Source organism: Budorcas taxicolor, chromosome 11 (genome assembly GCF_023091745.1).
Source record: "Budorcas taxicolor isolate Tak-1 chromosome 11, Takin1.1, whole genome shotgun sequence".
Lineage (NCBI taxonomy): Eukaryota > Metazoa > Chordata > Mammalia > Artiodactyla > Bovidae > Budorcas > Budorcas taxicolor.
The window spans coordinates 44872698-44944786 of NC_068920.1; positions in this window are offsets into that span (position 1 = coordinate 44872698).

Sequence of the window (72089 nt, forward strand, 5' to 3'; positions counted from 1 at the left end):
GACTCTGCACTTTAATAGGCTCTGCCCACACACTCATGTGTCTGAGAAACCCGGGACTGGACCATCTCTCTTTCACCCTGAGAATGAGGACGATGCTGCCGGCAGCCCCAGAGCCGCCCCTGCCTGTCTCTGCATTCCATTTCCAGGGCCAAACTGCTTACTTATTAGGAGGCAGAGAGAGGAGCACTGGGAAGAAGAAGGTGGCCACTTGTTAGCGTAACAAGCCATGGCAGCTCCCTCAAAGAGCCTCCCTTTAGATACGAGGTTGGGCCCTCCTTAGAATTAGGAATTTACTTTGCATTCAGACTGGCATTTATTCACAAAGGAAATCAGTCCATGAAGCAGCATTTCCTGTGCTCACTAAAGAGCATCTGTAATACGTGTGTGGGATCTCTTTCCTTTACCCGTGCAGAGCCACACTGCACCCTTTGAAGGGAGGCTTAATTATTGTTTTTTAGATAGGATTATTTATTTATTTTGGCTGTGCTGGGTCTTTGTTGCTGTGCGGCCTTTCTTTAGTTGCAGTGAGCGGGGGCTACCCTCTAATTGCAGTGTGTGGGCTCCTCATTGCGGTGGCTTCTCTTGTTGCAGAGTGCCGGCTCTGGGCGCACTGGCCTCATTAGTTGTGGCACACGGGCTTAATTGCCCCGTGGCATGTGGAATCTTCCCAGACCAGGGATCGAACCAGTGTCCCCTGCATTGGCAGGCGGATTCTTTGCCATTGGACCACCAGGGAAGTTACAGAAAGGCTAAATTCTGAAGCAGGTTTCTCTAGATGTTTGCAGGCCAGGCCACTTATGTTTCAAGGAATCAAATTTCTGTGTTCCAATGGCCTGGCCTTTAACTAGTGCATTTTTGGGCAAACCCATTTTCTTCTCTGGTCTTAGTTTCCATATTTCTCAGGGACATTCATATCCTAACAGTGTATTATTCTTTGGCTCCACAGTTTCTGTATAGAGATCAGACATGAACAGAATAGGAACTAAACTGGACGTGGGGATCTCCTGTAATTCTTTTTCTCTATCATCATTCCTTCTGAGTTGGTCCTCTTCTGGGAAAACCTCTCTCCGCGTTCTTCTCCGGGGTATCTCCCTTGCATGGTTTGGTTTCCTCCCCCACCTTGGATCTCCCCTGTGTCTTTGTCCAGGCTGGTCCCTTTGTCCTCAATGCCCACCCTTCCTTGTTCTGCTGGGTTCACTTATACCCTACTCCATCATTCTTAAAGACTTGGGTCAATGGTCACCTTCTGTTTGAAACCCCTTGACTCCCTCAAGTTAGTTGTTCATGCCACCATTTCTCAGAGCTTTTCCTGTTGGATCCATTCTCTTTGTGGGCTTAGAAGGATCCATTCTGGGGTCTGCCTGCTCCCCTCGGCTCCCTGAGGTCAGGGACGTGTGTCTGTTTCCCTTCATACCTTAAGCCACTGGGCTACCTACCATTCCCACTGTGGACACAGCAGGATGTCCACTGTGGGAATCTAGGCGCTCTCTGTTTCTTTTTTTTTTCTTTTTAAGTTTTCCTGCCTTTCTAGACTTTCCAGCAAGACTTCTGCTACATTTGCAAAGAATTAAGTCAGTTTCAGGTTTTTCTCCCTCTACCTAACCCCAGGTAAACCTGGGTTCAGCTTGTCTTCATTCACAGTTGCACATCTTTTACTTTCTATTTATTTTTAAAAGATTTATTTATCTGGCTGCATTGAGTCTTGCTTGCATCCCGTGAGTTCTTTGGTTGTGGCCCACAGACTCTCTAGCTGTGGTGTTCTCCGTAGCACGTGGGATCCCAGTTCCCCGACCAGGAATCAAACCCCGCCCCCTGCATTGCAAGATGGATTCTTAACCACTGAACCACCAGGGAGGTTCCTGCACATCTTTCTAATGCCCTGCAAGCTGACCAATTGCCCATCATAATTGACACTGGGAACCACCTCTGTGGGTTCCTGAAGCCTAGACCAAGGGTTTCTGTCCCTAACTGGTCTCCACACAGGCCGCCAAGGGCCAATGGGGCAGGGTGTTCCTCTCACTGCTACCTTCTGCTGCCCGGGGATAAGCTCTCTAGACTCACTTGCCTTCCCAGGAGGGATGGGGGGAAGCACCCACAGAGATACATCAGCACAATCCTGACCTTCCATCTCATTCACAGTGAAGACTGCTTGTTTTTCCCCCCCTATTTAAATTCTCTGTAGGGAAGAGGGAGGGAGAGAAGAGGGGGGGGAACACTGGTTTGAATTACATATTGATCTCTTGAGCAAATATATCCCACCTGTCAGCCTGCTGTCTCAGAGGCCATTCTCTGGTCATTCCCAGAGCCCAGCTATCGACCTGTGACTCATCCATAGGCCTCTGGGCCCTGCCCAAATTGCCAGAGCCCCTCCCCATGCCCCCATGTCCCAGGAATTCTGTCTTCCAGAAGTCCATATCTTCCCAAACCTCCTCCTCTCTGCCTCCTAGAGCCCAGGACCTAAAGATTTGAACTCTGCTTTGCCACCTGCCACCCCCTCCCCTCTCTTTCACCTACAGAGAAAGCACCCTCTGCCTAGTTTGATTCCAAGGGCAAAGGGATCTCTGCTGTTCACTGGCCACAGCCTATGTGATTCAGAATACAGGTATGCCTTGGAGATACTGGGGGTCTGGTTCCAGAACACTTTGATAATGTGACTACATGAGTTTTTTGGCTTCTCAATGCATATAAAAGTTGTTTACACTATACTGTAGTCTATTAAATGCGCAACAAATAGCATCATATCTATGAAAACAGTGTATGTACCTTAATTTAAAAATATTCTGTTGCTAAAAAAGTGCTGGTCACCATTGGAGTCTTCAGTAAGTTGTGGTCTTTTTGCTGGTGGGGTCTTGCCTCCATGTCCATGGCTGATCAGAGTGGTGGTTGCTGAAAGCTGGGGTGGCTGTGGCAACTTCTTAAAATAAGACAACATTGAAGTTTGCTGCACTGATTGACTCTTCCTTTCATGAATTATTTCTCTGTAGCCTGCAATGCTGCTTGAAAGCATTTTACCTATAGAACTTCTTTCAGAATTGGAGTCAGTCCTCTCAAACCCTGCCACTGCTTTATCAACTAAGTTCATGTATTATTCCAAAGCTTTTGTTGTCATTTCAACAATCTTCACAGCATCTTCACCATGAATAGATTCCATCTCCAGAAACAACTTTCTGTGCCCATTGATAAGGAGCAATTTCTTATCTGTTAAGAGTTTTATCATGAGATTGCTGCAGTTCAGTCATGTCTTGAGGCTCCAGTTCGAGTTCTAGTTCTCTCCTGTTGCTATCACATCTGCAGATACTTCCTCCACTGAAGTCTTCAACCCCTCAAAGTCACCCATGAAGGTTGGAATCAGCTTCTTCCAACTCCTTGTTAATATTGATATTTTGACTTCTTCTCATGAATCATGATTTTTTTTTTTTACAAACAAAAATAATTTATTTGACAGTGTTAGGTCTTCGCTGTGGTACTCAGAATCGTCAATCTTTGTGGCGGTATGCGGGATGTTTTATTTGCAGCATGTGGGATCTTAGTTGCAGCATCTGTGATTTAGTCCCCTGACAGGGATGAAACCTAGGCACCCTGCTTGGGAGCACAGAGTGTTTGCCACTGGACCACTAGAAAAGTTCTGAATCACCAGTGTTCTTAATGATATCTAGGATGGTGAATCTTTTCCAGAAGGATTTCAATTTACTTTGCCCAGATCCGTCAGAGAAGTCAGCATCGATGGCAGCTATAGACTTACGAAATGTATTTCTTAAAGAATAAGACTTGAAAGTCAAAATGACTCTTTGATTTACGGGCTGCAGAATGGATATTGTGTTAGCAGGTGTGAAAACAGCATGAATCTTGTTGAGCGTCTCCATCAGAGCTCTTGGATGGGATGACCAAGTGCATTGTGGAAAAGCAGGAATATTTTAACAGGAATCTTTTTCTGAGCAGTCGGTCTCAACAGTGGGCTTAAAATACCCAGTAAATTATGTTGTAAACAGATGTGCTGTCTTCCAGGATTGTTTTTCCATTTTTGGACCACAGGCAGAGTAGATTCAGTGTAATTCTTTCTGGGCCTTAGGATTTGGGGGATGGGAAATGAGGACTGGCTTCAATTTATAGTCACTGGCTGCATGAGCCCCTAACAAGAAGGCCAGCCTGGATTTTGAAGCTTTAAAGCCAGAATTGACTTCTCCTCTTTAGCTATGACAAACTGTGGGAAATTCTTAAAGAGATAGGAATACCAGATCACCTTACCTGTCTCCTGAGTAACCTGTATGCAGGTCATGAAGCAACAGTTAGAACTGGACATGGAACAACAGACTGGTTCCAAATTGGGAAAGGAATATAAGGCTGTATATTTTCACCCTGCTTATTTAACTTATGTGCAGAATATGTTATGCAAAATGCCGGGATACATGCATGACTCACAAGCTGGATTCAAGATTGCTGGGAGAAATATCAACAACCTCAGATATGCAGATGGTCTGGTATCATTTGCCTGGTATATAATGGTAGGAATCAAAGAGGAACTAAAAAGCCTTTTGATGAGGGCAAAAGAGGAGAGTGAAAAAGCTGGCTGGAAACTCAACATTCAAAAAACGAAGATTGTGGCATCCAGTCCCATCACCTCATGGTAAATAGAAGGGGGAAAAGTGGAAGCAGTGACAGATTTTATTTTCTGGGGCTACAAAATCACTGTGGATGTTGACTGCCACCATGAAACTCAAAGACACTTGCCTCTTGGAAGGAAAGCTATGACAAACCAAGACAGCATGTTAAAGAGCAGAGACATCACTTTGCTGACAATGATCTGTATAGTCAAAGCTAGAGTTTTTCCAATAGTCATATACGGATGTGAGAGTTGGACCATAAAGAAGGCTGAGCAGCAAAAATTGATGCTTTCAAATGATGATGTTGGAGAAGACTCTTGAGAGTCCTTTGGACAGCAAGGAGATCAAACCAGTCGATCCTAAAGGAAATCAACCCTGAGTAATCTTTGGAAGGACTGATGTTGAAGCTGAAATGCCAATACTTTGGCCATCTGATGCAAAGGGACAACTCATTGGAAAAGACCCTGATGCTGGGAAAGACTGAAGGCAAAAGAAGAGGATGGCGGAGGATGAGATGGTTGGATAGCATCACCGGCTCAATGGACATGAAGCTGAACAAACTGGAAGATAGTGGAGGACTGGGAAGCCTAGCGTGCTCCAGTCCATGGGGTCGCAAAGACTCAGGCACGAGTTAGCAACTGAACAGCAACAAGAGCAACTCTAGTCACGAATGTCCTGGACGTCATCTTCCTCCAGCAGCTTGTTTCATCGACACTGAAAATCTGTTGTTTAGTGAAGCCGCCTTCGTCGATTCTCTAGACCTTCTGGATAACTTGCAGCTTCCGCATCAGCACTTGCTTCTTACCTTGCACTTTTATGTTGCAGAGTGGGCTTATTTCCTTAAACCAACGGCTGCTAGCTTCAAACTTGTCTTTTGTATCTTCCTCACCCCGCTCAGTCTTCATGTAATTGAAGAGAGTCAGGGCTTTTCTCTGCATCAGGCTTTGGCTTGAGGGTTGTTGCGGTTAGTCTGATCTCCTGTTGAGACTACTCCAACTTTCCCCGTATCAGCCATAAGGCTCTTTCACACACACATGGTAACATTCGTGCGTTCATTGGAGAAGCACCTTTAGTTTCCTTTAACTTGTCCTTTACATTTACAACCTGGCTAACTGGGGCAAGAGCCCTAGCTTTCGGCCTATCTTTGCTTTTGACATGTCTTTCTTACTAAGTTAGGGTTAGGGTTAAGGTTACCTGGGTTCGATCACTGGGTTGGGAATATCCCCTGGAGAAGGGAATGGTAGCTCACTCCAGTATTCTTGCTGAAAGAATTCCATGGACACAGGGGCCTGGCAGGCTTTAAGTCCATGGGGCTGCAAAGAGTCAGACACGACTGAGCAACTAACTCTTTCTTTCTTACTAAATGTAATCACCTCTAGCTTTTGATTTAAAGTAAGAGACATACTACTCTCTTTTCACTTGCACAGTTAAAGGCCACTGTAGAGTTATTAATTGGTCTAATTAAGTGGTCTAATAATTGGTCTGTTGTGTCTCAGGGGATGGGGAGGCCTAAGGAGTGGGAGAGAGGCAGGGCAATGGCTGGTAGGTGGAGCAGCAGGAACACACGAAAACATTGGTCAAGCAAGCTTGCTGTCTTATAAGAGCGTAGCGTTTGTGGGAACTGAGGCACAGAAAGGTTCAGCGACTTGCCCGAGGTCACAGAGTCAGAAGGTGGAGAGCTGGGACTGGAAGCCCAGCTACCTGGCTCCTACGTTCAGGCTCCAAACCTAGACTGCGCCACCCTGATCTCCAAGAGTCTATCTGGCTCAGAAAGCTAACTCTAGGCTATCCAGTCCCTAAGTAGCTTTCTTAGCAACCTGGCTCGACTTCCCCAGGAATGGATTAACACATTCACCCATCCTTTCCTTTACTCGTGTTCATTCAACAAACAAATCATCTGCTGTGTGCAAGGCACTGCTCTGGGTGCTGAGTGCAGACCTGCGCACGCCCCCATGGGGATGATGCTCTAGTAAAGTCGACAGGCAATAATAAAATACACACATGATACGTGTATAGGTCATATGTGTTGTAGTCAGTAAAAAATATAATATGTCAGGATGTGGTATGTGCCACAGAAAGATAAGGCAGCTGTGGTGGGTGGTGGTGGTGGCCAGGAAATGCCTGTCTGGGGAGGTAATATCCGAGCAGAGACGGAGTGAACCAAAGCAAGGGGGCCTGGGGGTCTGGGAGAGCCATGCAGGTCGAGGGCACGCCAGGTGCGAAGGCCCAGAGGCAGCCGTGTGTGTGGAGTGTACGACTCGGATGGAGCTGATGAGGCTGGTGAGTGTCGGGCCAGGCTGTGGTTAGAAGGGCAGGAAGAGCCAGGTGGGAGGGCTGTTCTCTCATGCGGGGGCCTGAGGGACATGGGTGATGGAGGACTCTTGGAGAGAGGGAAAGAGCTGAGACCACGAGGAAGGAAAGGCAGCCCTCAGTCAACTCCTGGCAGGCCAGATGTGTTAGGAACTCGAGTCCACTTTGGGGAGGATGCAGAGGCTGGGGAGGCAGCCTGAGCGAGGCTGGGGCCAGGATGGAGAGCTCGGCCCAGGGAGGTCAGCATGCCCGGGAGGGAGAGGCTGGAGCCATAGATATTTGAGATGGAAAAGCCCCGCTAGGTCATGGAGTGGGTCCCCTGGGGCTCATGGAGGAGATGTGTTGGCAGGAGAAACCCCGCCTGCTCATTTCATGCTCCAGCTGAGAGCCTGAGCTGGAGATGGGAGCTAATGGAAATTAGACGGGAATTTATTTAAGGCTTTTAAACATTTCTGCACTCAGGGGGCCTCAAGAGAACCACACATCATCTCCTCCACTGCCTGACCTGGAGCCACAGCAGGGACACCTGCGGTCCCTGGGCCACCCTGGCGCACCACAGTGGGGGAGGGTGGGCTGCTCCCGTCTCTCCCCTCACTCCGGAAGGTCTCTGGCTGGAGTGCCATAGGGTGGGCAGTGGGCTGCCCTCCGCATTCCCCTGTCTGGGGCTCAGGAGACAGATTTGGAGAGCATGGCCAGCCAGAGTTTCCTCCTCCATCCTGGACTCCAGGGAGGGCTGCATGACAATGACGAGGGTGATGAGGGGACAAAGACCCTCCCTGCATCCCTAACTGAGCCTGTCACCATGGGCTGAGCTGCAAATTGGGGCTTTGACAGCCTTCTCCTGAACACCTTTGAAAGGTTCACTTTTTCTAAGTATTATTGCCTCAAACATTCCTCCAAGCTTTACCTAGTGTGCCCAGAAATCACTTTGCAACACCTGTGCGGTACAGGGGAGTGAAAAAAACAGTACAGATACAGTATTGTGTAGGGTTATGAGGGTGGGCTCTGGGGCCAGACCGCCTGGTTCAAATCTGAGGTCCACCACTTACCAGCTGGCTGACCTTGGACCAGTGACTTAAACGCTCCGTGCCTCAACTTTTCCACCTGTCAAGTGTGGATAACAATAATACCTACCCAAGAGAGTGAGGATACATGCATTAGGATATGAAAGGGCTCAGGAAGGTGCCTGACATATAGGGAGGAATTGAGGAGTGTTAGCTATTATTTTGTTCTATGTTTTGAACCATCTGTTTCTGCAGGTGATCCTGGTGAAAACTGGGAGCCTCTGTTCTACTGACTAGCGATTGTGACAGTAGAGCTCCTGTCCCCAGCCCTCTCAGGGAAGGGTTCTGGAGGGCATTCAGGTGGGTATACCACCTCTGTGCTGTTTATTCGTTCAGATAGTCATTTGTCGTATAGTCATTCACTCTTTCATCTGCTTGCTCCTTCAGCTGACCATTCATTCATCCGTGCATTCAGGAGACAGCTTCCCTGCACAGGCAGAATGCAGGGGTGTCTGGTACTGCTGCTGCTGCTGCTAAGTCACTTCAGTTGTGTCCAACTCTGTGTGACCCCATAGACGGAAGCCCACCAGGCTCCCCCGTCCCTAGGATTCTCCAGGCAAGAACACTGGAGTGCTTGCCATTTCCTTCTCCAATGCCTGAAAGTGAAAAGTGAAAGGGAAGTCGCTCAGTTGTGTCCAACTCTTAGTGAGCCCATGGACTGCAGCCCACCAGGCTCCTCCATCCATGGGATTTTCCAGGCAAGAGTACTGGAGTGGGGTGTCATTGCCTTCTCTGGATGTCTGGTACAGGCCATTGCTTTTCAGCACTCACACTCATACATAGATGGGGAGGCTCCTGTCCATATACACTCACCTTAGTTCATCCCGGATCTTGAGGAAGCATCTCTCAGCCCAGTGGGAGGCACAGCCACACAAATACCCAGGTACTGTGTCATTCGCAGAGTCCAGTGAAGCTGTACATGCCATCACAGAGAGGGCAGGACAATACGTTCTGCTGGTGGGGACAAGGGGCTGGCAGCCTAAGTGTTACCAAACAGGTGATTTTTGAAACACAAACAAGAGGTTAGGATTGTGGGGGACATTTATTGTAATGAGAGCCATGGTGGTTAATTAAAAGGGTGGGCTGTAGAGCCAGAAGTCCTAGATGGACTTGGTACTTCCTGTCTCTGTGTCTCTGTTTTCTCATTTGTAAAATGGGGATAATTACAGTAACTCCCTTATAGGTTTTATAAGGTTTTTTATATAAAGCATTTAGCATGTAAACAAAGGGTCCACCTGGGGCTTGTTTGGTTGTTCAAAGGTATATCATTGTTGCCATTAGAACCAAGTCCCTTCTGTCTCTCTGCCTTTTTTTTTTTTTTTAACATTTATTTATTTATTTGGCTGAGTTGTGTCTTAGCTGTGGCATGCGGGATCCAGTTCCCTGACCAGGGATCAAACCCGGCCTCCCTGCGTTGGGAGCGTGGAGTCTTAGCCACTGAACCACCAGGGAAGTCCCCTTTCTTCTTTTTGAGGCATTTAAGCTCAGCATCACAAGATGGCTGCTGTGTTTCCAGATGTCACATCTGTATTCTAAGCAGGGCAGCCTATAGCTAAGCAGGCATGCCTACTGAGTTTGCCTTTTTAGCACAAGCTTTCCCAGAAGAGCCACCCAACAACTTCCAATTAATCTCATTGGCCAGAGGTGTTCCACGGCCACCCACAGTCCCACAGTGAATGGAAGGGTGAACTAGACGACCTCTAGAGTCCAAGGATGCCAGAATTCCACCCCAGACCCAGACCTGGCAGTTCAGGCGGCACCAGGAGAATGTGAGCTCCTTGAAGCTACTATTAGTAATTCAGCTAGGAGTCCCAGGACCTAACCCAGGACCTCCCACAACAGGTACACGAATAATACTTTATGAATGAATGAACTAGTGTGCAAGCTCTTCAAAGGCAGGGATCATATCTTCCTTGTGTTTTATATCCCTGGTGGTTGCTGGGGATGTCAGATCAATATATGGTTGTATTATCCTGTGAGTGCCGTAACACTAGGGACTATCCCTTATGATTCCACGTGGTTCAGTGCCTGGCCTGGTGCCTGGCCTTGCGCCTGGGCTATAGCAGAATACACAGCAAGGTCTGCTGAACGGCTTACCCCTCAGCTGACCAAGAACTCTGGTGTCCTCCAACCCACCTCATGAGACTTCCTTGATCCGGTGGTGCTGTTCTCCATCAGAGATGGAAAGCCAGGTACGTGTTATTGAAGAGCCAGAATGCTTTCCTACATAATGAGGCTGCTCCTTCTCAGCTAGGATTGTCAGGAGCTGCAAATTGGAGGGTGCTTAGTGGAAGGCCTGACCCTAGCTGTCTCGGGTCCTACCCTGGGAAATCTATCCCTCACCTAGAATGGGAGGGAGCTGGGTCCTGCCAGGATGCCTTACCCCAGGGGGCCTTTGCTGGGCCCTTCATGGACTCCAGAGCCTGGGAGGACAGAGGCCACTGGGTCAAAGGAATGTCCTTTCTGGGAGGCAATCCAAGGCAATCCAAGGCAATCCAAGGCAATCCAAGTTTTAGCTGTGATGCCTTGTTTGCAGCACACTGCTGTGCTCAGAAGTGTCCTGGGAGAAAGCTCCAGAAGCCCCTTGCTCCCTGAGGCCCCTTTTCATTTCCATCTGTCACTGCTCATCACCCCTTCTCCCATCTACTTTTTAATCTGACCTCCCCAAAAGGGAAAGTTAGAATTTTTAACAGAATTGACCCAGAAAAAGGGTTTCAAGTCAGACGATATTGGTCAGACCCAGAGAATGTTCTAGGGTCTGTTGTTAGGAGACCGCTCCTGGAACGACCACACACAGACCTTTCCCTAGAGGTCTGCAGGACAGGAAGAACCTTCGTGTTGTTAGGATGCAGGGGAACGCACCAGGAGAGGTCTAGCCGGCCCTTTCCCGTGGCCTTCCACCCCTAAGGTGCAAGATGTTTTTATTCCTTTGCAGAATATTCACAGCTCATGTGCATCGTGACTCTGGCATTTTCCGTCCCATCACAGACCCCACAGCACTGTAGAGATTTTTGCCCCAGTTAGACAGCATGTGTCCCGAAGGCAAGGGCTATTCTGTGTTTATTCTGCAGCCTTGATGCTTGGTGAGCTGTCAGTAAGCGTTGAACAAAGGGTGAACAGAAGGATGATGGAGCCCCTAGGAACCATTTAGACTCACCCACTTGCTCTACAATTAAGTCAGTAGGGTCCCAGTTTGTCAAAAGAAGGCCCATTGTCCCCATCAGTCAAATAGGAGAAGTAGATTTTTGTATTTGTGCTGAGTCAGGTTCACCACTGAGTTATTGTGGAAAGTGAGGGCACGCATGGACACACTTGAACACATGAAGTTGAAAGGAAAATGGATGATGATCCCATCCATTTGCAGAGCTGGCTTAGTATTCATAGTTTACACATCAGGTGGCATGATCCTCATTTATTGATAAAGAAATGGGGGCTCAAATAAGTTACATGATTTGCCCAAGGTCACAGTGAGTTAAGCAGGAGACCCCGGACTCACACCGAGACCAGCTGCCTCCATACCTTTCAGGAAGCCCCTGGTGGGGTATTCTGTGCAGGGCATGGTACCAGTTACAGAGAACTTTGAGATGCGGTCCTGGTAATCTAACAGTCCTGAACAAAATTGACCCAGTAAAAGGGTTTCCACATCAAGAGATACTGATCAGACTCGGGGAATGTTCCAGGGGCCATCACTGGAAAACAGCTCATGGCGCCACTGCCTTCACTGGAAAGTGAAGATATTAGTCCCTCAATCACGTCCCAGGCAGGAACACTAGAGTGGGTAGCCGTTCCCTTCTCCAGGAGATCTTCCCAACCCAGGTATCCCTCATTGCAGGTGGATTCTTTACCATCTAAGCCATGAGGGAAGCCTGCCTTCATTGGAAAGGAAACCTAATAAGTAGCCCTCTGTTAGTTTCCTACTGGGGCTGTAACAAGTTATCACCCACCTGGTGGCTGATAACAACACAAATGTATCATCTTACAGTTCTGGAGGGCAGAAGCCTGAAATCAGGGTGTCAGCAGGGCTGAGCGCCTTTCAGAGGCTCTGCTGAGAAGGCAATGGCACCCCACTCCAGTACTCTTGCCTGGAAAATCCCATGGGCGGAGGAGCCTGGGAGGCTGCAGTCCATGGGGTCGCTAAGAGTCGGACAGGACTGAGCGACTTTCACATTTCACTTTCATGCGTTGGAGAAGGAAATGGCAGCCCACTCCAGTGTTCTTGCCTGGAGAATCCCAGGGACGAGGGAGCCTGGTTGGCTGCCGTCTATGGGGTCCCACAGAGTTGGACACGACTGAAGTGACTTAGCAGCAGCAGCAGCAGGGAGAGCCTAATTCCTTGCCTTTTCATCTTCTAGCCCTGGCTCCTGGTCCCTTCCTCAGATCACCCAGACCTCTGCTTCTGTTGTTACATCTTCTCGGTCTCTGACTTTCCTGCCTCCCTTTTATCAGGACCCTTATGAATACCGGGAACTCGCCAGAATATTCATCCAGGAGGGTCTCTCCATCACAAGATCCTCAACTTTATCACATCTACAAAGTCCCTTTTCCCATGTAAGGTGACATATTCGTGGGCTCTGGGGATCAGGAAATGGACACCAGCCTACTCAGTGTCAGGCTGTTGCACTGAGTGGGCAGCTTGTGAGCCTTATTATCACATTTCATTCTTACAACCACCACAAGAGAAATAAACCAATAAACATGAGAGGTAAGCCAATAAACCTGCTTCACAGATGAGGAGATGAGTGGATAAGTGTCAAGACATTTGTGGCAGAATCCAGTTCCTCCAAAACTACCACCTATGCTCTTAGACATCAAAATAGAATGAGAATGAGGCTCAGTGTGAATGGTCCCAACTTGTCAAATAAAGGTCCAGTGTTCCCATCAGCCCATTAGGAGATGAAAGAGATTTTTGTCTTTGTGCTGAGTCAGGCTGTGATTTGGAGAGGATAAGGATGTTGTGTGATAGGGCTGGAGCAGGCAAGACCTTAAATGACAGACAAGCCACTGGAACATTTAGGACAACACATTATGGATCCCCCAGAATGAGGAAGTTCCTGCAGGTGATTTGGTCTGTGAGAGATGACTTTGCTGAGGGCCACTGTGAACAGGCTCCAGGCTGCTGCAGGCAGTGTTGGGGACTGGGCGGCAGGCGCAGGTTTCCTGCAGGTGTCTGCTCAGACTCCACAGGCTGAGGGTCACCAAGGACGAAAGGCTAAATGACCCCACACTGAATCCCCGAGACGCCTTTGAGGCCTGCCTGCTTGACATGCCTTTGCAAGATCAGTACCCAGAGCCCCAGAGGCAGGCCTGTCCTCCGTCCCCTGTGTGACCACCTGCTGAGATGGCTCAGAGGAATCAGCTGTTTGACTTAGGAACTGGCTGAACTGGAGAGAGGCAGGCAGGGCGTGGCTGTCAGTCCTGAACCGCAAAAGGGAAATTCTGAGGGTCTGTCCGTCCTGTGACCAGGAGGCAGGCCACTGCAGATCAGAGGAGGCTGACTCGGGTTGGGACTGTCTGCAGGACTGGGTCATGGGCACTGCTGGTTGCCATGGTCAAGGACACCCTCCCTTTTTCTTCCTAGATGACTCCAACTGCACCTGGCAGTCACCTCTCACAGCCTGTTGCTACACTGGTGTCCAATAATACCGCATTCGTGGAGCTGTTGGGAAATTAAATGGAAAAGAACATGAAGTAAGGCAGAAAGAAAAACACCAATACAGTATGCTAACACATATATATGGAGTTTAGAAAGATGGTAACAATAACTCTGTATGCGAGACAGCAAAAGAGACACAGATGTATAGAACAGTCTTTTGGACTCTGTGGGAGAGGGAGAGGGCGGGATGATTTGGGAGAATGGCATTGAAACATGTATAATATCATATAAGAAATGAATCACCAGTTCAGTTCGATGCAGGATACAGGATGCTTGGGGCTGTTGCACTGGGATGACCCAGAGGGATGGTACAGGGAGGGAAGTGGGAGGGGGGTTCAGGATTGGGAACACGTATACACCCGTGGCAGATTCATGTTGATGTATGGCAAAACCAATACAATATTGTAAAGTAATTAGCCTCCAATTAAAATAAATAAATTTAAATAAAAAAAAAGAATTACCTTTGTCCTAAAACAATAAAAATAGTTGATTAGCATTAATTTTGGTGTTACTCACAAATGTTGTCTATAACAAATATAACTTCTTCAACAACAAAGAAATGAATTAAATTCTTTGATTTTAAACACACACACACATGCAAATAAAATAACATGAGACGCCTGGAATTCTGTAAGCATCCCTGTCTCTTGGGGAGCTCCTCCCAGGACTCGCCCTTGATGCTGTCTGGTGCTTTGGATTGCTTTCTCCCTCCCTCTCTATCTTTCCTTCCTCCCACCTCTTCTTCCCTCCCTCTTTTTGCCTTCTTCCTCACTCCCTTCAGTCTTTCTTTTTTATGGGAAATCAAAAATAGCAGGTCAGTAACTTTTATCTTGAGATCCCTGAGGAGCTTGAAGCTTACTAGCCGGTGCTTATCTTGCCCATTAGTGGATGTGACCTCCTTTATCCGCCCCTGGACACACACTGGAGGCATCCACATCCTTTCCAGTCCTTTAAAGGTATCAGGACATATACCCGAACTGGATATAGAAAGTGAAAGGAACCAAGGGCATGGGTCACTTTCAGCCCCAGAAGCGTCATCTAGCACACTCCTAGTACGTGTGTGCTAAGTCGCTCAGTCGTGTCCGACTCTTTGCGACCCCGTGGACTGTAGCCTGCCAGGCCCCTCTGTCCATGGGATGCTCCAGGCAAGAATACTGGAGTGGGCTGCCAGGGGATCTTCCCGACCCAGGGATCAAACTGGCACCTCTTACATCTCCTGCATTGGCAGACAGGCTCTTTAACACTAGCGCCATCTGGGAAACCAGCACTTTTCTAGAGGCTTGATAAATTCTGGGAGAGGGAGGGAGGGAAGAAGGAAGGAAAGAAGGACAGAAAGGAGGAGGAAAAGCACAGCATGTTGTGTGTGTGGAGACCCTGTAGCCCCTTCTGCACACGGGGCACGTGATGGACCCACTATGCCACCCATTTATTTAACAAACATTCATGGAGCTCCTGGTACGGTGCTGGGCACTAGAGGGGAAACAAAGATAAATAATAGATGGGGTGTGCACTCCAGGGGCCTTCAGTATAGCTGGGAAGTGAAGGTCTGAACATAAGTAATTTAACTTGGGGAAAAGGAAAAAGGCAGCAACCCCGAGACAGAAGCATGGCTCCGAGTCCCAGGGCTCCGGGCGAGCAACCTGGAACTTTTTCACTAACGGCTGGTTTTGCAGGGATGGCAGTAAAGTGAGAGGGGTGGGTAGGAGGGCCACATCTGCATTTACCGTCCCGCCTGCAGTCTGGCTTGGAAAGGAGCAGGCTGCAGCACTCAACCTCTGCTCAGAGGGAATTCCCTGGCAGTCCAGTGGTTAAGACTCCACGCTTCCATCGCAGAGGGCGCAGGTTCCATCCCTGGTCAGGGAACTAAAATCCCACATGCCGTGGAGGCATAGAAAGACAGAAACAAACACAAAAAATTTCACTCAGCAAGTACTGACGAGGCAGGGAGAGTCTCTGAGAAGAGGTCCCCCCTCCTTTGGAGGGGAAGATGTCCCTCAACAGACCCTGAACGGTGCCCAGGCCACCTGCATTTTCCTCCCTTTGTGTCTGTGCTGTTTCTGTGCTGGTAACACTCATCGGTGCACACTTATCCAGAGGCACGCGCACACACACATGACCAGCACCTGCGCACACACCCTGCCATTATTACCACCTGGGGTGTTGACGCTGCAGACTGTACATGGTCCCCTCGGGGCTGCCTCATTTTCCTGCACAGCTGGCTGCCTCCGCCCCATCTCCCTCTAAAGACCTCACACCTCCACGCCTCACCTTCCCGACTCCCCGTCCTATCTTTCCAGGCCTCCTCGCTGCCAGAGCCCATGCGCCCCTTCTCCTGTTTCCTTTCCCTTCCGTTCTCCCTTTCTCTGCCTGTTCTGTCTGTTACTGCCTCTCTCTTCACCCCAGTGGTGTGTGTGCGCGCGCGCGCGTGTGTGTGTGTGTCTGTGTGTGTGTGTGTGTAAGAGAGAGAAAGAGGGACAGAAGGAGACCATTCCCTTTTAGAGTTTTTCTCCTTGATTTAACCATTGCTTCCTGCTGAAGAAGCACCAATGCAGCGGAGCTGATTTCAACTGCCTACGGGAAGAATGATACAGAAATGTTGCCAGGTTGGGACCAAGATATATGAATGAGTTCATGAAACCTGGCCCAAGTGTGTGGGGGCCTCTCCAGCGGCTGTCCCTGCTCCCCAAGTTGGCTATCTTCTCGTTGTTCTGGGGACACAGCATCACAGGGAGGATCCTAGTTCAGGGCAATGACAATGCCTCTTGGTGCAGACGGGACTGGAACCCCCCATCCTCGGGTGTGTTAGTTGCCCAGTCGTGTTTGACTCTTTCTGACCCTGTGGACTGTGCCCATCAGGCTCCTCTGTCCATTGGATTCTCCAGGCCAGAATACTGGAGTGGGTTGCCATTCCCTTCTCCAGGAGATCTTCCTGACCCAGAGATCAAACCTGGGTCTCCCACACTGCAGGCAGAATCTTTACTGTCTGAGTCATCAGGAAAGCCCCCTGTTCTTGGGGGTTTAACAAATTAATGGAGACAGTGAAGGTTGGCTAAGAGGCTGGCAGTGCTCTGAGCCCTGGGGGGTGGGGTGGCCCAAGGGCCAGGGGCAGAGAACAGGTGGTCTTCATTCCTCCAGGCTGTCTATCTGCATGTCCACTGCAAACAGCTCCCTAAATTCAATTCCTACCATATCTCTAAGAAATCTGAATGGATCCTTGCTGGACTAGACGTGAGTACATTGGAGCTCAGCAGGCTGGAACCCTGAGGTCCTACAGCTAGTGGGTCATCTGTAGACCCAAATCCAGATCTGCCTTACTCTTTTGTCACTCAGAGCAGGTGAGATGCTACGGCTCAGGACTTAGGCACTGACTTCGCTGGATCCAGGAGTTGGGGAGCCCAGAAGATGCTCAGGCTTTAGGTTGTCTACCCAAGGTTATGGGTTTGAAAACCGTATCCTGAAGCTCTCTCAGGGAAACTCTCTTCATTAAGCTTCAGACTTCGTAATCAGTATATGCATGATGGTTTACCTGCTTTTTCTAATATACACAAAGGTATCACGATTTTGAATTCATGCAAATGTATATTACATGCTTTTGCATCTTTCTCTAACACACTGATGGCTTTCTCTGCGAGCTCTTGGTGAGGAAGCCTGTGTGGTCTGGGCTTAGGTTTAACACCTGGGAGCAGCTTGCAATCCGTGCAGCATGGGAGTTGGTGGGAAAATACCCCAGCTTTCTCCTCTGTCTGGAAGGTGACTGAGGCATGGGCCACCTCTCCCAGAGGTCCCCACTGGGGGAGAGCCTAGCTGTCCCCAGTGGTGGCCTGCCCCCTGCAGAGACTCCTACCAGCTTTCTCTTTCCTTATCTCCCTCTCCCAGTCCACTCCATGTTCTCCTGGGGTCACTCCTACACAATCCTCAAATCCTGGAACCAGGCTCTGCTTCTGGTGACCTCAGTCCAGAAAGGGGCTTCCCCGATGGCTCAGCCAGTAACAAATCAGCCTGCAATGCAAGGGACTCAGGAGAGGTGAGTTTGATCCCTGGGTTGAGAAGATCCTCCAGAGGAGGAAATGACAACCCACTCCAGTATTCTCACCTGAAAAAATTCATGAACAGAGGAGTCTGGTGGGCTAGAGTCCACAGGGTTGCAAAGAATCAGACATGACTCAGCAACTAAGCACACAGCACGCAGCCCAGGAAAGCCCCAAGAGGAGCAAGGGAGCCAGAATTCAAACCCAGGTCTGTCTGACTCCGTTGCCCACACACCTAATCCTTATGCCACGACTGTGTGACCAGGAAAGCCATACACACGTATGTGCTCACCTGCTGTTACAGGTAAACTTGCATTACACTCAAAGACACTTAGTGGGGATGCTAGAGACTCTCACTCTCCCCTCGGGTGCTGATTAATAGCAAGCTTGTGACGGAGGCCTTCCCTGGTGGCTCAGCGGTAAAGAATGCGCCTGCCAGTGCAGGAGACGTGGGCTCGATCCCTGGGTTGGGCAGATCCCCTGGAGGAGGAAATGGCAACCCTACTCCCATATTCTTGCCTGGAGAATCCCATGGACAGAGGAACTTGGTGGGCTACAGTCCATGGGGTCACAAAGAGTCAGACAAGACAGCAACTAAACAACAGGTTAACGGAGTTTAACCAAGTCTCTCTGCTCACATAACCAGACTCGCCCTCCAGGGTAGAGAAGGAAGGAAACGCCTCTGCTCTCCTGGCCTTGCTCATTTGTAGATGGCCCGGGAGGGCACATCTGCCCGTCTCTAGGTGTGCTGAGCAGCTTTATTAGGTTCATAGGAGATGAGAGTGAAATAATACAGAGAAAAGAACTTAGTGCTCTCTGCTTCTCTTGTAGAGGAGACGAGTTCCAGAGAAAAAGCAGGTCAGGGCCTGGGCTGTTGCTAAGTTATTTTTGTTAGCATTTGTGCCTGGAGAACTTTTAGACCTTGAGGATAGCTTATGCTTGCCACTTGTATTATATCTTTATTTTTCTTTCAAATAAAACGTTGCTATTGTATCAGCTGGCTTTGAAAGATGGGTTTTCACTGTTAATGTTTTTTTTCTTATTAGAAACTGTAGAGGAGGTGCGGTTCCAGGGGGTTGTGGACGTGGAGAGCGTCATACTCCTGACTGCTTTAAAGCCGGTGAAACTGCATAGGAATTACAGTCCTTAATTGTTCATTCATCCAAGTCCTCCCCACAAAACTCTGTGGCAAATTACACCTTGGAATGGGAATAATCCAACTAGACTTCACTGGGAGAGCAAAGAAGGAACAGGCAGTTGTTAGAAACTGAGTGAGCAGCAAGGGATCCAGAGAGCAGTGAGGGGGCAGATGAGATGTGAAGGAACCCGCCACCGAGGTCGAGGTCCATCTCCCTTATATGAAGTGTCCGTGGAGTGCCACTGAGGTCCTCCTGGACGGGAAAAATGAAAGTAGCTGGAGAGGGGGGAGAAAGGAAGAGGATTTGCTTTTTTGAGACTGAAGTCCAAGGTTACCAGCTTACTGGCCAACTAACTTCCTCCAGCCTGCTAGCAAGTATTGCAGATCTTCTTAGCCTATCAGTCAGTTCAGTCGCTCAGTTGTGTCTGACTCTTTGTGACCCCATGGACTGCAGCACACCAGGCCTCCCTGTACATCACCAACTCCCAGAGCTTGCTCAAACTCATGTCCATAGAGTCGGTGATGCCATACAACCATCTCATCCTCTGTCATCCCCTTCTCCTCCTGCCCTCAATCTTTCTCAGCATCAGGGTCTTTTCCAATGAGTCAGTTTTTCACATCATGTGGCCAAAGTATTGGAGTTTCAGCTTCAGCATCATTCCTTCCAATGAATATTCAGGACTGATCTCCCTTAGGATGGACTGGTTGGATCTTTGGTGTCTTCTCCAACATCACCGTCTAAAAGCATCAATTCTTCAGCACTCAGCTTTCTTTATTTTTTATTTATTTTCCTTTTAAAAAAAATTTATTTTATTACTATTTTTTTACTTTACAATATTGTATTGGTTTCGCCATACATCAACATGAATCTGCCACGGGTGCACACGTGTTCCCCATCCTGAACCTCCCTCCCACCTCCCTCACCATACCATCCCTCTGGATCATCCCAGTGCACCAGCCCCAAGGATCCTGTATCCTGCATCAAACCTAGACTGGCGATTCATTTCTTATATGATATTATACATGCTTCAATGCCATTCTCCCAAATCATCCCACCCTCTCCCTCTCCCACAGAGGCCAAAAGACTGTTCTATACATCTGTGTCTCTTGTGCTGTCTCGCATACAGGGTTATCACTACCATCTTTCTAAATTCCATATATATCCGTTAGTATACTGTATTGGTGTTTTTCTTTCTGGCTTACTTCACTCTGTATAATCAGCTCCAGTTTCATCCACCTGATTAGAACTGATTCAAATGTATTCTTTTTAATGTCTGAGTAATACTCCATTATGTATATGTATCACAGCTTTCTTATCCATTATAGTCCAGCTCTCACATCCATGCATGACTACTGGAAAAACCATAGCTTTGACTAGACGGACCTTTGTCGGCAAAGTAATATTTCTGCTTTTTAATAAGTTGTCTATGTTGGTCATAGCTTTTCTTACAAGGAGCAAGCATCTTTTAATTTCAAGGCTGCAGTCACCATCTGCAGTGATTTTGGAGCCCAAAAAGATAAAGTTTGCCACTGTTTCCATTGTTTTCCCATCTGTTTGCCGTGAAGTGATGGGACCAGAGGCCATGATCTTCGTTTTCTGAATGTTGAGTTTTAAGTCAACTTTTTCACTCTCCTCTTTCACTTTCATCAAGAGGCTCTTTAGCTCCTCTTCACTTTCTGCCATAAGGGTGGTGTCATCTGCATATCTGAGGTTATTGATATTTCTTCCAGCAGTCTTGATTCCTGCTTGTGCTTCATCCAGCCTACAGTTACATCTATATCTATCCTTAGCCTACAGTTCTGTCTATATCATATGTCTATATCTATATCCATGTTGTTGTTTAGTCTCTCGGTCATGATCAACTCTTTTGCGACCCCATGCATTGCAGCTCACCAGGCTCCTCTGCCCATGGGATTTTCCAGGCAGGAATACTAGAGCAGGTTGCCATTTCCTTCTCCAGGGGAATCTTCTTAACCCAGGAAGTGGACCCAAGTCTTCTGCATCGCAGGCGGATTCTGTATCACTGAGCCACCGGTGAAGCTCATCTGTGTCTGTAGCCATATCCCTGTCTCTGCTGCTGCTGCCGCTAAGTCGCGCCAGTCGTGTCCGACTCTGTGCAACCCCATAGACGGAAGCCCGCCAGGCTCCCCTGTCCCTGGGATTCTCCAGGCAAGAACACTGGAGTGGGTTGCCATTGCCTTCTCCAAAGCATGAAAGTGAAAAGTGAAAGGGAAGTCACTCAGTCGTGTCCGACTCTTAGCGGTCCCGTGGACTGCAGCCCACTAGGCTCCTCCGTCCATGCGATTTCCCAGGCAAGAGTACTGGAGTGGGGTGCCATTGCCTTCTCCAATCTCTATCTATACCTATCTTATACTTATCTCATATATGATAGCATGTCCTCTTCAAAGGACTTCCTTGGTGGCTCAGACAGTAAAGCCTCTGCCTACAATGCAGGAGACCTGGTTCAATTCCCGGGTTGGGAAGATCTCCTGGAGAAGGAAATGGCAACCCATTCCAGAATTCTTGCCTGGGAAATCCCATGGATGGAGGAGCCTGGTAGGCTACAGTCCATGGGGTCCCAAAGAGTCGGACATGACTGAGCGACTTCACTTTCACTGTCCTCTTCAGGTCAGAGCAGAATTTTATTCATCTGGACACTGACTGCTGTACGGCACTGACATGTATATATTTTTGGATTGCCTTACCAATAATACTTCTGTTCCAGTTTTGGCAATTGACAAAGACTTCTAACTCTTACCCCCAAGAGCTTAGGAAGTAGGGAGAGATGAGTTTGGAATATTCACATATACTCAACTGTTCTTGATTTCAACAGAGACCTCTCCTTGGGACATCATCCTCTCTGGTCCAGCATGTTGCTTCCAGGGTGGCAGCGAGGGAGCAAGGGAATACCCACTTGGCCAACCAATCAGCTGGGACCTCAGTCTTGGACATTAATGGATGTGAGATGACCATCCTCTCTTTTATTCTCATTTTACATATGAGGAAATAGATATCGAGAAAGGGAGATGGCTTGCCAAGTTTTTCACTATTTGCACTGTGAACTTCCAGATGTTCAAGCTGGAGTTAGAAAAGGCAGAGGAACCAGAGATCAAATTGTCAACACCTGCTGGATCATCAAAAAAGCAAGAGAGTTCCAGAAAAATATCTACTTTTGCTGCACTGACTATTTCAAAGCCTTTGACTGTGTGGATCACAACAAACTGTGGAAAATTCTTAAAGACATGGAAATACCAGACCGCCTGGCCTGCCTCCTGAGAAATCTGTATGCAGCAGTTAGAAGTCTGAAGCAACAGTTGGAACCAGACATGGAACAACAGACTGGTTCCAAATCGGGAAAGGAGTGCGTCAAGGCTGCATGTTATCACCTTGCTTATTTAACATATATGCAGAGTACATCATGAGAAACGCTGGGCTGGAAGAAGCACAAGCTGGAAGCAAGATTGCTGGGAGAAATATCAATAACCTCAGATATGCAGATGACACCACCCTTATGGCAGAAAGTGAAGAGGAACTAAAGAGCCTCTTGATGAAAGTGAAAGAGGAGAGTGAAAAAGTTGGCTTAAAGCTCAACATTCAGAAGACTAAGATCATGGCATCCGGTTCCATCACTTCACTGCAAATAGATGGGGAAACAATGACAAACTATCTTTTTGGGCTCCAAAATCACTGCAGATGGTGACTACAGCCATGAAATTAAAAGACCTTGCTCTTTGGAAAAAAAGCTATGAACCACCTAGACAGCATATTAAAAAGCAGAGACATTACTTTACCAACAAAGGTCTGTCTAGTCAAAGCTATGGCTTTTCCAGTAGTCATGTATGGATATGAGAGTTGAACTATGAAGAAAGCTGAGTGCCAAAGAATTGATGCTTTTGAACGGTGGTGTTGGAGAAGACACCAAAGATCCAACCAGTCCATCCTAAGGGAGATCAGTCCTGAATATTCACTGAAAGGACTGATGCTGAAGCTGAAACTCCAATACTTTGGCCACTTGATGTGAAAAACTGACTCATTGGGAAAGCCCCTGATGCTGGGAAAGATTGAGGGCAGGAGGAGAAGGGGATGACAGAGGATGAGATGGTTGTATGGCATCACCGACTCTGTGGACATGAGTTTGAGCAAGCTCTGGGAGTTGGTGATGGACAGGGAGGTCTGGTGTGCTGCAGCCCATGGGGTTGCAAAGAGTTGGATACGACTAAGCAACTGAAGTGAACTGAACTGCCCTGGTAGAAACCATCTAGGTTCTTGGTTTAAGTCCTTTCCATTCCATTATCTCCACATATTAGCTCCTATTACATGTTATGTTAAGCCCTGAGGATACTGAAATCAAGACAAATGCCTTCTCTCCCTCGTGTGTATGATACTGATGGAAGATGGACAATGAAATAAGCAGTAACAATGTGATGTGGTGAGGCCTACAATCAGGGAAGCGCAGGTGGAATGAAGACTTTGTATCTACTCTGTGCATCTATGATCCAGGTAGGCTTCCTGGAAGAAATGACATTTAAGCTACAGTGAAACCAGAAGAGTGAGTATGAATCATCCAGGAGAACTGAGATGCGATAGTGGGGTTGGGAGAAAAACGCTGCAGGCAGGGGAGGAGCGTGGGAGAAATCCTGGCAATGAGATAGAGCACGATGCATTTAAGGAATGGAAACAAGTACAGCATGGTCAGAAAATACCAGCATGTTGGTTGGGGTAGGTGGGGCTAGTGAGACATAAACAGAAGACTCACCTTCATGTACAGAGTGAAGATTTTTGAGGGCAAGGACTATGTCTTTTGCTCTTCTTGTGAGTTGAACAGCTCAGGGCTGAATATTAATGCTTGCTGTTAATGCTTGCATGAATGAATTTATGAGGGCAAAACACCACAGGCATCCTTATAAACTCCTAAAAATGCTCATCCTTCATTCTATGCGCTAGGGATTAACTCAAATACAATTTCCTAAAAGCACCATGACATTTGAGGTCAGCTCACATTTTCATCAATGTTGCCTCCTTTGAAACTGGGGAAAAGTATCTTCCTGTCTCTCTGAGAGTCTTGCCCTTTACTCAGCATTTCTGCCAGCTTCCGGGTGGGTGACATGGACCCCTAGTCTTCCCTGTCAGGCTTTGCCTGACTACCCTCAGGCTTTCATGGATGATCAGCACAGAAGCCTGGGAGCCTCTGGCTCAGTGGCTAAAGGTTCAATGAACATTGAGTTCACCATGGAAGCGGTTGCACAGAGAGGTCAAGGTCAATGTTGGTATCAGAATAGGAGCTGAAGGAGTTTAAGGGTAGAATTCATATTAACTGCTTGTAATTCTTGCAGTCATAGACCCATCCTTTGCTGGAACACTTGAAAAGACACCCCCGTGTGTATCCATAAGCACACATCCATGAATGCAGGGTGAATCGCCTCGTATTAAGTCTCACTGTGGGATGACGCTTTCTTTTCCTCCCTTGCTCCTTTATTCCACATTTTCAGTCATTTTTTCCTAATGAAACTATCAGGCAGAACTAATCCAAACATCGGCTTAATTAATCAACATTTGGCAGTCTATAACTACATGCTCCAGTCCAAATTACTTGTGACAACTTTCTTAATACAAAAGCCAAAACAGCTACAGGCAGGCAGTGGCTCCATCAGCTGGTTGGAGAGCACGGCTCTTCAATTTATCTCATATATTTTAATAAAGTCGCAATAAACCTTTAGTCCCCAGGTATGACAGGGAGCATCTTGCTGCTGGAAAATGTCATTATTTTATTTTCATCTCAGCAAAGGAAACATAAGTGCCCTTGTGGTGAAGTTGTTTTCTCCCCAGAAGCTACTCCTGGACAGAGGGTGAGTTCGTTCTGCAGAGATGCCTCAGTTGGTCCAGAGCTCATATCAACAGGGCTCTCAGGGGCAGGTGCTCTGGCCATGAGGGTAAATGTAGCCAGTTGGCTCCTTCTAAAAGCTCTGATTCCCTTTTGGAGATTGATCTCATAAATGGAAGAAGAATCAGAGTAAGATGATAATCTTTTCTATGTATTTGCCACTTGATGGTTCATAGACTGTTTTCATGTACCTGGTCTCATTTGATCTTCCAATATGCCTGAGCTCTAGGTGAGGGACGAATTTATTTCTTCATGGGCTCATTCCTTCACTCAACAGCAATATTGCTTAAGTACTAACTTGGTGCTAGGAACTAGGCGATACACTAAGGACTCAGGCATGAGTGAGCATGATGGTGTGGTCCTGCTGTGCTGAGCATCTTCATTTCTGCTTCCAGTCCACTCTCCATCCTCCGCCACCCTGCCCTGTACCCTGCAGGCTTGCCTGTGTAGACTGCATCACCTGGACAGCCTGCCCTCTCCCTACTGATTGGGTTTGGTCAATGGGCAGAGGTGGGAGACAAGCCGTGAGAGGAGACAGAGGCTGAGGATTTCATTCTTGTGGTTTCCTTCCTGCTGGGCTGTAGGCTGGCAGGATCTGCATTCCTCTGCCCAAGGCCACAGCTCCCACTTCTCCTAAGTATAAGCACATCTCTCCAGATTCTAGTAACTGCTTTCTCCTCTTGCTTCTTCAAGCCTAGGAGAGGTCCCCAAACCACTCTCAGGTTTGATGATTTTCTGGTTAAACTCAGAGACTGCACTGAAAGCTGTGATGCTTAAGGTTATAGCTTATTAAAGGAAAGAATATAGATTTTAATCAGCCATGAGAGAAAGTACAGATCCAGGAAAGTTACCACATTTGGACCTTCCAATGTGCTCTCCCTACAAAGCACTACTTTTTTGCCATGGACGTGTGATAACACACTTGGAATAATGCCAACCAGGGAAGTTCACCCGAGACCATAGGATCCAGAATTTTAATGGGGTTCCATTACACACTGCCTACGAGGCACACTTGTAGTTTTCAGACTTTTCTGGAGGTAGATCTGATACCACATGGCCCAGGGCCCCCATCATAAATCTGTCCAGTGGCCAAGAGCTGCCCAGTGGGCAAAACCCCAACCAAGAAGAATTTAATTATCACACCTGAATCTTTCGTTTTGTTTTCTGGCTGCACCTCGATGTGAACAACTGACTCATTGGGAAAGACCCTGATGCTGGGAGGGATTGGGGGCAGGAGGAGAAAGAGACGACAGAGGATGAGATGGCTGGATGGCATCACTGCCTAAATGGACACGAACTTCGGCAAATTCTGAGAGATGGTGAGGGACAGGGAAGCCTGGTGTGCTGCAGTCCATGAGGCTGCAAAGAGTCGGCCATGACTTGGTGATTGAACAACAACACTATGCGGAATAGGGAAATCTTATTTTTCCAACCAGGCATCTGAACCTCTTCCTTTGGAAGTGCTGTGTCTTAACCACTGGACCACCAGGAAAGTCCCCTTGCCCCAGCAAAGAAAGGCACTGCTCTCACACATTCCATTCCAAGGGCCTAGAGATCCCCTTCTAGTAGCTGAGGGCAAAGGCCAGACCTCTCCTCACGTGTGTGTGTGTATGCTAAGTTGCTTCTGTTGTGTCCAACTCTTTGCCACGCTATGGACTGTAGCCCGCAAGGCTCCATTGCCCATGAGATTCTCCAGGCAAGAATACTGGAGTGGGTTGCTATGCTCTCCTTCAGGGGATCTTCCTGACCGAGGGATCAAACCTGTGTCTCTTACGTCTAACCAGAATTGGCAGGCAAGTTTGGTTTTTTTTTTTTTTTTACCACTAGTGCCACCTGGGAAGCCCAGACCTCTCCTTAGGTAAATTTAATTCTTTGCTGCACATGAGTCCTTGTGCAGGACCTCTGGGTACCCCCTGACTGCTCTCCAGGCCCATGGAAAGCCTTGTTTAGACTGTGAGCTTTATGGTCTAGCTGGCCTGCATCAGTTTCTCAGATGGTAGATAAAGGATCTGGAGGTATTTAATCCAAATTTTAAAAGCATATTTGTTGTCTTGCTTTATTATAAAAATTAACAAATGCACATAGTAAATTATTCTAACAATACAGAAATGTATAATATAGAAAGTTCCCCATCATATAACATAATCCAGAAGAGTATATAAAACAGAAAGTTGCCCATAATTCAAGAAATAACTGTTCTAAAAAATTTGGTTTATATTTTCCATTTTTTCTATGCATATTTTAACATACAAATATGTAATTACTTTGAACCAAAATGATATACTATACCTAGCGTCTGTAACTTGCTTTTTCTTCTTAACAGTATATCATAGATACGACATGGAAATGCCACCACATATAAATGAACCTCGTTTTTTTTTCAACGACTGAATAGTATTCCAGTATGAATGTGTCACGATTTATTTAACCAATCGCTTATTGATAGGCATCTGGGTTATTACCAGTTTTTTTCTAATGCAAACAATGCTACAGTGAACATCCTTGTACATATATAATTGGGCTCTGTGCTAAAATTTCTGTAGGGCAAATTCTTAAAAGAGGAATTGCTGGATTAAAGGATAGGTACATTTTTCAGTTTCATAGATCATGCCAAATTGTACTCTGAAAAGCTGATCCAATTTATACTCATATTAAGGATGGATGGGAGTGTTGGATTCCTGTCCCCCTTGCCAACTGGTTGTTATTAATCCTTTACGGAAATCCAAATGTTTAATGTGAAACCAGCATTATGCTCTTCTTTTCCTGAACCGGATGGCTGCCCATTTCCCTTCAATGTCCCCGTGGGGTAGATGGCTCTCCTGGCCCCAGACCAGACCTGTGAAGACTGGGTGGTAGGGAATGTAGTGACCCTGGAAAGGTGAACTCTGGAGTAAAGCAGTTAAATGGGGCCTTTCTTAACATTTTGTTCATGTAGACACTTGATTTGAAATCGAACATTTGAAACTTATTCCCCTGGGTGTGTCTAGTGCCCCATGATTCTTTCCTAAATTAGATATGTTAGTTTTCTATTGTTGTGTGACACATTACCACGAATTTCATAACTTAAAACAACACGAACTTATCATCTCCTAATCTCTATATGCTGGAAGTCCAGGTACAGTGTCCTAGCTGAGTTCTCTGTTTAGGATCTCAATAGACACAGAGACCAAGGGGTGAGGCAGCGGTGAAGCTCATTCGGATTGTTGGCAGAATTGGGTTCCTCGCAAGTCCTCTTATGACTGGGGTCCCTGTTTTCTTGCTGGCTGTCAGCTGGGGGTCATGCTCAGCTCTTAGAGTTCTGCCCTCGGTCCTGGCCACATGGGTCTTTCACAATAGGGCAGTTTTCTTCTTCGAAGCCAGTGGGAGAGCCTCTCTCCAGCCTGCTACCACCATCTTATATGAAGGAACAGTAACTGTCTAGGTGCATGTCATGATTACCTTAGCTGGATAAAGTAACCTAACCACCTCAGTGACTATCTCATCCTGTTTCCGAGTCTGACCCACCGTCAAGCAGAGGGCGTTATATAGGCGCAGACAGCAGTGCATGGTGTTCTGGATTTCTGCCTACCACCTTTGCCAACTCAGGGATGGGTTCTGTGTGCACCAGCCTTCAGAGGAGGGGCCAGGGAGAGCTGCAATCCCAGGTGTACTGCCCTTTGGCAGAACAATTACAGTCCTCTTCTATTTTTGTCTTTTATATGGTTAAACAGTGGAAAGTTCCAGATGGGTCATACTTCCCCTTTTCTGCCTTTTCCCTTCAGGTAAAGGGATGGACCCAGGTGACCAGGATTATTCTACCCAACTGGGGTGAGTGTCACAGCTAAGATAGAGCAATCAATTTTTCCCTCCTGAAAATTTGGAACTAGAGTATGCATTAAGTTAGTGGTCGGATCTAGAGGAGTTCAATCAGAAGAGAAAGACTAAAAACTGAAGGTGACATGTGAAAAGGTGGGGTGACCAGCGAGGTATGGTTTGCTCAGGACCGAGGAGTCCTCTAGGACAACAGGGCTGTCGGCGCTCAAATCAGGTCTCAGGCAAACAGAATGAGCTGGTCATCCTAGAGAAAAGAGATCTATGGCCCCAGAGAGGGACAGAGGATCTTCCCTGAACAGCGGTGCACATCATTTGTTGTTCAGTTGCTAAGCTGTATCCGACTTTTTGCTACCCCATGGACTGCAGCACACCAGGCTCCTCTGTCCTTCACCATCTCCAGGAGTTTGCTCAAATTCATGTCCATTGAGTCAGTGATGCTATATAACCATCTTATCCTCTGTTGCGCCCTTCTCCTCCTGCCTTCAGTCTTTCCCAGCATCAGGGTCTTTTCCAATGAGTCAGCTCTTTGCATCAGGTAGTCAAAGTATTGGCGCTTCAGCTTCAGCACCAGTCCGTCCAGTGAATATTCAGGGTTGATTTCCTTGACGATTGACAGGTTTGATCTCCTTGCACTCCAAGGGACTCTCAAGAGTCTTCTCCAGCACCACAGTTCAAAAGCATTAGTTGACTGCTCCCAATCCTGGGAGAAGCCTGGCTGGGTTTCTTGCCCTAAATCCCAAGGACCACCCCATAATCTCCCAATCTCTCTCTGTTTAACTGGCCTGAAAGGTGAACTCCTATTAAGACCATGCTTTCCAGCTTCCCTTGTCATTAGAGTGGTCCAAGTGACTGGATTCTTGCCAATGAGAAGGTGAGCAGATGGGATGTGTCTTTTCCATTCTCAGACAGTGAACACTGCGTGTGTGAGCTCCATGCACTCTCTTTCCCACCCTGTGGCTGCAAGTGGACAACACTGGGATCTTAGTGCTAAAGAGAGAACAGCCCAGTCCTGATTATGTTTGAGGCGAGTTGCCAAGGTGGGTTCCTGGACCTGCAGGGGACTTTGTGTGTGAGAGAGAAATCAAGACTGTTGTGTTAAGTCACTGGGATTTTAGAGCTTATTTGTCTCTGCAGAAGAGTCTTCGAACACCGTGGGTTTCTTTTATTCTTCAATAAAGCTTTTACTAAGACAGCTCGGGTCACCGGGTACTTATTGACAGTATGTTCAGTTACAGACTGCCTGGGAAGAGTCTTAATTACTCACTTACAGAATAATCAGAGATGCTCACGAGTTCATACCCAGGGGCAGGATTTGGGAGTCCAGGTACAGGGAAAGAGCTGAGGGAATATAGCTGACTTGGCCAAGGTTCCCACCTCCCTGTGAACTGGCTCTCCCCCATCAACAGATAATAAGGGTGAGGACTCTGGCAGGAAACTCCTGTGTCCCAAACAAGGCAGTCAGCAAGGTTCCTGCATTCCTCTGGGGCCAAATGAAGGAACAAGGTTTCTGGATGTGGGGACAGGGCCAGGCTAAGGTGAACACCAGGGAACCAGCCCAGCCTGGCAGCAGGAATCCTAGGCCTTATCTTCCTGTTACCATCTGCTTAGGGAAGGTGGATTTTGGTTTCCAGGTCAAAACGCTTCCAGCAGGCTAATTCCTAGAAACACACAAGTTGCTAGAACTGACTCAAAGAGAAATAGAAAATCTGAATAGACCTCTAACAAGGGAAGAGATGAAATCAATCATTTAAAAAAAAAAATTCTAATAGGGACATCCCCGGTGGTCCAGTGGTTAAGCCTTCACCTTCCAGTGCAGGAGGTTTGAGTTCAATCCCTGCTCAGAAAGCTAAGATCCTACACGCCTCGAGGCCAAAAAGAAACAAAGAACATAAAGCAGAAGCAATACTGTAATTAATTCAATAAAGACTTTAAAAATAAATGAATAAAAACCCTTCCTGTAGAGGAAAGTCCAGGACTAGAGGCTTCACTGGTAAATTCAGCTGTTGTTCAGTCGCTAAGTCATGTCTGACTCTTTGTGACCCCACAGACTGCAGAACACCAGGCCTCCCTGTCCCTCACTATCTCCCAGAGTTTGCCCAAGTTCATGTCAATTGAGTCGGTAATGCTATTCAACCACCTCATCCTCTGGCCCCTTCTCCTCCTCTTGCCTTCAGTCTTTCCCAGCATCTTTGGTAAATACTACCAAACATTTAAAGAAGAATGAACACTGATCCTTCTCAAACTCTACCAAAAAATCAAAGAGGAGGAACCGCTGAGGCCAGTGGTTCCCTGATACCAAGGCCCATAGCCACAGACTGCCGAGGCACCAGAGGACCGACGTAGCTGACCTGTCACAAATGGCGACTCTGGGCTGAAGGCACCTGGGACCATTACCTCCAGCTCCTCCTCAGTCCCCTGCCAAGCGCCCTGTCTTTACTGCAGAACGTCCCCTACGACTCTCTCCTGCCTCTCTTGGTCACTCAACCCACTCCTGCACCCGCTCAGCTGACAGGCATCCTCCCCAGGCTGCGCTAATATCCCTTGTTGCTTTCATCATCTTCTCCCCCTCCCCCTCCTGCTACTCTCCTTCTCCCAGTCCAGCCCTTTCCATGCCGAGCGCACGAATCACCTGGGGGTTTGTTCAAGTGCAGCGCTGAGACTCTGCAATGCTAACAACCGCCGTGTGATGTGAAATCTCCCAGTCCCGGAGCAAGATTTTGAGTAGGGAGGGTCTCGAACACACATCCTGGCAACACCTCTTGAACTCAATTCACATGGCTGCCTCAAAGGGAGTTCTGAAAAGTCACCCCTCTCCAGGGAACCTGGAAATCAGGACTGTTCCACCTGTGCCAGGTGGAATCGGAAGCCCCTCCCTGTCTTACCCTGTCTTCTGCCTCCCTAACAGGTGGATGGGGGCAGAAGGAAGGAGACCCTGCTGGGCCTGAGGGAAGTCAGAGCCCGAGGAAGGCAGGCTAGAGGCAGAGGCGCTGCAGTGGGGCCTCTGGCCTCTGGGGGGCGCTAGCAACCGCTAACGGGTGCCCGGTTAACACTGGTATCCAGCGCCTTCTCCAGTCTGGGAAGCATCTCCGTGTTTCATCCTCTCATGACACATTATGACTCTGAATTTTACAGATGAAAGCGTAGCAGCTGACTTGTTCCAGGTGGCGGGAGTCACGGATCCAACACGGCCACCCAGAAATCACTTTATTGTCAGCCGGGTCAGCTTAAGAAGCTGGATGGGGGCCCCTGAGGACTCCTGCGTATCAATGCCTCCCCTCGGAACACGGGAAAGGACTGGAAGACACAGGGATTGTTGGGGGACGGTCTGCTGACGCTGTGGTCCCAGGGTGGTGAGAGAGGAAGCCCTCCATTCCTCCCGGAGAAGGTGACTTGAGTGACAGCATGATCAGAGGTTATAGCAGAACCTCGGCTTCGGTTCCTCCCGCTCCCTTCTAGCATGAATTGACGTGTGAAGGGGAGGGGCTGCAAAACACCAAGGCCCCTGATCATGCCCTTGAAGCATGTTTGACGCTAAAGAAAGTCAGAAGGGACCATTGTCCCCACTGAATGTGCCTAAGACATGAGGGATGCTGAAAGTTCACCTCTGAGCCCACTAGGCACACACACACATGTACAAATGCACACACCACAACCTCCCCCACAGCATTCCTGTAATCCTGCACCCCCATTCTTCCCCCTCATACTTCAACAGACCCTAATGAACAAATGAGTAGGGACCTGGTGGCCCCCGAGACCATGGGGGGTCCATGTCAGACAATGTCTCCCTCAAACACAAAACTTCAGTTGTCAAATCTCCTTCCAGCCAAAGCAGCTCATGCAAGCTCTAGGCTTGGATCCAGAGTCCCTGCACTCGCCAGCAGTGTGCCGTTGAGCAAAGCCTTTTGACTGCCCACCGAGACTCAGTTTTCTCATCTGGAATATGGGCAGCATAGTTGCTGCAGAGTTGATATGAGTCTTGGCTGAGGTAAGAAATGAGAGGGGACTCAGGAAACTGTAAAGCAAGGCATTACCATGAAAAGCCAACAGCGACAATTACAAGAAAGCAGACATTATTCTGGGCTTCCCAGGTGGCGCTAGTGGTTAAGAACCTGCCTGCCAAGGCAGGAGATGTAAGAGATGCAGGTTTGATTCCTGGGTTGGGAAGATCCCCCGGAAGAGAGCATGGCAAGCCACTCCAGTATTTTTGCTGGGAGAATCCCATGGACAGAGGAGTCTGATGGGCTATAATATCCATGGGGTCACAAAGAGTCAGACACAACTGAGGCCGACTTAGCACACACACACATTACTCATGGAAACAAACACCTAGAATCCAGAGGGAGGCGCAACGGATGCCCGGCTGCGCCCAGTAGTGGATGCTCCTTAGAAGAAGATCACTTCCTGTTATCCCAGCCCAGCCGCCAGATGCAGGGAAGCATGTAATCCCTTCTCCACGAAGCCCTCCACAGTGAAGCTTCTCTCCCTGAAGGCGAGCTCGGGCAGGTGTTGTCACACTGCTCTCAGGGACTGTGCTAATTGTATGTTATCTCCTTGGCCAGGATGCCGGCTTCCTCAGCTCAGCTTCCCAGACTGCCTGCCCCTCTTGAGAACCCAGCCTCTTGTTAAGTTGTTACTAAAGCCCCAGGGCTGCAGCTGTGAGACAGGGACAAAGACAGCTAATGTAAATCCCACTGTAGTGTCCATGGGCTGCCTGGGACCCCCTGGGCAAAGATGCACTGAGCCTCTGCTACTCGTCAAGCCCTGTACTGGGCTCTGGATGCAGAGACGGGAAGGTACAGTCCCGGCTCTCCAGGAGCTCCCAGGCTGGAGAGGCAGGTAGGTGCGATGCACGTGCCGAGTGCTGCAGTAGAGAAGTCTCAGAGCGGGCGGCACTTCACAGAGGAGGCGATGCTGGAGCACACAGACTTGAAGGGTGAAGAGGACTTTGTCAGATGTGAAAGGATTCCAGGGGCAAGGAAGGGACCTCCAGGCAGGGAAATGGTGTGTGCAAAGGCACGGGGGCGTGAGGGAACCCGACTCCTTGAGGGAATGGCAGAGCTGGGTATAGTGGAGCACCAGGTCCGTGGGGCGCACTGATGTGCTAATGCTCATATGCTCAGCTGTACGTGTGTCTGTCTGGTTCCCCAACCTGACCGGAAACTCCCTGAAGACAGAGACTATATTTTGATTGGATTCTATATGACTCAATAAACATTTATTGAGAATACGTTATATACCGAGCACTGAGTTGTTTCCTAAGAAGAGGCCAAGGTCAAGAGTAGGTTCCTGCCCTTGAAGGGGCCATGTCTAGGGGAGGGTGGAGACTGACACATCCGTCTGGACCACAAAGCAAGACAGATCTACAGGAGTCTGGGTGGAAGCCCTGGAGTTTAGAGAGTCTGAAGGTGGGGCAGGAGAAGAGATGAATGCCAACCAGGAAAGGTTTATGGCGGAGGTGGCGTTGAGCTGACTCTTAAATGTCAACAGGAAAGATGGTGGGAAGTTTATCTTTATAAGTGGAAGAGCTGGCATATGTGAAGCCCCAAATTTTGAAAAATGTAGGTCAGTTCTGGAATAATGATGAGACTCTCGTGACAGCGACGGTAGGTGTACGGGTTGTGAGTGTGGGGGAGAGATTTAGGAAGAAACTAACAACAGATACCTCTATATAGTATTTGTGGTGGTCCAGTCTGTTGCGTATTACATATATTTGCCTATTTTACGTGCATTTACTTACATAGACTTCATAGCAGCCCTGTGAGGTAGATGCTATTGTATTCCCTAAGAAATTTGAGGCACAGAGAGGCAGATAAACTTGCCTGAGGTCACACAGCTAGCAGGCAGCAGAGGCGGGGTTTGAATTCAGCCATTCTTGCTCCAGAGTTCATGCTGTGTACACTACCGGGGGACTTTGGGGAAAAGGATCCGCAGTAACAAAAAAAGACATCCAAGAGGAAATGACTTATCTTCTAGGATGTGATGTTAACATATCTAGAAATGACCCCTTGAACTGTGGCAGTCATTTCACAACCAGGAGGAGGAGCTACTCTGATGTGCTGAAGAGGGTGGGCTGGAAAGAGGCAGAGAATCTCGAAGAAGCACAGTAGAACCACAGAACGTATCAGCTTTGGCAGTCGCTCTACTCCGGGGCATCTGGTGGAATGACATCATTAATCTTCCTGGCTTGAGGGTACTTGAGGTGAGGGTTTCTGTTACTTTCAACCTGAAGCATCCCGTGATACTTTTGGAGCTAGGCTGTGAAGGGGTTTCTAATGCAGCATCTTATACCATGCAGTGGTAACTGGAGAAAGAGAAACTTCTGGTATCCTCACAAGACACAGCTCATACACAGACACTCCAGTCCAGCCCTAGTTAGGGCTCTCCACCCTATGACAAAGGCAGACTGAAAGGGTGGCAGAGGGGAGCCTGGAGCTGGCAGTTCCGGGTTCTGCGTGTGGCTCCACACTCAGCTTGCTGTGTGACGGTGGGGAAGTCGTCTCCCTCTCTGAGTCTTAGCTTCATTATCTGTGAAATGAAAGGGTTGGACTAGATGTTCTTTTAACATCCTTCCAGCTTTCTGATTCTCTGATGAGTTGTCATCTGTCTAAACCTAATAAGCTGCTTTACTAAAAAAAAAAAAAAATTAAAACAGGGGATGGTGAGAGCTAAAGTTGGGGGTGGCGGATGGGCAATTTATTCCAGTGACTGCCTTTGAGTCACCGAGACTGGCTGAGAAAAATTTTTTCTCTATAGAAATGGAGCAAGAGGATTTAGAATTGTCCACTCTCTCAGAGATCAAGATAGGATGAAGTTTGGGGGAACTGCTTGCTATGTTTGTGCCGTGACTCGGCTCTGGACACCAGAGAGAACACTGTTACCCTCATTTCAGGGCAGGGGTAGGGGTGGGGAGGGCAGACACTCAAGAGTCAGCTGCTGTGGCTCTTTGAAACCTCTGGCTTTGGAGATGGAACAGCAGCACCCACTCTGTGCAGCTAGAAATAATGGATCACTTTAGGCTGTAATATCTGCCTTACATTCAAATCCAAAGCAGCCGTAGACAAAACTTTCAGTTGTAAAATGTTTATTCAGTTCCTTCTTAGCTTTCTTTTGTTCCCCTGCCCTTATCTAGCTCTTGGACTCAAGTTTCCTGGTTTACTGACTCTTGGGCTACCTCTCACCCATTCCCACCTCTGCTATTCTACTCTGGATATTCCCCCAGGCCTGTCCTTTCTGAATATGCTCTGAAATTGCCTTTTCCTGCTTTAAATCGCAATCCACCCATACCTCTCTTTTCCAAATGGATTGCTCTCAGTGTTACAAAGGCAATCTGATTGAACAAATTTATGCTAAATTGTGACTGACTACTGACTTTTCACACACACACAAAATCCCACCCCTTTTTTCATGAAAGTAAATCTATTACATTGAACTAATTTATTTTGTTTTGGTCATGCCCTGAGGCTTGTAGGATCTTAGTTCCCTAAATAAAGATTGAACCCAGGCCTTGTACCAAGTTCTAACCACTGAACCACTAGGAATTCCCTGAATTAATTTCTAAGTGTAAAAGTTTGAGTACCATAACAAAAGTGAAGGGATTATTTTCTGGAAGGAAAAAGAAATTTTGCAGAAGGTGGGCACTGGAACATATAGCTAACTTTTTATGTGCCTTTTTTGTTGTTGTTGTTAACTTCAAAAACATCCGACGCAGTCAGCAGAGAAATTTGGCTTCTAAAAACTGTAAGTCCAGTGTGCTTAACCTGAGAATGTTAAAAATATCTGGAGGTGAAGGAAAATGGGATTGGGTGACTGTGTATCACCCAATATCACAAAGGAAAGGGGGGGAAACATGGGAGACCCAGCTTGTCTAGGCTGTACTGAGACTTGAACAGATCCGGAGAATATGGTGATAGTAGATATGTATCAAGTGAGCATGATTGGCTAGTCATTGTTGAAATTACATGTATGAACTCAGTAATCCTTTCAAACAAATGAATAAGAGTAGGAACTACTCGCATCCGTTTTATAGATGAGAAAACTGAAAAACAGAGAGTTAAGAGTTCTCTTAAGTTCTCAAGGTATGAGAGCCAGGCTTTGAACCCAAGCCCCAGAGCCACACTCAGGGCTGAGCTGTCTTTTCAGACCTGTGATATGGATGGAAAGTGCCCCTCACGTCTTCACCCTCCTGCTGGCTCAGAGTGGTCTTGGGGCCCACTTTCACCTAAACCTTTTCTTGCCTTCCCATCAAAATGGCCTGCCCCTTTGGGGCTTCCCTGGTAGCACAGCTGGTAAAGAATCTGCCTGCAATGCAGGAGGCCCCGATTCAATTCCTGTGTTCGGAAGATCCACTGGAGAAGGGACAGGCTGCCCACTCTAGTATTCTTGGGCTTCCCTTGTGGCTCAGCCAGTAAAGAATCCACCTGCAATGTGGGAGACCTGGGTTTGATCCCCGGGTTGGGAAGATCCCCTGGAGAAGGGAACAGCTGGCTATCCACTCCAGTATTCTGGAGTGTTCCTGGAGAATTCCATGGATGGGATCGCAGAAGAGTCGACACGACTGAGTGACCTTCACTTTGCCTTTGCATGCTCTCTCCATCTTCTCACGAAATGAAAATGTAATTAACCAATGTCAATATGTAAAAGGTGAGTGTTGTCCTTTAGTTACTAAACAAACATTTCCTGCGTGCTCACACCATGTCTAGTACAGCACTAAACACTGTGCAGAATAAAAAGTTCAACTCTGCATGGTCCCTCCCTCAAGGAGCTCACAGTCGAGTTCAAAAGATCAATATAAATAACTCTAATGCTGAATAGAAAGGATTGTGAGCCACAGTATAGGTTTAAAAGAAAAAAAAAACAAGGAAGGAAAAGAGATTATAGCCTGGGGGTCTGCTCTGGAGGGGGATGATGTAGCTTTGAGCTTGACTTTGAAGCCTGCGCTGAAGGAAAGGGCAGCCCCACTGGCAGAAACAGCAAGAGTCAGAAAGGTGTGAGCAGATTGGAGGAGCGGGAAATGACCCTGTTAGGCTGGTGCCCTGGTGCCGACCGGCTGGGAGTACCCGTGGAGTTTTGTCTTAGACAAGGTTTGGGTACACACTGGGGACTGAGGGAGTTGGTTTTCACCTCCTAGGAGCCGTATGTGCAATTGTGCAATGATGTTCTGGCGACAACACTTTAACCTCCTGATTCTCCAGCTGGGTTCTCCGACTACCCAGGGACACCCAGCAATTGTGCTGGAAGGACCAAAGCCACAGGGGGACCATTGTGCATCTTCTTGGACCAACATTTTCATTTGGTGGATAGTATTTTGAAACTTTGCTTTCAAATGAAAACAATTACTGGTACATTATGGCATAGAATGCAATGTTTGCTATCTTTTTTTTCAGCTAAAAAGGGAGCCTTCAGATAGACCACTTGGGAGTGTGTTTAGAAGTGACAGTCAAACTGACCCAGAGGGATGGGATGGGGAGGGAAGTGGGAGGGGTGTTCAGGATGGGGAACACATGTACACCCAAGACAGATTCATGTCAATGTACGGCAAAACCAATACAATATTGTAAAGTGAAAGAAAAAAAAAAAAAAACTATTCAGTAACCAGTAAGAGCGGTGATCAATCAGAACTAAAGGATCTTGAAGGACCCCAGTAACATCAGAAGGGAACCCTCTAATTGCTGGGTTACGGGGAGGACAGGAGCCCTAAAGGGAGAGGCTGGGGCGGCAGTGAGGAAAGGGCACTCGGGGACTCAGGGCAGCTGTTCCCTGCCTGGTAGGGGAGTGCGTCAGTATTTCAACAACTGGCTGAGTATCTGTCCTGGCTCTCCTCCTAGCAGCCACAGGGAGCCCACTGGCTTTCATCTTCTGTTAAGTAAACATTGCAGGAAATTTTGGGGGAGTAATGCTTTGACCTAAGGGGTGATTCCATGCTGGACTTAGGCATCTGGAAGAGGGGTTTCCTGGGTGCAGCATGGCCCTGGGGGCCCCCTAAATCACAGAGTCTGTGTGACCATTTCCTTAGCCCACGTGCCAATGGCCTGGCCCACATGGTTTATCAGTGCTACTATAATCAGAGGAGTTCCCCCAACCCAGACTTCCTGTAAGAGAGCAAAGCCCACTCTGCCATGAGCTTGCCCAATTTTAGCTACAAGTATCAGTATTCTTGCCTTGAAAATCCAATGGATGGAAGAGCCTGGTAGGCTGCAGTCCATGGGGTCGCTAAGAGTTGGGCATGACTGAGCAACTTCACTTTCACTTTTCACTTTCATGCACTGGAGAAGGAAATGGCAACCCACTCCAGTGTTCTTGCCTGGAGAATCCCAGGGACGGGGAAGCCTGGTGGGCTGCCATCTATGGGGTCTCACAGAGTTGGACATGATTGAAGCGACTTAGCAGTAGCAGTATACAAGAACATTGGAGGGAGAAAAAAATTCATCCAGACTCTTAGCAATACATCAAGGATACTTGAATGTATTTGAAATATAATGAGTATGTAGCCATAAAAGACATGCCTCATAAGAATCTTTTGAAGGAAGAAATAAAACAAATGATCCTGCCTTTGTATCTTGCCTCTCAGAGGCAGCAATGAGTCCCCCGGTGCTCTCCCCAAATCACAAACTCAGGTATAAATTACAATTACTAATTAGGTTCTTGCACGGGATGTGCCATAGTTAATGCCAAGCAGGCAAACCTCCCACCTTTGGCTTGGCTCCTTCAGGCAGTTTCTGTGTCCCCAGGCTTGGTGTGGAGGCAGAGACACCCAGCTGTTCCCACCTGGCACAGCCCACTTCCTGAGAGAAAATAGGGGAATACTTCATTCTTTCCTCTCAGTTCTTCTTGCAGCCAGAGTTGGTCAGGTGACCTAGTTCTGGCCAATGAGGTATCAAGAAGGGTCTGCTGGGGCTTCTGGGAAAATCCTTGCTCTCTCCTAAAAAGGGAAAGATGAGGAGAGGGTGCTTTTGCCTCTTCCTTTTTTACTGCTTAGGACATTGTGCTGTGATGTAAGGATGTGATAATAGGAACCATGGACACCACCTCGCCAGTGTGAGTGGAGGGGTGGTGGACTGAAGGTGGCAGGATTGATGGGAGGGAATGGTCTGAGTCCCTCTGAATGTGGACACTCTCCTGCTCAACCCCAGGAACCACCTACCTCTGAAAGTTTTATTACAAAAGGAGTAAACTCCTATTTTTATCCAGCTTTTAGTCATGAACTGTTACTGGTAGCCAAAATCATCCTACATTAGTCAGGACAAACTAGCCTTTGTTCCTGTAACACACTGACTCACAAATCTTGTAGGTTAAGCACAAAAGGTTTATTTCTCCTTCTCTTTTAAGACCGCTGAGAGTTGGCACAGCCCTTCTGTGTCCCATGGCTATGTCAGGGCGGCCCCCAGGGTCACTGAGCAGAGGCAGAGAGAAGTGCAGAATCACACGGGCTGTGTTACAGGCCAGGGCTGGAAGTGGCTTACATCACGTCTGCCACATCCCATGGACCCACCCAATCTAACTACATGGGGGCGCTGAGAAATAGGCACACACAGCGTTGTCTGCACCTCCCTTCCTGATTCACATGCTATCTTGTCTGTTTTTCCCCAGACAAAAGTCATTCACTCATTCGACAGAAATTTATTGAACTTCTTTGTGGCAGATGCGCTATAGGGAATATAAAAGAAAGAAAGACAGTAGCCTTATATAACATCACATTCCTGGGCTTCAGATCATCCATCATATAGGAGACACGAAATAAAGCAGTAAGTAAATAGAATATATTAAAATATACACATATTTTAATGTTAAATTATATAAATTATATTAGAACATCAACTTAGTTGGCTTAAACATTCAAAAAACTAGGGTCATGGCATCTGGTCCTATCACTTCATAGCAAATAGATGGCAAAACAATAGAAACAGTGAGAGATTTTATTTTCCTGGGCTTCAAAATCACTGCAGATGGTGACTGCAGTCATGAGATCAAAAGATGCTTGCTCCTTGGAAGATAACCTACGACAAACTTAGACAGCATATTAAAAAGCAGAGACATTAGTTTGCCAACAAAGGTCTGAATAGTTAAAGTGATGGTTTTTCCAGTAGTCATGTACGGATGTGAGAGTTGGACCATAAAGAAGTCTGAGCAGCAAAGAACTGATGCTTTCAAATGATGATGTGGAGAGGACTCTTGAGAGTCCCTTGGACTGCAAGGAGATCAAACTAGTCAATCCGAAAGGAAATCAGCCCTGAGTATTCATTGGAAGGACTAGTGCTGAAGCTGAAGCTCCAATACTTTGGCCACCTGATGCAAAGATCTGACTCATTGGAATAGAGCCTGATGCTGGGAAAGATTGAGGGCAGGAGGAGAAGGGGATGACAGAGGATGAGACGGCTAGATGGCATCACTGACTCAGTGGACATGAGTTTGAGCAATCTCCTGGAGATGGTGAAGGACACGGAAGCCTGGTGTGCTGCAGTCCATGGGGTCGCATAGAGTTGGACAGGACTGAATGACTGAATAGCAACAATCTACATATGTTAATGTATGCTAATTCGTGATCATTCCTGTCCTCAAAAAGCTTAGTGTTTAACTGAGAGTCAGATGAATAGAGATGACGAAGTACCAGGTGGCAGACACACTCACAGAGGCAGCAGCACAGAAGTGGGAGTGGGGTTCAAAAGCACACCGGCTCGTCTGGCCTGCAGAAATCAGGAAAGGCTTTAGAGAGGAGATGGCACGAGGCCAGGGTCTGAAGGACGGAGAAGAATTTACGAACCAAAGCTGGGGAAGTGGGAAGTCTGGAACTCCGCAGAAGCATGAATAAATGCAGGCCATCCTGAAAAGTCCTGCCTGGTAGGGATGTGGCCAAGGGTGCCTTTGTGCATCTGGAGGTCAGGGAGAGGGTGTGGAGGGGCAGGTGTTAGTGGTGGGGGCCTAGAGCTCTAAATCAGAGGTTCTCTGACCTGGCTGCACATTAGAATTGTATGGCTGACTTTAAAAAATGCCAACGCTTGGGCTCCTCCCCCAGTCAACTGAGTAAGACGGTACCTGGGTCAGGGCCCAGGCATCAGAGCTTTTTAAAAGGCCCCAGGTGATTGTAACAGGCCACCAGGACAGTGTCACTGTCCAGAGGTAGGATGGGGATAGGTTTGTTTGCCTTGCTCAGAAATAGAACTGCAACCCTGTAGGAAGGTGCCCCTCCCTCACTGATCTTAGACTCCTTAAAGGAAAGTCTCCTAACATCAGGGAGAGGGAGAAGAGAGTTGCCAAAATGTTCCTTTGTCATTATTTTTTCCTTCGCTCATTGTTCCTCCTCTGCCCTGGCAGTGCCTCTTCTCGCTTTACCTGAGGCACCCTGGGGCCCCGGAGCAGCTGTGCTGACAGCTGGCAGGAAATTTCTCAGCCTCCGGAGACTACAGAGGAGACAAGGCTGATGGAACCTCTGTCCCTGATTAATTACCAGGTATCAGGAGGCCCCTCTCCACCCAGAGGTGGCTCCTAGGCCTCACTCAGTGTACAAACAACTTTTTCCTTCAGGCCGCATGTCCTGCCTTGCGCCCAAGACCCTCAGACCATGGCAGACAGCATGCCTGTAAGACTGACCAATATCCTGCATTTGGTTTTTACTCAACAGATAAGTCCTGGTTCTCCCACTTGTTAGACTCTGCCACCCTGGGGTAACGTCTCTTTTCTCCTTCTGCAGTAGCTTCCCTGGGCGATTTGCCTTCTCTCATTCCTCTGAACGTGTTCCCAGGATGCAGACTCATTTTACTAGCAGCCTACAGTGAATGTGCTGCAAGAACCGTTGTGGAGTGAATTTGAAAGCCAAGGGGGAGTTTTGTCTGCATTTGTTGTCGGGGTGCAAATGGCAGCGTCTCAGCACCTGGGGCCTCCGCTAGAGTTCAGTCACTGCTCCCGCCTGTGCCAGGGAGGAGGGAGGCTTTAGTTCTGAGGCACTGGCACTGATTCTGGGCAGAATCCAAAGAAATCCGAGAAACTTCTTTCTCGGTTTGGATTTCCAGATTCTGAATGGTCTTTATCTCTGCATCCATCCATTCACTCATTCATTCAGCATATATACTGAGTGTCTACCCCCTGTGTACCCGCCCAGTGCTATGAGCTGGGCCTGCACAGGCAAGTGGGTTGGATACTCAAGGAGTTTGCAGTTGAGCCAGACCTATGACATGGCAAAACTAGCACAAACGACCTGTGTGCAGTTTGGTTATCTTACATCTTGAGTGGAAGTCAGCCCTAATGGAAACTAGACCAGTGGTTTTTCAAACTGGGTTCTTTGGAGTCTCTGTAGTCATTGTAGAAGACGAGGGGCTACAGAGTCAGTGGGCTCTGGTCCTCCTCTCCCTCTTCAACTCTGATGGGTTCTCTTTTATCTACTTTATATATGAGAGTTTTGTGTAAGGTCTATGATGGTTAAGGTTATGTGTTAGATTGGCTGGACCAAACACCTGATACTTGGTCAGATGTTTTGCCTGTTTCTGTGAGGGTATTTTTTTGGATGAGATTAATAAGTAAATTAGTAGACTTTGAGTAAGGCAAATTGTCCTCTGTAGTGTGAGTGAGCCTCATCCAGTCAGTTCAGTTCAATTCAGTTCATTTCAGTCGCTCAGTTGTGTCCGATTCTTTGCGACCCCATGAATCGCAGCACGCCAGGCCTCCCTGTCCATCACCAACTCCCGGAGTTCACTCAGACTCACGTCCATTGAGTCGGTGATGCCATCCAGCCATCTCATCCTCTGTCGTCCCCTTCTCCTCCTGCCCCCAATCCCTCCCAGCATCAGAGTCTTTTCCAGTGAGTCAACACTTCACATCAGGTGGCCGAAGTATTGGCATTTCAGCTTTAGCATCATTCCTTCCAAAGAACACCCAGGACTGATCTCCTTTAGGATGGACTGGTTGGATCTCCTTGCAGTTCAAGGGGCTCTCAAGAGTCTTCTCCAACACCACAGTTCAAAAGCATCAATTCTTTGGTACTCAGCTTTCTTCACAGTCCAACTCTCACATCCATACATGACCACTGGAAAAACCATAGCCTTGACTAGACAGACCTAATTTGACAAAGTAATGTCTCTGCTTTTGAATATGCTATCTAGGTTGGTCATAACTTTCCTTCCAAGGAGTAAGTGTCTTTTAATTTCATGGCTTCAATCACCATCTGCAGTGATTTCAGAGCCCCCCAAAGTAAAATCTGACACTGTTTCCACTGTTTCTCCATCTATTTCCCATGAAGTAATGGGACCAGATGCCATGATTTTCGTTTTCTGAATGTTGAGCTTTAAGCCAACTTTTTCACTCTCCTCTTTCACTTTCCTCAAGAGGCTTTTGAGTTCCTCTTCACTTTCTGCCATAAGGGTGGTGTCATCTGCATATCTGAGGTTATTGATATTTCTCCCGGCAGTCTCAATTCCAGCTTGTGCTTCTTCCAGCCCAGCGTTTCTCATGATGTACTCGGCATATAAGTTTAATAAGGAGGGTGACAATATACAGCCTTGACGTACTCCTTTTCCTATTTGGAACCAATCTGTTGTTCCATGTCCAGTTCTAACTGTTGCTTCCTGACCTGCATATAGGTTTCTCAAGAGGCAGGTCAGGTGGTCTGGTATTCCCATCTCTTTCAGAATTTTCCACTGTTTATTGTGATCTACACAGTCAAAGGCTTTGGCATAGTCAATAAAGCAGAAAGAGATGTTTTTCTGGAACTCTCTTGCTTTTTCCATGATCCAATGGATGCTGGCAATTTGATCTCTGGTTCCTCTGCCTTTTCTAAAACCAGCTTGAACATCTGGAAGTTCGTGGTTCGCTTATTGCTGAAGCCTGGCTTGGAGAATTTTGAGCATTACTTTACTAGCGTGTGAGATGAGTGCAATTGTGCAGTAGTTTGAGCATTCTTTGGCATTGCCTTTCTTTGGGATTGGAATGAAAACTGACCTTTTCCAGTCCTGTGGGCACCGCTGAGTTTTCCAAATTTGCTGGCATATTGAGTGCACAACATCATCTTCCAGGATTTGAAAGAGCTCAACTGGAATTCCATCACCTCTACTAGCTTTGTTTGTAGTGATGCTGTCTAAGGCCCACTTGACTTCACATTCCAGATGTCTGACTCTAGGTGAGTGATCATATCATCATAATTATCTGGGTTGTGAAGATCTGTTTTGTACAGTTCTGTGTATTCTTGCCACCTCTTCTTAATATCTTCTGCTTCTGTTAGGTCCATACCATTTCTGTCCTTTATTGAGCCCATCTTTGCATGAAATGTTCCCTTAGTATCTCTAATTTTCTTGAAGAGATCTCTAGTCTTTCCCATTCTGTTGTTTTCCTCTATTTCTTTGCATTGATCTCTGAGGAAGGCTTTCTTATCTCTTCTTGCTATTCTTTGGAACTCTGCATTCAGATGCTTATATCTTTCCTTTTCTCCTTTGCTTTTTGCTTCTCTTCTTTTCATAGCTATTTATAAGGCCTCCCAGACAGCCATTTTGCTTTTTTGCATTTCTTTTGCATGGGGATGGTCTTGATCCCTGTCTCCTGTACAGTGTCACAAACCTCATTCCATAGTTCATCAGGCACTCTGTCTATCAGATCTAGTCCCCTAAATCTATTTCTCACTTCCACTGTATAATCATAAGGAATTTGATTTAGGTCATACCTGAATGGTCTAGTGGTTTTCCCTGATTTCTTCAGTTTAAGTCTGGATTTGGCAATAAGGGGTTCATGATCTGAGCCACAGTCAGCTCCTGGTCTTGTTTTTGCTGACTGTATAGAGCTTCTCCATCTTTGGCTGCAAAGAATATGATCAATTTCATTTTGGTGTTGACCATCTGGTGATATCCACGTGTAGAGTCTTCTCTTGTGTTGTTGGAAGAGGGTGTTTGCTATGACCAATGCATTCTCTTGGCAAAACTCTATTAGCCTTTGCCCTGCTTTGTTCTGTACTCCAAGGCCAAATTTGCCTGTTACCCCAGGTGTTTCTTGACTTCCTACTTTTGCATTCCAGTCCCCTAGAATGAAAAGGACATCTTTTTGGGGTGTTAGTTCTAAAAGCTAATGTAGGTCTTCATAGAACCATTCAACTTCAGCTTCTTCAGCATTACTGGTTGGGGCATAGGCTTGGATAAATGTGATACTGAATGGTTTGCCTTGGAAACGAACAGAGATTATTCTGTGTTTTTGAGATTGCATCCAAGTACTCCATTTCAGACTCTTTTGTTGACCATCATGGCTACTTCACTTCTTCTAAGGGATTCCTGCCCGCAGTAGTAGATATAATGGTCATCTGAGTTAAATTCACCCATTCCAGTCCATTTTAGTTCACTGATTCCTAGAATGTTGATGTTCACTCTTGCCATCTCCTGTTTGACCACTTCTAATTTCCCTTGATTCATGGACCTAACATTCCAGGTTCCTATGCAATATTGCTCTTTATAGCATTGGACCTTGCTTCTATCACCAGTCACATCCACAGCTGGGTATTGTTTTTGCTTTGGCTCCATCCCTTCATTCTTTCTGGAGTTATTTCTCCACTGATCTCCAGTAGCATATTTGGCACCTACTGACCTGGGGAGTTCCTCTTTCAGTATCCTATCATTTTGCCTTTTCATACTGTTCATGGGGTTCTCAAGGCAAGAATACTGAAGTGGTTTGCCATTCCCTTCTCCAGTGGATCACATTCTGTCAGACCTCTCCACCATGACCCACCCATCTTGGGGGGCCCGGCATGGCATGGCTTAGTTTCATTGAGTTAGACAAGGCTGTGGTCCGTGTGAGTAGATTGACTATTTGTCTGTGATTTGGTTTCAGTGTGTCTGTCCTCTGATGCCCTCTCGCAACACCTACCATCTTACTTGGGTTTATCTTACCTTGGACGTGGGGTATCTCTTCATGGCTGCTCCAGCAAAGTGCAGCTGCCGCTCCTTACCTTGGACAAGGGGTATCTCCTCATGGTCGCCCCTCGTTACCTTGAATGTGGAGTAGCTCCTCTCGGCCCTCCTGCACCCTCCTCGGCCCTTCTGACTCATCCAGTCAGTTGAAGGCAAAGACTGATCTTCCCTGAACACCAGAGCAGGAAGGAATTCAGCCAGTAGAAGGCCTTCAGACTGAAACTTAACCTCCATCCTGAGGGCCTACCCTGCAGATGTTGAAAATGCCAACTTCCATAATCATGTGAGCCAATTCCTTAAAACAAATCTTTCTCTCTCTCTCTTTCTTCCTCTACTTTGTGATGCCAGCTATCCTTGCCTGGCTGTAACCCACTGCCCTGCCTCAGTTCTGGCCTTCTCCCTGGTTCAAGGTGTCTGCCTGGTTTGGGGCTTGGTAGTCTGGGTTGTGACCTAATAGCTACTGCAATTTAAATGTCCAGCGATTTACTATTTTCAAAGTGTGTTGCAAACATTATCTCATTTAAGCTTTACAATACCTTTTTACAGATGACAATGCTGAGGTTAGGATGCCTTCAATGGCTCGCCCAAGGTCATACAAGAAGTAAAGAGCAGACACAGGAGTTAAATGTCTGCACTCAAAACCCCAGGTACTTCCCTCTATACCATGCTGTCAGCCATTTAATCTGTTACACCAGAGAACACTAGGCATTTAATATTTTTCCAGCAGAAGGGAACTGGAGACTGGAGTGGAGTCATTCGGACTTGTTCCCTGATTTCCAGAGCGAGCAGGTGGAAGACCCTTGCGGTGGTGAAAGGTGACCTCAGGCGAACTGCAGCAGCTGCTTGTCAAGCCGGCACTCTCTGGAGTTGGCCGCATTTTCTGGCTCTCACTGGTAGAATGTCCGTGATTCATGGCAATGTGGGGACTTTACGAGCCTGTGATAAAACAGTAATCATCAGCTGTGAGGTTGACACGAGATTATGGAGCGGTGCAGTTGAATTGAGTTACTGCACTTTCCTGGGGGTTGTTCATGTGACGGCGGTGTTGATCTAAGAGGTGTCTGTGGGCATAGGGCTCGGAATGGACTCTCACCAAGATGCCTTTCCCGGGATGGGGTGCAGGTAGGCCAGGGCTGACTGGCTCCTCCCTCTGACCCTCTGACTCTGCGCTTGTGGCTTCAGGAGCCCTGTGTGTTGTTGTGTGTGACTGTGCAGAGACGGGGCCTCGAGGGCAGAGGGTTGAGTAGCTGTACTCCTCAATTCGCGGAGATGCTGCCTTCCTCTCCCAGGCCACATCCAACGTGTTGGCAAATCCTTCAAGCTGCTCCCAGACTCGGTGGGTCACTTCTTAGCAGCCACTCTGCCATCACTGATCAGAGGCGCTTCATGGCTCTTTGCTTTATCACCTCCCAGTCCTCTCCACTTACTCCTCACCCCCACAGTCTGTTCTCGACACAATAGCGGGAGGGATCCTATTAAAATTTAAATCTCTTTTCTGCTCAATATCCTGCCATGGCCCCCCATTTCCCTCAGTGGGAAAGCCAGAGTCATCACAGCAGCCTGTGGGGATCTGCGTGAGAAGGTGCCCATCACCTCCTAGCCCTCCCCTCCCAGGGCTTGTCCCTTCCACTTGCTCTGCCCTGAAATCAGCAGTCTCCTTGCCATCCTCAAACATATCAAGCCCACTCCCATCCCCAGGGCTTTGCACTGTCTGTTCCCCTTGCTCGAGAGCTCTTTCCCCAGGTTTCCACATGGCTTGTCCCACACCACTGTACTCCATGGGGCTGACCCTGTCTACTTCATTTAAAATTGAGATCCCCTCTCTGTTCCACCCCATCTCCCTTAGACTGTTGAAATTTCTCTTTTCCCATGGTAGTTTTCAGCCTCTAACCCACTAGAAAATGTATTTAGTATAATGTATTAATTATTGTCTATCTCCCTCCAAGAAAGCAGGGATCATTCTTACTTGACCACTGATATATATCAAGTATACAGTAGGTGCTCGATTAGTGTTTGTGGAGTGAATAAACAGGGGCTGCGTTTTTCTTGTCAGATCAGGGACTCTTCAAGGGCTGCAACTGTATTTTCTCCTTTAGACTGGAGACCCACCCACCCCCATCCCCCGGCCCCCCAAAGCAGACACAGTGCCTTCACCACGCAGGAGCCTCTTACTCCATTATACTTACTTTTCTTGACTCTGCCCTGGATCTAAGACTTTGCAAACCACAGTCAGAGAGTGGGGTGAAGGGAGGCAAAGCTCCCTGCAAGCCTGGGGTGTGAAGGTCCAGCCATGAACACTGCGTCTCTGGTTCCTTCTGCTGTTGAGACGATGCTCCCCACCAGCCTGTGGGCCCAATGTGCTAGGGGTGTGGCTCCTGAGTCCCTCACCTCTTGAGGGACCTCTCCAGGTGGGCCAGTTCCAAAGCCTGGAGCCTGCTTAGTTTCTTTCCTCTGGTTTTATGTAGTCCTATGGAGCATCCAGCACGTTCTCAGGGAAGTCTTCCACCCCAGCCAGTGGCTGGGGACTCCGGTTGCTGTCCACACCGTCCACCCTGCCCTACTTCCTCCCCAGCCTTGCCTGGGTCCTTCCTTCCTCTCTGTTCATCAAAAGGTCATTGCCTTCCGGAGCCAATTCCCAAATATAGCCTGAAAATCACTTGATTTGGGAATTGATATCCCTCAGCTGCCTTGTCCTTGCCAGTCCGTGGTGTCAAACCCGTCGGAACCCAAGGAGGCCACGTGGCATGGTGGAAGAACACTGAAGGGGTGACTGTGGAAATGCATCTTCCAGATCTCTGACTATGATACTCATGCTTGACCCACAGCTCCTGCCTGAAACCACTGGCTCCCAGTCAGTGTCTGAGCATGGCAAACCCACTCCAAAGAGGGGGGACCCCTCTGATGGGCCACTTTGGCTCAAGGACTCTGGCAGTCTCACTGGACCCTTTCCTAGACTGAGAGACTCCCACACAACCTTCTTTCCTGGCCATTCTGCTTGCCTCCCGGATCAGACCTGCACCCGGGTTGGGTCTGGCAGCTCTCCCAGCCTTCCCCAGCACCCTCTGCATGCTTCCCCTCACAGGTACTGCCCTTTATTAATCACGTGCACATCTAGTCCCATCTTGGAGTCTGCTTCTTGGGGGACCCAGTCTAACACTCTTGCTTTGAAGCCTGGCAGACCTGGCCTCAAATAGTGACTTCTCAGGGCTGGAGCTTCTGTACTGATAAATTGAAGCAAATGCCCACGCTGTTGCCCCAGTGCCTCCCACTAATGGGTGTTTTAGAGGAGCTTTTCCACTCAATGGCTTCTTTTTTTTTTTTAATCCTAAAAAGGGAAATTGCTTGCTTAATTTAATTTGTTTAATATTCCTGTTAAAAAATGAGGTTCAATTAAGATACCCAGGAAAACCATAATGTTCATTTAACAGAAGAATGGAATTTGACTTCCACGACTGCATTTTTTTTCTTTTTTCTGTTTTTTTTTTAAACACAAATCCAGCTAAATGAATTACTGAGCTTTATTAGATGCTTTAATTATAGGTTGTTCATGAAAATATTACTGAAATTAAACTCAAGTGTGTTCACCTAGGAAAAAGCTTTATATGTTGCTTTAAAATAACCAGATTTCCAGACTTAATCGATAATGGTCAGTTGAAAAACAGTTGAGAAATTAGCTCCTTAGTTGTGATAGAGAAACAGGCTCTCTATATAAAGCTGGTCTCTCTGAGGCTTGTGGGGAGTAAATGCCAACCTTGTAAGACAAAGGCTTCACATATGTGGACCAAATTGCACGCATACATGGGCAGGCCCTGCCCAGAGGCCCAAACCTCCAGGGTGAGTGAACCCTGCCAACATCTCCAAAAACCCTCCATGCATAAGGGCACAAATGCAATCCCAACACATTTGTGGTGTAAACATTTGTCCTGACTTCTAGATTATCTAAGTGAAAATTCAGAATCTCTCTAGGCATTTATGCATCCTAACCTTCCTGCCTCTCCTCTCCTTGAACACACGTTGACATGCCACATATGCAAGAGCTGGCTTTGATGAAGCCATCCAGGCCCTTACAGGAGTTTCCTCCGTGTTCAGGAATGCTCACTTCCCAAGGGACTGGTGAGGGTTTGCTCCAGAACCTTTTCCTTCCTGCTTCTCTCTGGGAGCCCTTTTCAAAGTGGCAACTCATACAGCCCAACAGCTATTTAGAAACAAAGGTTTGACTCCAAGATGAGGCATCTTGGGGGATGAATTAAGCACCATACACAACGGGGTCTCCCCTCTGAAGCCAGCTTGACTCACTCACTATGAACTGGTGTCTCTTCCACTCTAACTAGCCAACCAGCTCACTCTGCCCTCTGTCCCTAGGGGCCCTTCTGTCCTTTCAAATTGGGCCTCAAGTACAACTTGTTAACTTCTAAGGAAATCTACCTTGGGTGGGGTTGCCTGGGTGGCTGTTACAGAAGATGCTTATAGTAGGAAGTTTTCAAGCCAGCAGGTCTGGAATTCCTGTGCCCCTACTTACTGTCTGTGACCTTGAGAAGGTAATTAACCTCTCTGGACCCTAGTGTCCTTAGCTCTAAAGTGGGGATGATAATAACTCTCCATTTCTCTGAGTCTCTCATCTCATAAATCTGCCCCACACTTTCCTTTCCTAAAACTATTCTTCCTTGACCCAACACTCTATCCTCTTTCTTTCCTTTCCCTCTTTTCCCTAAAGGCTTAATCCGCCTTCTTGTGCCCATGCCCTCACTTCCCACTCCCTTCTCATCAGCCAGTGTTCTAGTAACAAGCAACAAAACACACTCTAGATAGTTTAAGCTGAAAAGAAATAAATGAAGGAGTCCTGTGGATCTTCCAGAAGCTTGGGGAAGGTCAGGGAAGACCTGGATCCTGAACATGGGGAGCAGTGCCCACAGTCCAGCATTGTCTATGCTGGAGTCTCTGCTAGCCCCAGGTGCTATGCCCCAAAGATTGACCCACAAAGACATCCTCAGCTGAAAATGGATTCCACATGGCCTCTGTTTCCACCCCTCATTCACTCCTCCATCCAGCGGCTCTCTGGTCTGGCTGATGCTAGAGCCCACATCAAGGGCGGTACCCCAGCTGCAAGGGAGGCTGGGAAAGAGAGGCTTCTGACTTGCACCTGAGAAGCTGACCATGCATAGGAAGAACGCTCAGTAGATGCTGGCATCAAGACAAGCATTCTGCATATGTTCCCCCACTGGAAGCCCTCGGGTCTCTTCCATTGCTCCACTGAAGAGCTCTGCGGAGGCTCCAAGCTGGGCATCTCCTCTCTGCCCGTCCATGTCTACTGCCCACCCTCTGCCAGAGGCTGACCTGGAGGACCTGCATCACACTGCTGCCTCACTCACCTACAGTTGGGTTTTCCTAATAGGGAGCCTCGGTTGGAGATGGGAAGGGGAAGTGAGGTCAGGGATTATCTCCCCTGCTCCCTACCTGCGGGGTCTCAGCAGGTTTGCTTTGTCCCTCTGCCCACTTCACAAGCCTGTCAGACAGCTCTCTCCTCTCAGTTCTCCCTGTATCCAGGCTTGTTAACCTCCCCTTCTTCTTGGTTCCTTTGCTCAGGGCGGTGACCACTCATGTTATTTGCTGTTATCCCTCCCAGGGCACTACATCTTCCTCGAGGCTCTCCCGACATCATGGCCACTGTTCTCAAAACCCTTTATTAAATCCTCCTGAAGTTTCCAAACTTAAGAGTGCCATCTCGCTCCTGCCAAGACCCTGAAAGAGTGCCACAGTAACCTCCATTTTGCCAGGGCCAGTGGACCGCTTTCTGTCTTGATCTTCTTTGACCTCTTGGCTGCCTTCGACATTGGGGCAACTTCTTCCTCAATAGCCTCTGACCCCTTGGATTTCAACTTTCTGGCTGTGTCTGTTTAGTTTCCCTCTGGGTGTCTCCTCTTCCGTCTACCTCCTGAGCATGGCTGTTCCTCAGGGATTCTGTTTATGGATTTCCCCTCTTTCCTCTTGACTTGATCTCCGTAGCTGAGATCATCCACCTCCCCCTCCCTTTTTCTTAACCTCATCTCTTTGCATCTCCTGATGTCATACCTCCAGCCTTTTGCCTGAGTTTGATTCCAGGTACCTACTGGAAGCACCCATCTGGATGTCACTTTAAGTATCATCAACTCAACAAAAGCAGAAGTGATTCATCACCCCCTCTCACTAGTACCCACTTTTCTCCCTGTGTTCCAAGTCTTAGTTGAAGGCAACACCACCTGTTCAGTCACCCAAGTCAGCAGCCAGCAGGCTCTTCCTTCTTGCTCCCTGGGATTTTCCATCTCTTTCCCTTCTTAAGTGTTTCTTGAGCCAGTCCTCTCTTCCCCAACCCTACTGTTCGTGCCTTGATCTGAGACCTCATCATATAGGTTTCGATCTTGACCAGTGAAAGCCACTGCCCCCCTTTTAGCCAAGGTTATGTTTCTAAAATGTGAACGAACTGTGTTTAGATTCTGCTGGAAGCCCTTCAGTCTTCTGCGGGATTGAACCCAAGCTCCTTTGCCAGGCCCACAAAACTTTCCATGGCTTCATCCCTGCCTACCTCTTCAACCTCAGCTCATGCCTCACCCCCTGTCTCTGTGGCCATGCTCTTAATAAATTGATTAACGTATACTTTCAAACACAAAATGTCCTGTTCCACGTGTCCATGACCTTGCTATGTGATCGCCTCCTACCCAGAGTGCTGTTCCTCCTTTTAATCATTTCCTTAGCCTTCAAGTCTGTGTCCTTTCCTCCCGGGCTGATGTTTTAAGTGTGGGGACCATGCATTCCATCTTTGCATTTATCATTCATATTGATTTTTTTTCCTTTGTGTCTTATCACTCCCACTAGACTATAATCTTCCTAATGGCAAGGATTGTCCCTTAATCATTTCTAGCACTTTGTGTCTGGCACATAAATGTGTATTGATCTGAATTGAGTAGAAAGTATTGGATCAGCTGGGTGGCAGAGTCTCTGAAAGCCCTGATATCCTGAAGTTTTGGGGGATAGGATCTACAAGGAGACCTTTCTGTTTATACTTAAAGGTGGATTTCCTGGAGGGCGTCCTGGGAAATATACAAGCCCAAAACCCCTCCCTTCTGATGGAGAACTCTTAGGGCTGTGGACGGCAGCAAACACTTCTTAAAAAAGAGTCAAGTTCTTACCACTGGCCTGGAAATTCTCTCCAGCCAGAGTTAGAACCACTGGCACTGCCCATCTTCTTGAAGTCTGCCTTTCCAGGAATGCTCTGGATCTTAGTTCTTCTCCTTGAAAATTTTACATGTTTTCCAGGTTGGAGGAGGCCATCAAGCATTAAGACCCAGAGGGTTTAGGAGTCAGACAGGCCCAGCTTGAAATCTTCTTACCAGCGTTGTGACCTTGGCGGTTCATTGAGTCCCTGAACTGTTTCCTCATCTCTCAGATGGGGGAGATAATTATAATACCCAGATCATGGGATGGTTGTTAGGATTAGTTGAGACTAAGTGAGAAGGACGTCATGCACTTAGCTCACTGCCTGGCGCAGAGGCTCTCACGTAGGCTTCATCCAAATCTTGCCTCCTCTGAGAAATCGCTGGTGACTCAGAACCAGCCCACAATAGTTTCCTCCTCTGAAGTGTGTGATGAGTCCCAAACACTCATCCTGGCATTTAACCATTCACCACTTCTGAGTATTCATCACCCCCCGACATGCAAACCAAGTCTATCTGTGTTGTCTGTCTTCTCTCCCCCACTAGGTTTTAAGCCACTGGAGGACAAAGATCATGAAGAAAATACAGATACCCCTAGAGAAACTTTGGGTTCAGTTCCCAACCACCACGATAAAGCGTATATTGCAATAAAGCGAGTCATGCCAATTTTTTGGTTTCCCAGTGTATATCAAAGTTATGATTATACTATACCATAGTCTATTGAGTGTGCAATAACATCATGTCTAAAAAAACGATGTACAGACCTTATTTTAAAAACACTTCATTGCTAAAAAATGTTAACCTTCATCTGACAATGCAGGGTTGCTACAGATATTCAATTTGTACAAAACAGAACATCAGCTAAAGCTTAATAAACTGAAGCACAATAAAACGAGGTTTGCCTGTTCTTTATTGAGACAGTGCATGTACAAAGACATTGCATGTCCCTTTCTCTCCTTTAATCAAACATCTTTAAGTGCCCACTCAAGGCTGCAATGGGGAGGGTTGCTTATTGAGGAGATCTGAGTGTCTTGAACTGGGTGGCGGAGGGAGGTGTAGAGGGGAGGAGGAGGGACACCCTAGAGAGTCCATTTGTGGGAATGTTAATTCATCCTCTTTTGTTAACACTGGGTACACAGGGTGGCCTCCTACTCCTGGCATCTGAAAAGTAATGCCCTCATAGAGCCCAGCTCCCGGAGAGGAGGTGCCAGCAGCTAACAATTTATCCCAGAATGCTGCTGAGAGAACACTGGCAGTTTAATGAGTTGGGATCCAGGGAGCTAAAGAGAGCTAAGTCCCCACTGGAGAAAAACAGGACCTGGGGTGACCTCCACCAACATCTGTCTGTGTGTGTTTCTGCCATACTAGGTCCCAACTTGAGCTAGATGGGGACATGGAATAAGCCTCCCTCATTAGAACAGGCGTTCCCCCACCTCTGCCTGGGCTGGTAAAATCTGAGCCCGAAGGAAGGCCTCTGTCTGTTTCAACAGGAGAGGTGGGAGGGGAGGTCAATGCTTGCCCATGTGGCCATGTGGACCTGTTCTCCTGCTGTCCCTGGGCCAGAGACAATGCCCTCCTGTTCTTCCTGAGGCCCCTTTCTGGTTTGGACCCAGGGGGACAGGGTGGAACTTGGAAACTCAGCCTCCCCCACACCCACCCATAGCTTAGGCGGTGGGTCATCACAGCCCCCATTTTTCCCTGATAGTCACAGCTGCGTTTGTCATGCTGGTGGCGGACAGAGCCTCCCACGCACCTTAACTGGATGTGAAAAGTTAATTCAGGTATAAACGTGAAGGCTTAATGAGAGGAGAGCTCTGCAGATTAATTATGCCTCTTTCTTTTTTTTTTTGCCAAGGCAACAGCACGCTCCCCTGCAGCCAGCCACCATTGCCCATTGGCCCTAGCTACTCTCCCGTGCCTTCCTTGGGAGAAGGCCAGCATGTGTCCTCCATGCTTAAGTGGTGACAGTGACTGAGGACTGGGGCAGAATACGTGGGTATTAATTATGGTGTTTGGGAGAAGGAAACTGCAGGGTAGATGTACATGGAGGTGGGCATGAACTGTACTCTTGCAGTCAAATTATCAGGCCCCTCCCCCTAGCTCTGCAAACCTTCCAGCCTTCTTTGGCTTTCTTTGACCTCACCTGTGTGCCGAGCGGATTTAAAGAGCTCTAATCCTATCCTCAAGATGCTGAAGGACCTTTGGGACTTGTTAATATCACCATTGGCTTCTATGATGGCTCAGAGGTCAAGAATCCACCTGCCAACGCAGGAGACGTGGGTTGGATCCCTGGGTCAGGAAGCTCCCCTGGAGAAGGAAACAGCCACCAACTCCAGTATTCTTGCCTGGGAAATCCCATGAACAGAGGAGCCGGGCAGGCTATAGTCCATGGGGTTGCTAAACAGTCAGACTCGGATGAATGTAAACAAGAACACTGTATCTTTGTCATCATTACCATTCGTTTACTGAGCATATCCTATGGCAAGGTGCTGTACCAAGCACACGATGGATTCTTTAATTTCATCTTGTTAGTAATCCTAGTAATGGGTGTTCTCGTCCCCATCCCCATTTTACAGATGAGGAATTAGAGGCCTAAAGAAGTATAAGTAAACTGTCCATGGCTGTACCACTAGATATCAGCAAAATGGGCTTTGATTATCTTCCGTCTGATTCTGAGCTGTTATACGGCCCAGTCTATTAGCTTCCTTTAGAAAGGCACCAACCTAGAGATGGAAATAGCCAGCCTCACATCTTAGGCAGAAGTGTGTCATTCTGCAGACGGCATGTGATGCTTGGAAGTTCTAAGCAGGAAGATTGCAGCAGGCTGGGGTGGGCAGCTGGCACGTCCTGCTTTGAGGTAGTTTATTAAAAATCTTGAAGCTGGCTTCCTTCTTTCCCCACCTCCAGGATGGGCAAGGTTTCCCTCTCACCTTCTCCACCATGAGCCCATCCAAGGAATCCACATTTCTTCTGTGACAGAAGAAGGTGGCCCAGCCAGTTCCCAGGACCTGCAGAAGGAGTCCACAACCAATAGGTTCTTCCCCATCCAGGTGGGGCGCCCCATCACAGGTGGCAAGCCTGTCATGCCAAGACTGAGCAGAAATGACCTCCAGGCCCTCTGGCCCCCTCCCAGAGCAGATAGAATAGAGAGAAGGCCTACAAATCTGACTGGCTCTGCAGGTTGTGTCTGAGGTACCGAGCTTCTCTGTCTGTTACAACAGGAATTCTGCAGGGGCTGTCAAATCAAGGGACTATTCTCCCCGAAACTGCAATTGTGTGCTCCACTTTCATCCAAAGAGCATCCGGGGATGGCGACTGCTGGTCAGACATCTCATGGAAGTTTCGAGGGCAGCTGCCACCATCACCAAAGGGACCTTTCAAACTGGAGAGCCACAGACTGCATGGGGAGGTGTGTGAGGAGGGCAGCTGATGGGGGTCAGGGGCCCAGAGATGTTCAGAGACAAACTCAAGGTCACAGAGTAAGTCAGCAGAAGCAACACCCCAAATCTGCATTTCTGGGCTCCCAGGGCAGGCCTTGCTCCACAGAGTTCCTGTTTACCTCCGCCCTTGGCCTCCCTGGGTGTGACTGCAGCACAAAGAGCCCTGAGCAGGACGGAGGGGCAGAGGGACTACTCTGAGGTGGTGAATGTGTCCCGTGCTGGCCACTGAGGTTTGCCACCTGCTCGTTAGGTGCCGGGCACTAGGGGAAGTGAATGCTCCCTTTTAATCCACAGGACCATTTCGTGGGTAGATGACTGACATCATCTCCATTTTAAAGATGTGGAAAGTGAGGCTTCAAAGGATGGGTTGACTTGCTTAAAAGCACCTAGCTAGTAAGCGGCGGAGAAGGCAATGGCACCCCACTCCAGTACTCTTGCCTGGAAAATCCCATGGACGGAGGAGCCTGGTGGGCTGCAGTCCATGGACTTGCGAAGAGTTGGACACGACTCAGCGACTTCCCTTTCACTTTTCACTTTCATGCATTGGAGAAGGAAATGGCAACCCACTCCAGTGTTCTTGCCTGGATAATCCCAGGGACGGGGGAGTCTGGTGGGCTGCCGTCTATGGGGTGGCACAGAGTCAGACACAACTGAAGCGACTTAGCAGCAGCAGCAGCAGTACGTGGCAGGACCTACAACTGGGAGTGTGAAGAGTAGAGGGCACCTGTGGGAAGGGGTGGCTCCATCTTCATCTGAAAATATTTCTGGGGCAGCTACCGTGTTCCAGGAGCTTTCCACGTAGCTCAGTGGAAAAGAAGCTGTCTGCTAATGCAGGAGATGTGGGTTTGATCCCTGGGTTGGGAAGGTCCCCTGGAGTAGGAAATAGCAACCCACTCCAGTATTCTTGCCTGGAAAACTCCACGGACAGAGGAGTCTGGCGGGCTATAGTCCTAGGTGTCATGAACAGCTGGACATGACTGAGCGCATGCAACACTACCGTGTGCCAGGCAGCCCACTGATGCACCAGGGACACAGCGGTGAGCAAGATAGATGGGATCGCAGCCTCACGGAACCCACAGTTAATGAGGCGGGTGAGTGTGCCGCATGCATTTTGTCTAGCTCCAGCTTCCCATGGCGCTGTCTGGTTTTGCACTCGGCTGCAAGACAGCCCGGCCTGAGGCATTACTGGAATCAGCAACACAAGACCTCACTCCAGACCAAGGGAACCTGGCCTCTGGGGAGAAGTCTGGGTGGCCCTGTGTTCCACAAACTCTCCGGATGATCGTATCTGACCTCAGGTGGAGGACCACCACTGGACAGCAAGCATGACTGCACTTGAGTAAAGCCAGTCAAGAACATGTGTCTTAAAGGAAGGAATTGTGGGAGTGTGGTGGCCACCAAGAGTCCACCTTTGGAAGGGCAGTGCCCCTTGGGGAGGAGGAGTGTAGGGCAGAAAGGACTGGCAGGGAGACCCCAGACACACGTCCTCAAAGCTGACCCAGATGACAGAACGGCAGTAGCTGAACGTAGATTAATATGAATGATGTCAAGGTTCCTGGCTGTCATCTGCCTGGGAAGATTTTATTTATTTATTCCAATTTCTAAAGAGGGGCCTTTTGCTAGAGTGTCTTGAGATTTAGGGGTAAAATTTAAAGCACTAATTAAAATACATAAAACATGGCATGGAGCAATTAGAGTGGCAGGAAGAGGCATAGAGAAGCCTCATCAGTCCTGAGTGCTTGCGAGTGGGAAGAGCCCAATTTCCTAGGTAGTCAGTGCCTTGCCCCAGACGTTGAAGGTCAGGAGTGAAGGGGTTAAGGGTGAAGAGAGATCAAGAGACGAGAAAGATTTCTGGATGCCTTTCCAGGCCCCTGAGACCAGCTGACGCTACCTGAAGAGAGGTTCCAAGCTCTTCACCTGTGTCTTTGTGATAAAAGCCCCCTGCTTAAGCTAACTCGGTGGGTTTCTGATCCTTACAGTGAGTTTCTCTTTAAAATACTTGCCCCTACTTCCCTGTCAAGTTTTTAGGATCAAATCAGATCATGTATTTGAAAGGGCTGAGTGACCTGGAAGGAACTGTAGCAATTAGGAAATATCTGGAAAACAGTTCTAAGCTTAAATATAATCAATGGATTGCTGCAAGGAGAACTCAGAGGCAGGAGGACTTACTGTGGGGAGAGTTTAATTAAGGGAGCTCTACAGAGGCAGTGGTTATGCACAGAGATCTGTGGAAGGTGTGTGATACAGATGGCAAGAGAGAGAAGGAAGACCTCCAGGCAGGGGAAACAGCATAAGCAGCCGTGTGAAGAACTGTGGGGTCAGGGGATGGCAAGCGGGCTACTGGGGCTGCCTTCTAGCAGGGGTTGATTGGGGAATTCCAGTGAGTGGATGCTTTCTGTATATACTGGGCGCTAGGAAGCGGGAGACCTGGGTTCAATCCCTGGGTTGGGAAGATCTCCTGGAGGAGGCATGGCAACCCACTCCAGTATTCTTGCCTGGAGAATCCCCATGGACAGAGGAACCTGGCAGCCTGCAGTTTATGGGGTTACAAAGAGCTGGATACGACTGAGCAACTAAGCACAGCACACAGGAAGACTTTGGAGGTTAAAGCAAAAGGAATCTGATGGATTGGTTGGAGGCAGGAAGGGAAATATTAAGAAGTCAGTGTAGTTTCAGGGAGGGCTTCCCAGGTGGCTTCCTGGGTTGGGAAGATCCCCTGGAGAAGGAAATGGCACCCCACTCCATTATTCTTGCTTGGGAAATTCCAAGGACAGAGGAGCCTGGAGGGCTACAGTCCGTGGGGTTGCACAAGAGTCGAACATGACTTAGCACACATGCACTGTCATTCCAAGGAGTCTGGAAAAGCATTCTGAAAGAGAGATTTCATGAATGAAGAGAACCAAAATTAGGTCATCGGCTGGAAGTGGGGCACTCGTTCATTCGTTCAACAAGCTTTGGTGAGCGCCTACTGTGCTGACATGTTCCAAGCAGACGTGATTCAGGGGAAGTGAAACAGGTGTGGCTCCTGCCCTCCCGCAGCCTGCAGTCTGGTTAGGGGGACGGACATTAATGCAGCAATGATGCTGATCATTAAGTGATTACGAGTGGTGAGAAGAACCTGCCCAAATCGGGGAAAGGATGGAGGTGCATTAGGCAAGGCGTCCCAGAGGAAGTGAGTCTTTCCCTAAGATGCAAAGTTTGAGTAGTTTTCTAAGTGAAGAGTAAGTTGAGACACTCTCCAAGTTGTGAGAACAGAGGCCTAGAAGTGGCTGGAACACAGAGAGAGCTAGGACTGGGGGCTGCCTTCATGAGGGTAGGGTCTGGGAAGGTGGTGGGGCCTTTAGGGATTTGCTGCCAGAAAATGGCAGAAGGGAGGCGGTAGGACTCAAGGGGAAACGGATGCTTAATGCAGACGCTATTGCAATAATCTAAATGGGGAAAAGCCCCAAAAATGGTTTTATCTTTGAAGAAGGATGGGAAATAAAGAAATAAAGAAGGAGGATGGGAAATGAAGAAAGAAAGCATTTTTAAGCTACCACATGCCAGATAGTTAGGTCATTTTCCTTATCTTCACAAGAGCCCCATGATCTAAGACTCATTTCCCAGATGAGAAAGCTGAGGTTTGGGACAGGTAGGGCAGCTTACCTGAGATCACACAGACATGGGGTGGCAGAGCTAAATTGGTCCCAGGACTTTAGGGTAGATCCTCCCATGCTATCTTGTACCTCATGTGTAGGCTTCCTGGGAAGTGAATTTGGGAGAAGAAAATAAAATTGGGCGTTGACTCTGAGTTTCTAATCACGGAACCTGCAAAGCGTTAGTCATTCAGTTGTGTCTGACTCTTGGTGACCCCAAGGACTGTAGCCTGCCAGCTCCTCTGACCATGGAATTCTCCAGGCAAGCATACTGGAGTGGGTAGCCATTCCTTTCTCCAGGGGATCTTCCCAACCCAGGGATCAAACCAGCATCTCCTGCATTGCACACAGACTTTTTACCATCTGAGCCACCAGGGAAGTCCCTCTAATCATGGGGACACCAGCTAAAGAGATCAGCTTTGGAGACAGATTGAAATCCAGACTGCCAGAGAGGATGAGGGGTCCAGGCTAGATATGAAGGTGAGAAGGCACCCTTGCAGACCCCCAGGCGCATGCTGCTGCTAAGTTGCTTCAGTTGTGTCCGACTCTGTGTGACCCCAGAGACAGCAGCCCACCAGACTCCCCCGTCCCTGGGATTCTCCAGGCAAGAACACTGGAGTGGGTTGCCATTGCCTTCTCCGCCAGGCACATGGGTCTCCCATTAACATGGATCTCTGGGGGCCTTCTCCCTCACTTCTCTTCCCTTCCCCCTGGACATGCTTATCCGACTGGTCCACCTTTTGCTGATCTTCTAATTAACAAAAGAGCCAATTGTTTGATTTTTTTTTTCCAAATTCATATTTTAGAAAAGGAAGCAAGATGATTTTGCATAGGTTTGTCTGATTGCTGGATTAACAGGCGCCTTCCAACTTCTTAATCCTTATTTAATTTCTAGATCAACCTGGTTCAGCTCAACAAAGCCTACACCCAGGAAATTCAGGAGAAAAGCTGCATTTTCAGGAGTTAAGCACTGGCATTGTACTCATTCTTCAATGTGACCAGATTGTGCGTCAGTCTGTAATGAGAGGGACAGGCTGACAAAGAAGTGAGCTACCAGGTACAAATCCAAAGAGCAGAGTCTGAATGTTGGAAATAATGCCTCAGAGAGACGGAATGGGGCTGGGGCTTGGGAATGGAGCCAGGATGAGAGTGAGTGGATTAAGCGCTCCGAGACCTGGGAGCCTCAGGTTGAAGCAGAGACTCACATCATACCCAGGGTCCAGGCAGGAAAAAGAGGTCACATTCAAATTGGGTAATTTCAAGAGAGTTTAACAAAGGGTCCATTTAGAGGTGAGGACAGGATGCAGAGAAACCAGAGGGGGCTAGTATCCGGGGTTATCCCCACTCCTAGATCTGAATGGGGGAGCAGGAGGTCAGAATCACCAGCACCCAGAGGCAGAGTGAGATGTGTGGAGGACCACTGCCTGACAGGTGCTGTGACCCCACCCGGTGGGGCCTGAGAGATGAGCACCCCGGTCTCCCACCCTGATCTCTTGCTGATGTTATTCATTGACCAAAGCCCACGGGAAGCCCAGGAGCAGGGGGCCCCTTGAGGAGTTCCCCGTAGAGCAGTCTCCTGGGGTGCAGACAGGGGAGGCAGGGCTGAGAAAGAGAGGGGCAACAGGAGATGTCCAGCATGGCTCTCCGCGGTCACCTTCTTGTCCTCTCTTGCTGGATACTTGGCTGTGGGCAGCGGAGAACCAGCAATGGGTGGGAGGCGTGGGAGCCAAGCTTTAGCCTCAGCCTTTGCTGTCTGAGCCTGGCCTCCCTCTTTCTCGGCCTTTCCTGGCCGTGTCTCCATGCCCTTTCCTTCTCCCCTTGCCTTCATCAAAGCTTACTTGTCTCTCGGGGCTCATTAAGTAAGGGGAACTAGTCTGACAGACTGAACCCGGTTTGAACATGTTTTCCCTTCATGTTCATCCAGAGAAGAAGCAACGCACAGACTGTGACCTGCCTCAGACCTCAGAGGAGTTTGGACGCAGCTCCTCCGAGGATGGGAAAAATCAACCTATTTCAGGTATATCAGGCCTGCTTCGCCTTGGCTCTCGTCTTGTCCAGGCTCTGAGGAGCTGTTGGAGCAGGGCAGCCTTTGCACATGCTCCTCTCACACTCTTAACTCATTCAGTTTGGTGGATTCTGGTCTTTCCTGCCCCTTTCTTCCAGGAAGCCTTCCTTGATTACCCCACCTGCATCGTTTGCCTCTGCTCTGCAGGCCCTCATCATTCACAGGTTCAGGTTATTCCCGGATGTGGCTCTGGCAGCACGTGTTACAGATTTCCCAGACTGTGATCACTCCCAAGGAGAGGCTCTTTGGAATCTCCCCTAGTTCTCCCTCTAGTATCTGTACCACCTCAGCCAATGTCTCTGGGACACGTGTGTGGTAAGGGGGAAGGCAGGGTGCTCTTAGAATCATCTATGCAGACTCCGGAGAAATGTTGCTGAGAAGTAACTTGTAATATGGGCTCTCCACGTGGCTCAGTGGTAAAGAATCCACCTGCACTGCACGAGACGTGAGTCCGATCCCTGGGTTGGGAAGATCCCCTGGAGAAGGAAATGGCAACCCACTCCAGTGTTCTTGCCTGGGGAACTCCGTGGACAGAGGAGCCTGGTGGGCTATAGTTCATAGTGTCTCAAAAGAGTAGGACATGACTTAGCAACTAAACAACGACATGTAGTATATTCAGGGTCCCATGGTTCCGGGAACAGAGACCACTGAACCAGGGTCCTGTTCAGATTTTAGAAGCTAAGACTGTTAGACTTGGAAAGAAGCAAGGAAGTCACCTAGCCCCATGATTTGCACTAATTTTTAGCTACAGAATCTTTTATTTTGCACAAGCATAATCTTTTATTTCCTACAAATAGATCGCAGATAAAGAGCAGCTGCTTTGATTGAAGAGATGTAGGGGTTGGGGCTCCAGTCATACAGCCTCAGATGGTCCCAAAGCCCTGGAGAACCAAGGGCTCCATGTGACACAGGCTGAAGCCCCCAGCTTGTCCAGCCCCAGTGTGAACACAGAGGCAACAGAGGAGGTGCCTCACCCGAGCAGGTTACTGGCAAAGCAGTGACGGGCATCTCCAGGCTGGCAACATTCCTCCCCCGACCCTTGCTTCCTCTGAACGTCCCCACAAGTCACCACCCTGGGGTCAAGATCATCTCCCTTGGTCATCTTTGGCTGGCCCTCTCCCCTGCCCGTCCGATGTGCTCCAGGAAGCCAGGCATGCAGGGTGCAGAGCACAGCCTATGAAGCTGGGCCAGGCCAGTAGGCGGTGCCGGGCACCCAGCATCTCTTTACTTACCCCAGCCCTCTAAACCCCAATTGCCGAGCCATCCAGTTGCCAGCTGGCCCGGGGCTTTGAGGGTCACAGAGGGCCCAGGCCAGTTCCTCTCCTGATGGGCCCTTTCCTTGCTCCCTCCTCCTGGGAGCTTTGTGGTGGCCTCTCTGCTCGGGTCCCTCTGCCCTCCCACTGCTCCCGTGTGCAGTCCCATTAGCATGCGGGGCCCGTGCTGGCTGGCTCCTCATATTATTTGCACAGGCTAAGTATTCCTGATAAGGCTTCTCAAATCAGAGGGCTGAAATGAACTTAATTAGAACTCGAAATACTCCAGGTAGAGATAAAAGGCAGTGCATCCAGGTCTCTGAAGCAACAAACTGGGGGTGGGGAGAGGAGCATGGAGGAGCAGGTGAGGGAACCTGGTCCCACGCCAGGATGAAACACTTTCCTGTGCAGAAATGGGGGAGATGGGGCCACCTGCGCTCTTCACCCCACAACCGTCTTCTCTCACCCCACTCGAACTCTGACCCTCTCCCCACAACGTGGATGTAGAGTCCACACTTGGGACACAAGCAGCCCAGCTGTGAGGGGAGGGGCTGGGCTGCGGGGCACGAGGGGGAAAGAGAATTCCATCTGTAAAATGAGGGTAAATATCAAAGAATGGGCTGGGGTTTATATGAGTCATATGTGTGAAGAGCAGAGAACTGCCTGGTACATGACAGGCGTTCAATAATAAATGCACAGGTATTATTATTAGTGAACTGTGCCTTGTCCTGTTTAATCTGTGTGTGTGTGTGTGTGTATGTGGTGGGGAGAAGATGTTCATTTCCACGTGTGCCCCTGCACAAAACGATGTATCTGCAGGTGACCACACCAGACCTCAGAACCCATGTGGAGTGCTCTCGTGGAAAATGCCTCTCATCACCTCACCAGCCCCCTGGACGACCACCTTAACCTTTGCAATCTTGTCAAATCAGAGGACAAGAAGGGCTCTGTGGGCAGATGGCAGATGCCAGCCTCAGCTCACTGGAGTTGGCACATCAGGGGTGCAGCTTGTGGAGCCTGAAGGATGAGGCCCTCTGCTGCCTGGAGGGACAGGGAGAGGATTGTGGGCCCCGCGGGACCCTGTGCCAGACTCAGCATAAGTGACCCTGTGGGACCAAACCTCCTGGCCTCTTGGCATCAGCATCCCTGGGCCAGGCCTACTGTGAACCACTAGGGGGACTGAGTCTGGAGATGTTGGCAAGGGGGCCTCCAACTGCTTGGTGACCTGTAGAAGCATGTAGAATTTAGAGCTCATAGGCATTAGAGAGCCATTTCCATCATAGGAGACAACTGTGGCTCAGAGAGGGAGAGTTATTTCCCCAAAATCTCAGAGCTCGAGTTGAACCCAGATCTCCCAATTCCATTCTTTGGGCAAGAACAACCTCTTCCGACTTTCCGATAAAAATGGATGCCTCAGGAAGGACAATGACCCTAACCTTTGTTTAGGGCTTTACAGTTTATAACACCTACCTAATCTGTAATGGGGATGTTCTTTCACAGATATGGAATCAATGCATTTTAATTTCCTCACTAAATTGCATTCTCAAGCAGCCTTCCTCCGTCAAGGCTGAGCCATGAGTCTCTCAGCCCCATGAAGGAGAGGGTGAGTTTACTCTGAACAAAGACTCCATGGTCTCCAGGGCTCTGGAGAACCCAGTGGGATTTGTGGCTCATGCAGTGTGACCCTGGCAGGTGACTTCTCTACACTGGGCCCTTTTCATCGGCACTAGGGGCTGTTCCAAGGCCTCCTTAGAGCAGCTGCGAGGTCAACAGTGTCTGGTGCTGAGTATGTGCCTCACACCTGTTGGCAAGCCTGGAGGACACAGTCACAGAGCTTCACCCAGGGGACATGCATCAGACAGCATGGGGACCCCCTTCATTCCTGTCCTAGGGATCTTCAGGGGGCAAGGGAGCTGAAGATAAGTGGGTGGGCAATGAGACCCTCAGCTGATCTTTCTCCCGGCTGAGCTCCCCAAGGAGAAAGGCGTGCTGGGTGAGGGAAGGAGACACAGGGTAGAGGGGAGTCTGATCCTCTTTTCCTCTGGGGCTTGAGAAGGTCATCACCTCCCAGGCTGCTCCTGCCCCTATGGCCAGTGGCTGCACTGAGGTCAGCTGGGTGATGGAGGGCAGGATTTCGGATCTCTGCACACCCCTGAGCTCCTGGGTGCCGGAAAAGGAGCCCAGATGCTTCTGCTTATCCTGAAGTTATGTGAGGCTGATGGGGGAGTTTCTTAGAGGGTTCAGGGGAGACTGCGGGGTAGGACCTCAGAGGATCCTCAACACCAACAAGAGACAGGATGGGACCAGTTCTATACGGAGTTCTAGGGTGGCCCAGCCCTGCTGGAGGGGAGAAAGAGTGGGGAGTTTAGCAGCCTTGACCATCGGCAGAGCAATCCTGACGACCACAGGGTAGAACACACCGCCCCATCTTGCTGGGTACCAAACTGCGCATGAACAGACTGGCTTGAGGCCAGAGGGGCCCCTTTCTCCCAACGTCATGCAGTCCACTGCCCATCCACGTAGCTGCCATCCTGGTGGGTACGTAGAAAACAGAGAGGTCAGCACTTGGTCCACCAGAAACTGCGTGGTTCCTTTAAAAGGCTGTTGAAATTGTCGAGTCAGGGGACTCCCCTGGTGGTGTCATAGCTAAGACTCTGCGCTCCCAATGCAGAGGGTGTGGGTTCAATCCCTGGTCAGGGAACTAGATCCCACATGCTGCAGCTAAGAGTTTGCATGTTGCAACAAAGACCCAGCACAGCCAAATAAATGAATGAAGTTAAATTAATAAATATTTAAAATAAATAAATTATTGACTCAAACCTAGGTTACCGTATTGGGCTAAACTTAGCTTCTCCCTTTCCCCATCACCCACAGGATGGGAGCACTATCTCCAACTGGCTGATAGGAAATAAAGAAAAGGGCTTTCTCACACATCGGAGCACACTGTGAGTACATCTGTGACCTTGCCACACTCATACTTTTTTGGCTGATATCTCATAAGTGCTGGAGAATGGCCACCACAGGGGGTCAGCGTAGCAAGGCCATATGGTCTGGAGGCCATGGTAGCGTGCCCAGAATCATCTTTATTATCACCATTTCTACTGCCAGAGGCTCCTCCTGCTGGCAGGTCCCTCGGTGCTGTGTTCTCAGCTGGGCTGAGTGTGGAGAATAACCGAAGGTTGATACAGCACAACCGGGAGAAACAGCCCAGGCTTTGGAACCACTCAGTCCAGACCTGGGTTGAAATCCCAGCCCCACTATTTACCAGCTGTGCAACCCTGGGGAAGTAACTTGGCCCCTCTCAACTATAAAATGATAATAATAGCACTGAGTTTGCAGTCTGGATGTGAGAATTAGAGGTGTAGGTAGAGCGCAAACCGTGTGCCCTGGACAAAATAGGTGCTCAATAAAATAGTAGCAAATTTGTGGGCGAACGAATGGGCTAACTTGATGGTTTTGAATTGTGCTGGAGAAGACTCTTGAGAGCCCCTTGGACTGCAAAGAGATCAAACCAGACACTCGTAAAGGAAATCAACACTGAATACTCAATGGAAGGACTGATGCTGAAGCTGAAGGTTTGGTACTTCACCTGATGCAAAGAGCCGTTTCATTGGTTAAGACCCTGATGCTGGGGTAAGACTGAAAGCAGACGGAGAAGAGGGAGGCAGAGGATGAGATTGTTAGATAGCATCGCCGACTCAATGAACATGAATTTGAGCAAATTCCGGGAGATGGTGAAGGACAGGGAAGTCTGGTGTGCTGCAGTCCATCGGGTCGCAAAGAGTCAGACACAACTTGGTGATTGAACAACAGCAAACTTGCTGAGACAAGCACACGTGCGTGGACTCCGCACTGAAAGGCAGCATGCATGTTTGTGGGCTCATTCGCTCTGCCATGTCCGACTCTTTGCAGCTCCCACCAGGCTCCTTAGTCCATGGGAGTTTTCAGGCAAGAAAACTGGAGCAGGTTGCCATTTCCTCCTCCAGGAGGTCTTTCTGACCCAGGGATTGAACCCGCATCTCTTGTGTCTCCTGCACTGGCTCATTCATTACCACTCCACTGCATGGCACTCAAGGCTGAAGCCGAATGGCCTTGCGTTCCTGACTTGGTCACCCCCTTGCTATATAGCAGTGGAAATTTTATTTAGCCTCCCTAGATCTCGGATCTTTCATGGGTACAGTGAGAAGGAGGAGAAGGATGTCCATTAAATGGTGCTACTGTGGATGAAATGAGTTCATGTAAACAAGCTTCGGACAGCAGCAGTACCTGCCATGAGTTAAGTGCTGCATAAAAGCTTGCCATTATGATACTGTCAATGTGCTAAGGGATGCCATTCCACCCCATCTCTGTGCCCAGCACCGCCGCGGGCTTTGGGGAGGATGTATGAGAAGCATAACACATGGCAGCTGGCCTCAAGGAGCTTGTTGAGGAGGCTGGATGATGCGAAGATGATGGGCAAGAGTGGTGGGAATGTAAACAAGGGCCCAGGGGAATTCAGACAGCAGATGCCGTGGGGAGCAGAGGAGCCAGTGGAGGGAGGCTTCAGGGGAAAGGACGCCTACTTGAAGGATGCACAGGGCATGTTAGTCAGTCTGCGCATGCCTGGTGTCTCATCACTACCACCATGAGGGCAACTGTTAAGACGGTGACAGTGTAACAGACAAGGGCTGCCTGGGAGTCCAGGCACCGGGGGCCTTTTCCTTGGCTTCATCTTTTGAAGAACAGAAGACTTGGGGCAATCACTTGCCTCTCTGAGGCTCAGTTTCCTTAAACGTAAAACAGTAATAGGGCCTTCCCTGGAGGACCATGGAGAAGGCAATGGCAACCCACTCCAGTATTCTTGCCTGGAGACTCCCATGGACAGAGGAGCCTGGTGGGCTACAGTCCACGGAGTTGCAAAAGAGTCAGACATAACTGAGCAAACAACAACTGGAGGAGCAACCTAGACAGCACATTGAAAAGCAGAGACATCACTTTGTCAACAAAGGCCCATCTAGTCAAGGCTATGGTTTTTCCAGTGGTCATGTATGGATGTCAGAGTGGGACAATAAAGAAAGCTGAGCACTGAAGAATTGATGCTTTTGAACTGTGGTATTGGAGAAGATTCTTGAGAGTCCCTTGGACTGCAAGGAGATCCAACAAGTCTATGCTAAAGGAAATCAGTCCTGAGTATTCATTGGAAGGATTGATGCTGAAGCTGAAATTCCAATACTTTGACCACCTGATGAGAAGAACTGACTCATTTGAAAAGACCCTGATGCTGGGAAAGATTGAAGGCAGGAGGAGAAGGGGATTACAGAGGATGAGATCATTGGATGGCGTCATTGACTCTATGAATATGAGTTTGAGCAAGCTCTGGGAGTTGGTGATGGACAGGGAAGCCTGGCGTGCTGCAGTCCATGGGGTCACAAAGAGTCAAATCCGACTGAGTGAGCAACTGAACTGAACTGGAGGTCCAGTGGCTAAGACTCTGTGTTTTAACTGCAGTGGGCATGGGTTGAGTCCCTGGTCGGGATAATAAAATCCTGCATGCCACTCAATGAGGTCAAAAAAAGAGAGAATAATGGTACCTATCCTTTCAACTTCACAGGGTTGGAGCTGAGCTAGAATAAACCAATAAGGATGAACTCGAGGTGTTGCTACACTCAGTATGGTTTAGCCAATGTACTGTATTAAGAGCCAATCCCAAGAACTACTGGGAGAACTCAGTGTAGACACTCTAAAGGAGAAACTGGGGAGGGGACAGTCATATCATCACACAGGCTGAGAAGTCTCCTATGCATTTGAGTTTTAATTTTTCCATACCCTTGACATTAACCATGAGTCAAGTAGCTGGAATTTGTGTCTTTTCTCTACCTCAGCTGTCTGCTCCCCACCGCCTCCCCACCCGCCCAATGTCAGGGCTGGTGACAACAGGAACACCAAGCTCCAAGCTTCTTAGGGGAAAAAGATTCTAGAATCCAACCAAGCTTGTTTGTTGGGTGGTAACCTTTCTTCTCTGGCCCATGAGATGTTGGCCAGGGGGTCCCATCTGCTATCCACCCCTCCGCCCACATGCCCGTCCACCTCTGCTCATCACCTCCACCCCAGTTTCTACTCTGCTCATCCCTCAACCCAGAAATCAAACTTAATCACCTTCTATCCAGTGTCTGCACTGAGATAAATAGTTGTGGAATGCTCCTGAGGAGGGAAAAAAAATTTCTAGCATTTAAAATATTGAGCCGCTCAGAAATAATTATTCATGAGGCTTTTGTGCATGCATTAGAGTTTCCCCTCGAGGCTGAGGGCCGCCTGCTGGAACGAACTTAGCCACTACTTGGCCTTTCTTTCCCCGTTTTCATTTTGCTCTCTCTTTTTTCCTCCCTGCGTTTGCAGTTCCTTAAAATATTCAGATTGAAACATTAAAAATGCTCATCAACAGGACATGGACAGGGTTATGCTGAGCTCATCAACAGGAGAAGCCCGCTGGTGGGAGGAAGGACTTGAGATGGACTGTAGTGAAGAATGCGTGCAGGAGTGGTGGTGGGTGTGCGGTTTGAGGAGACGGAGCTCTTAGGGAGCCCCAGTCTGAGGGGAGACACAGCCCACCCAGGCCCTGATAAACACTGTGGAATTCACCTAAACAAAAGGACATGGTCCTTGCCCCTGAAGAACACCTATCTTATTTAGGAGACAGATACATGAAAGTTTTTCGGTTTGCTATGAGAAATGCTGGAGCCAAGATGAATCCACAGTTCTGGGGAGAGTGCTGGAACGTTCTCTGCAGGAGCTGGCCTGCCTCTCCTCTTGGCTCATGCACCTCGCATCTCCATTCTGCTGTGGGGTCTTGAAAAAAGATAGGAACAGAAAGAACCCTGGTGTTGAATGTAGAATATGTTAACCTCTGTAATGACGTTTTTTACACTATGACGTTTTTATGACTTGTTCAGTAACAACTCTGAGACATGTCCTATACAGTCTCCCAAAGCTCCCCAGTGGGATCAGCCCCCCACAGTAGTTGCCCACAGTAATAACTCACTCCCTATATGAGCTTTCTTCACTTTCTTATTTCCTCGTTTCTTTGTGGGTCCTTTCTGAGGTTATTTCCCCAATGGACTACTTGTCCCCACATCATTGTCTCACAGTCTGTTTCTGGAGAACTCAATCCAAGACCCTTGAGGTGAATGTCTCTCCTTTGACCAGCTAGAGAAAAGATCATACAACCAAGAGATGAGGGTACCGACCTGGGAAAGACAAGAAGATGCATCATATTGTCACTATTTTTTCAGCACCTGATATGATACCACGTACAGGAAGGGTGGGCAGATGCTCAGAAAGTATTCCATTGATTGAACTAACTCAAGTGCATTCTGTCCTCAACTTGCTGTGTGACCTTGGGCACATCACTTTACCTCTCCGAGTCACTGTCACCATCTTCAGGGAATGGTTGACAACACTGCCTATTTTAGCAGAAGGAATGAGACAATAGCTGTGAATAAGCCTTGTGATTCTAATGCCCTCTAAATTGTAAGAGGTGGGAGATTAGAGAACTGCCTCTTAGCCTTGGGGCTCCTTTTCAAAGCACCCAACTAGGAACATTTTAGTGGCTAAAAAACAGCATCAATTTTCTCATTGAAATTCTTTTATTCAACAAAGTGAATAATCTTAGTGAAAGGAATATGCATTATGTTTTCTGTAGGATTCATTAAAGTTGTTTTCATTTTGACTTAAAAACACGCAGTGTCTGAGTATTTAGTCTGAAATGGCTCTGTGCAAAAAGAAAGGCTGTTCTTCACCAATCTTCATTCGATAGCTGAGAAAATGGGCAAAGAAAGGCTGCTTAGAGAAATTCATGAATTCTGCAGAGCCTTTATGGGCATGGGCTCCAGCCACACCCTGTGCTGGGTGTGGGTGTGCTGAGGCCCTGCTATCATGGAACTGTCAGTCCCCTGGGGCATGGGATGAAAGGAAGAGTCACACTAAGGGTTTAACAATAAGTCTTATGATAGAAAACGTATGTTTCTCTAAGAATTACAGCGGTGGAGCTGGTGCAAGTGGATGATGGAGGAAGTACCCAGAAGAAAGTGCTACCTGAGCTGAAGTCTGAGACATTATCTGAGAAAAAAAATCAAGGCGAGATTCCGAGAGGAGAGAGCATATGCAAAGGTCCT